We start from the raw sequence: 50,463 nt of genomic DNA, 5'->3' as shown, positions 1-50,463 counted from the left end.
AATCACAACTTACCTCTGGATCAACAGATGCTGGCCAAACCCATCTTTCATCACTGGGATGTTTCACTCTTAATTTCCATTTAAAATTAGAAGAAACTAATACAAAAAGATCATCATGATAACCAGTGATCAGCTTAAGGGTGACTTCCCTTGCCAACATTCCTCCCCAAATGTGACATTTCAAGTATCATTAAATGCCCACCAGAAGAGTTCAATTAAGTCACAACCATACTTTATAGAATCAATATATTGTAACAGATTTAATACAATTTACATTCTACAAAATGGTTTGAACTTCAAAATTATTCAAAGTTTTTCTGCCACTTCTAACTTCACAAGGCAGCTATTTTCCAAATTATTGCACTACAAATGTTCCATATGTGAAGCACTTAACTTAGACACACATCAGAGATGCTGGCAGCAGCACATGGCATCTCTATCATCTTTCTGAACAACTGCCAAGTTACATGTACATCCTTCATTACTTTCTTTAGGCTCCAATTTCTCTTTGTTCTCTTATATCTGCAACTTGTAAACACTGGTATATAGGACATCCCCACTAAGGTGCTCCACCATCATTATGAGCACATTTAGTTTTTTAAGATAGATAGAAATTTTCTCCACCTTAGATGCAATCTGATACTGATCAAAAACTTTTTCCTGTATGTACCAACACAACCCCAAATTGAAGGAATGAGGAATCTGTCAGCATGGAGAAGGTACAGATTGGCAGGCTGGCACATATGCTGTCCTTCAGAAAACAGCCTATAACTTCAAAGCAGGACCTATGACAAACTAGTCCCAGCAGCACGATCAACTTCATAAATTTCTAAAGAGAGCATTTTCACTGCAGGCATTTCAGACCTTGTATTTTATACTCTCCCTTATGCCTGCTGTATGATCTCAGAAGAACAAATATACCACAAAGAAGAGCTGACTGGGAACTTTGTCATGATGGTCTGTCTTAATTAGCTTCAAACAAACAAACTGCCTACCCAGAATACATTTCTTGCCGACTGAAGGAGAGTAACACCAATGCCAAGCTGCCCATCTGAGCAGGTTTCTTCAGAAGAAAGAAAAAAACCCAAACAACCAAAGCAAACCTACCAACAAAAAACACATGAAGTTCTTTAAAAAAGAGTTACAAAAAGCAAATCCCAAGTCCCAACCTTCTGGCTCATGGTATCTCTTCCCAAACAAAATTACTCTTCTAGCAAGATCTCTTCCTATGTTGTATCACTAACAAATCACTAGTAGTCTATAAATCCACTCCATGTTGTCCGGGGCTAAGACAATTTGCTGTTATCAGCTCCTGCAGTGATCAATCAAACACAAAGAACATAAAAGCATTAGCCAGTGCCTCATTTGCTCCAGCAACTATTTTGCTTAGAGGGCCTCTGGACAGTTTACTTAGCTGACTTCAGGTATTTCCTAGATTATTGTATTTTACTACCCTCTTCTTAGGTGTCTGAAAAATATAATTAAAAGCCCAATAATGTTGGATCTGGAGTTACTGATGCTCTGACATGTTGGCAGTGAATTCAGAAGCCGCTGCACCTTCTTCCAGTTCCAGTGCATATGGGTTATACTCTTCTTCAAGTTTTCTCCTCCAGATTTTAACTAGGGAATATTAGAATAAGCAAACAGGTTACTGTATTATATTTGAGGAAATACTTAAAATGAAAAGTCACATTAATTCTCTACTTCCTTCTCAGCATAAGTGCTGAGATACATTGGCACTCTGGCGTGATGCACCACATGACATCAGATGACGCACGAAAGAGTAATTTAGGAGTGATGGGATCCATTGAAGTCTTTATGTCCAGCCCCCTGCTCAAGCAAGGCTAATTCTGAAGGTGGATACAACTTTAAAAAAAACCTCAGAAGTTTTCAACACTTTGAAAGAAGTTTTAAGTTGCCCATTATCAGTGTTAACTGTTGTTGCCTGGTGACTGAGCAGAGCTGCAGGAATGTGCTTCTGGAAGCAGAAGGCCTTTACAACACATGAACACTTTTAGACAGGAAGATGCATTTCAAACATGCTTCAACACAAACTTAAGTCCACCATAGTTACAGAGTGTGCATTTCTAGAAAAAAGCTGATAGGATTTTTTTAGAAATAGAAATAATAAGGAGCTCTGTTAAATAACTTTGGATAAAGCAACGAGGACCACCTGCCATCAGTGGATTTCAGAGAGGAATTTTCTGCAAGTCTTTTATAAAATGAGGGGTAGCAGGCAGAAATCACAAAGAATAATTATTCCCCACCCCTACTATCTGCTAAAGTGACAGTTATCATTTGTTTCAGTTAAAATGGTAAGATTGAAGAGCACTTTGAATGAAAATTTAATCAAACCCAAGTCAGTAAATACTCACTATAATTTGGTACATCCTCATCAGAATCCTTGGAAGAAGTTTTCCCAGTTTCTAATAAGCCATTTTTTTTATATTCAGTGGTTACAATGCTGGGTTGGGTTTCTCTTGGTCCTCCTTCAGCTTCTTCCTCTAAAGCTGCTATCATATCCTTGTAGGCCTTCCTGGCCTCTGTTGTCAGTTGTACCATTCTATGAAAATGGTCCTATGTAAACACAAAACATTAGTAGAGCTTAAATCATATAGTGAATTTATCATCTCCATGAAAATCTATAATGAATACTCCTTATAGAACATATATACATTTGTACGTAAAAGTAAAGCAGACAAGTACATATAAAGATATGAAAAAGGACTTATAAATATTTATAAAAACACCCATTCTCTTGAAAATAAAACCAAAAAACCCACAAACATGTAGATGGAGGAGTGGACATCAGGAAGAGGTATCCACACTACTTGTCTGAACTGTGCTGAATGGCTGTACTTCTAAAAGCAATTTTTCAGATGAGCCACCAGCTTCTACCCCAACCAGGAGAGAGCGTGCAATATCAAAACAATCAAACAAAGCCTTAAAAGTCACAATATTTCCCACCCTTTACAGGTCAAAAATAAAGCTAAACAAAACTATGAACCTATGTATTTCAGCTTACCTGAGCCCCATCATAGCTAAAAATTCCCACTACACTCACAGGCACTGCTTTGTTCAGACATCGGCCCAGAGCCTTGCGATTAAGGGCAAAAACAAATGGGATATTTTGTTCACAGGCACAGTCAATAATATTGTGTAGAGTCTCATCCAACCCACCTGGAGCAGACAACAAAATCAGCAAAGAATGACAATATTCAAGCTAATTATAAATAAAGGACAGTACTGTTAGAAGTACAAAAGCAAAAAAAAAACCCAAACCCCTAAGATAATGAGGCATTTTGAAATTAAGAGTTTACAGGAAAAATACAAGGATAACAGCATGATATATGAATTTTAAAGGAGAATTTGCCTTTTTTTTTAATTCTTAATTAGAAGTATCTTTAGACTACCTGTGTTCTGTACCTTGTTCTATGCGTAGTTTAATCTAATTCAGTATTCTTCTAAAAGACAAAACCTGGTTGCTACAAAATTGTTTTAAGAGTTAACAACAAAAAGTAATGACAATAATTACCACAGATTTTACACAAACTATTACTGACAACTTATTGTCAATCTGAAAGAGACTGCTACAGGAGGAATTCTTGTGGCAGCACAGCTGGCATCAGTAATCTTTGTCCCTTCTCAGCTGTACAAGTGCAATCTTTTGTGTGGCTAAACTGCAATAACTAGAACCTCGTTTCAGGCAACTTTCACAACCTCAGATAGTCTTGATTTAGCTCATTCTTCAGCTGCACAGCAGTAAACAATCTGAGTAAGAAAGGCGTTTTTATATGACTGATTTCAAAGGCTACCCAAATAAGTTCCTCCAAAAATAATACTGCCAGTATACAGAGTCTGCTTTTTTTGCATTTCTTTTATTAAACAACCATATTTACCCTTTGACTGAATCTTTTCACAGTTAGGAGAGATGATGACACACTTCAGTTTTTTCAGCTTCAGGTGTTTCAAAACTTCTCTGAGACCCATAACAAGCCTGCGTTTTATCTTGGCCTTTACTGGATCTTTCTGATACAAGCGATCTTGGAAACGAACCAGTTCTTTTAAAAGATCTGTCACACAATTGTCGACTTCTTTACTAAGTACCTGGCTGCAATAACTGGAAGAAAGCATCAATTCAATGTTAAACCCCCTAAAATTACAAATACGTAACACAAATATGTAACAAGTATGCAAAATTTAAACCATTTACCTTCTATTTCTACTCCAAACATACTTGCCATATACATGAAAACAAAAACTTATATACAACTTTTTTCAGTGGCTAAGAACTTCCAGTAAGTTTTGTTACTTGCAGTATCTGGCTCCCCTATCAAACTATACTGAAAAATACATGCACCCATGTACAGTAAATATATTTATATATGATATATATAAATATGAATAAGTGCATACATACATACGTTTTTCTATTGGAGCATTTTTCTGAGGACATTTACTTTGACCTGTATCAATCAAAGTACAGCAACCAAAGTAAAGAATTTTAATTTATTTATATAAATACAAGACTTTATAGCAAAGATGGAAATCTGGATCAAATTCCTTCTCCTCAGAGCCATTTTTATTTTGCCTGTCATCCTATTTTACTTATCAGACTATAGCCTTGTGGTGCTCTTGGGAAAGGATAAAAATGGATGTACTTAATCCTTCCAGTATCCCTTGGGAAATCTTTTACACAAAGAATCATTCAGTAAAGAAGTATCTCAAAGAGAAAACCTGAAGATATCTCAACTGCAGAATCAACAGAAAGGTGCCAAGTTGCAAGTTCACACGAGATTATGAGACATGAGATCATAAAATCTGTCCCCGATCTTAAAGAGATGCAATGGTCTCAAAACTTCAAGATTTTATTTACTATTTCCAGACTTACTTCACTAAGTCTCAAAGACAAATCTATTAAATCACTGAAATCTAACCCAAAGACAAAAAAATTATAAGCTTTGCTCAATGCTCTACATCCTGTAATTGGCAGAACAGTTACACTGTACATATTCAAGTCAAACTGTACTTTTAGTTAAACAGTGTTGCATGGACACAGATTAAGTAATTTTAAATGCAGTTAGAAGTTAAATTAGAGCTAACATATGACATCAAGAAGATAGAGAATGGGTGCATCAATATTAACTGTTACTGTAACACCAGCTGCAAAAAGCCCAGTGGTGCATTTATGGGAGGAAAATGAAAAGTTAGAACACTGGTTAACCTAGAGTAACTATTCTAAATTGTCATGACTGGATCTCCTACATCATCACATATAGTAATGATTATTTCTTCTTCTATAAGGGAACATGGATACAGATCTGTTTAAACTAAACTGAAAGTGTTTGTGGATAAAATCCCATAAATCTTCCCTTCACTTCTCTGCCTAGCCACAGCATGCAAATGTCTGGCTGATTACATTCCTTATGTTTTTGTCATTTGGTCAAGTAGCAGAAAATCAAAGTACACACTAAAAATGAGTGTACTACTCATTTTCTGAAATCTTAAGCTGGTACTCCATTTATTTAAAATAAGGTACTTTAACAGCACCTCCTTTTCCTTCCTTAGCCTCTAATGAATTTCTCATCTCTTTTTTTAATTCAAGGAACACGAATTCTGAAGTGAGAATTACAGAAACGCACAGACTATTTCTGTGCATAACACTTCTCTGTTTGTGTGTCAGCATACAGAAAAACTGTGAGAAAAAAAAAGGAAAACCAAAAGAAAAATTAGAACGTTCAGTTTAAACTCCAATTGGTGTTACACAGAATATTATCTTGTTTCAAAAATGCTGTATCAGTGATACTATGGAAATACATCAGTACAATCAATACTTACTCTCTGAAATTCCTGCTGTGGATTTTTGGAAGATTGGAGGTTGGCTGCTTTGAGGTCATAGAAGCTTTTGTTGATTCCTTTACCCCTGTGCTCTCAAGAAATCCTTCGGTTTCTTTAATTTGTGTTACAGGAACAGCTATCATGTAAATAAAGATGTCTCAATGAAAAAATGTAAAAAACATTGCGAAAAGACAAACTTGTCAACTATACCTTGGAGTGTCATTACTTCAGTATTACAGCACCCTGTCAGTATTACAGCACCCTGTGGTAGCAGGGAAACAGGTCATACATTTCTTTTTTTTTTTATCACAGAAGGGTTTGGCTTGGAAGGGACCTTAAGATCATCCAGTTCCAAACCCCTGCCACAGGCAGGGATACCTTCCACTAGAGCAGGTTGCTCCAAGCCCCGTCCAACGTGACCTTGAACACTGCCAGGGATGGGGCAGCCACAGCTTTTCTGGGAACCTGTTCCAGTATCTTACCACTCTCACAGTGAGAAATTTTTACCTAATATCTAATCTAAGTTTACCCTCTTTCAGCTTAAACACATTCCCTCTTGCCCTGTCACTACATGCCCTTGTAAAAAAGCCCTCTCCAGGTTTCTTGCAGGCCCCCTTCAGGTATTGAAAGACTGTTATGAAGTCTCCCAGAGCCTCTTCTTCTCCCAGCTGAACAAGCCCAGCTCTCTCAGCCTTTCTTCACAGGAAAGGTCCTCCACCTGTCTGATCATCTCTGTTGCCTCCTCCAGACTTGCTCCAACAGGGCTATGTCCCTCTTTTGTTTGGGGCCAAGAGCTGAATGCAGAACTGCAGGTGGGGTCTCACTGGAGCAGATCAGAGAGGGAGAATCACGACCCTTCACCTGCTCCTCTTGATGTAACATTCACCTGCTCCTCTTGATGTAACATATGGTTGGCTTTATGGGCAGCAAGTTCATGCTGTTAGGTCATGTGGAGCTTATCGCCAATTGACACCCCTAAGTCCTTCTCCTCAGGGCTGCTCTCAATCCAGTTTCCACTCAGATAACCCCAGCCCAGGTGCAGGACCTTGAATATGGCGTTCTGAACTTCATGAACCTTGTTGAACTTCACTTTATTATTGTACCTCTTTTTAGACAGATTTGGAACACATTTGTCAAAGTACTAAGTGTGCTGACTACCAAATCTCCATCTACATACTGTATTATGGCTTTCTTTTGAAAGATACCTGCTTGACCATCTGGTGGAAGCGTTTCGTCTTCAGTAACATTTTCTGCAGACTTACAAATATCTTCATCTTTTGGTACTGCTCTCTGTACTAACAGGTGTTGCTGTTTTCGCTGTTCTCTTTCTTTCAGAATAATCTAAAAAAAATAAATATATGTATGTAAAACCCAAATCAATGTCACACAGATAACACAGCAGTTTCTCTCACCAAGTGTTATACACAAATCATTCATAAAGAGGTTTGGCACTATCAGTCAAAGTTTACAACATCTGGGGTTTAATCTGCACACAGAAAGAGGGAAATATATTCACTAGATGTACATAGAAAAGTACTTTATCCTTGATTATTAGTGTCTGGATGGAGAAAATCATTACTAGGGATGAAAGGCAAAACTAAAAGGTAGAGGAACAAATTGCCTCAATGCAGAGAAGCATGGGAAAGTCTTCCTCTTTATCATTCTTCTTCAAACTGTCAATTTGTGGCAATTCAGCCAAACACTCAGGTACACACATACATGTATATATGCACAACTCCTCTTCCCCTTTATTTCCTTGTCATTTATTTTCCCTTGAGTCAGACTAATAGATTGCTGCATTTGCTGGTTAAGGAAAAAGAGAAGAAATTACAATGGATAGCTAAGCTGTATGGTACACAAAAGGAAGGAAACTACAACCTGTGCTGCACCCAGACACATTACTGTAGGTGAAAGCAATAATCAGTTTCCTGCAACTCATCTTCCTTCTCTGTTTTTATATCTGCTAAGAAGCAGTTACAGTATGTATGACCACTAGCTTAGCCAGTCTAACCAAAATTTGTAATTACATTCCAGAACCTAATTGCAAAAGTAAATTCCTCCATTTGCATTTGTCAAAGATGAACAAAGAACAAAAATAAGTGTTCTTCCATAGTCAGAACACAGATATTACACAGAAAAAGTAAGCCCTGTCTTCTCAAATCTACTTTGAAAAACAGATTACATGAAGATAGAACAGCCAGAAGACACAGTAATTAGTATCACCCCCTACAGTTTTGGTACACGTTACATGTTGTTTATATTGTGCAGTTCTCAAATTCCATTAAGCAGCACAGACTGACTACTTACTTTCACTAGCTGTGTAAGAATTGTTCTAGATCGAAAAGTAACCCTGCAACAGAGTGTTATCTCAAAATCCTCTGTATAGAAGACATGACAGGAAGCAATGTGAATGGGCAAAGAGAGGAGATACAAAAGAAATCTCCAGGTGGATTTAATACTAGCTGCTACAGAATCAGCTGAAGTTCTGGCTTGGAAGAGAATATTAAATTATATCTATCTATCTATCTATATATATATATGTATCTATTATATCTATAACAGAAATATTAAATTATATCTTTGATCCTTTCTCCCTAGTCCCACGAATCAGCATAGCTCTTCCAAACCAAATAAGGCTTCTCTGGATGGCCCCCAGTACCAACAATGTGTTCACACTTCCGTAGTGGCACTTTTTCAGCTATCAAGTGATTTAAGTGAGAAATTATATTCTGGGAGAATTTGTACGTGCTACTTAGCAAGACACTGTTCTTCTTCCCTCCCTTTCCTCCCCTTTCTTAAATCAAGGAAAGGATTTAGACAAGCAGAGGCTGAGATGCAATCTCCACTCCAGAAGGTTTCATAGACTCACAGACTAATACTGAATTTACATTAGCCTATGTTGTACTATTTCAGGTAAAAATATGAGCACCTTTTTAAGAGGTGTTGGTCTCTTTGCTTTAGGGACTTCTCTCTGTTTCCCTTTCTTTACCAAGGGAGCACTGGAATCCAAAGGGTTATGAGGCATCTTTCCTTGGTTTGACCGGTGACTTTTTGTGGCTGTAGTAGGTTCTTTAGAAAGCAATGGTATGGCACCACCAACTGAAATACAAAAACCAAAAGTCTGAATCAGACAACAACAAATACCTCAACCAGTATCCAATGCAAGCTTAATGACAGGATTAGGACTAGTATATACATATTAAGTTTTTGTTGTGTTGTTATTAATAATACTTACAGGCAATTCTCTGTCATTACCTCTCCAAAGCAGAATTTGGCAAAACACTGCACTCCAAGCTACTTTCAACACCATGACAAAGTGGCTTGGTAAACCTTCAGAAATCTCCATGTTTTGTGAAAATGGCATCCTCCAGAGATTCTGCCTTGCATTAAAATAAATACTGAGCTGCAGTATTGCAGATTTAAATAAATATGTAAATAATCATAATGCTCCTACCATTTGTTACACCTTAATGAAGTTGGATGTTCATTTGCAGATGGGTAATGAGTAACTCAAAAGCTACAGCTATGTCTCTTTTGCTTAACCAGCACAGGTCTCAGGAGATGTCTACTTTACATGCATTTTTCAGAGGATTTAGAGAACAGAAGCATTAAATGACTGGCAAAGTCGCTGAACCTGAACCTTCCACACCATGACCTAACACCCTAAAGACTATTCTCCCTTATCAGCTGCTATCAGTAGAAATTGCTGTATCCTGTGAGAGCACTTTGTCAAACTTCAGTTACCTGCAATATAAACCAGGTTACATTAGAAAGTCAAAGAAGAGGATGAGGTAAGTATCAGTGGAATGAGCCTTTGTGCCTCGGGCAACCTCTCTCCCCCAAAAAACACTCCAAGCTTCTGGCAGCTTGTCTTGAGCCCTCTTCATTTGCGGCTTTCAAAGTATTTATATGCTGACCCTCCAACATCACATACAGTACTATTAGCATGAACAGTTTACTTCATAAAACTGCCACACTGCAGCTTTTCTTTTGTGGCTCTGTAACAAAGGCAAATTGAGAACACTGCCAAGAATGTTGAGCAGTATGTTAGCATAGGTGGCTACAAGAATTGAAGCTGGATTTAAAGCAGTACATAAGTATACGTCTTGCAGATACATTATATTTCCTTCATTGTGTACATCACCTAATTCATTTGAAATTCAGAGTTTCTCATGTTCCTGAACTTGATGGCTTCAACAGTTTGTGTCAGTTTGCACTACTGATGCATTTCCAAAACATAACTTAAATCAGTGTAATTACTACATTACTATGTTGTTTCATCCATACATTATTTCCCAGATTAAGTAAATCTGGTAAGCGGAATAAAATAGTTTTGTCTGCATACTCCTCGCCCACTATACTGCTTTTCTGGTTACAGAGGTCAGCACAATACCACTTCTCAAACTAAAGCTAAATTTTGCGTAGACATCAATTTTATGGGTGCACTGATTGTTCAAGTAAGTGCAAAGCTGAGGAAATATTTACTTTATACTTCCAGGATATGAATATGACACACATCAATTTCTCTCTTGTACCAGATTAAGACACAGGCTTAAGACACAAAGCCAACATTAAATTCTGACCTGCAGTACGGTCACTGAGCTATTTGTTTCTGCTTCCTGGCTTTGCATCTGCATGGTCTGAGAGTCTATCCATCACCAAAACCTAGCACTTTGTTGACAGCAATTATTCCATAATTATCAGGCATGGCACACCTTATCCTCTGGCTGGGGCTGACTCATATAACCCCTCTGTTTGCAAAGCATCTTCTTCACATAAGTTAGAGCTCTAGGATTTTAGAGGAGCATAAGAAAGCCTTTGTTACTGCTTAGTCCCTTCCTGCAGGTTCAGATCACAAATCTGTTTTTAAGAAAAAGGCAAAATCTTCTACAAACATAAGTATTTTTGTCAAAGCCAAATTTCAATCATCTTTCACATTTATGTAAGGTGTTCTTTTTTACAGGTAATTCTCCTAAGGATTTTCTTTCCCCAGGTCTTTCTCCAAACAACTCAAATCACCATGCTTTAAAAATATTTTTTAAAGACCCTTCATTTTCTTTTGTCTCTTGTGAATTTGCTCCTGCCTGCATATTCAGATATCATTATAGATCAGAAATACAAATACATTTAACTTTTGAATACTTAAACGCAAATGAAAGAAATTTCACTGTAACCAATACCTGAAAACACCACAGGTTTAGAAGACTGTTTTGACTTCTCTGTTTGCTGCTTCTGCTCCAAGACTGCCAGCATGCCACCCAAATCCAACTGCACAGGAATTTGACTCTTCTTTCCACTGCTCCTGGATGTTTCCTGAACAAGTTCAGAGCCAACTAGTAATGCTCTCCATTCCAGAATGTTATTTTGCAAAGTGTGTAATACACTCCTAACATTTTTATCCATGATACTTTTGATTTTTAATTTAATACAATGAAAGTACTGTGATATTTAGATACACATAAACGTTAATGTGAAAAATAAAAAAAATCAGAAACAGCTCAAATAACTTGAATACCTACTTGAATAAAACATAAAAGCATAAAATAATAAAGGAGTTGCTTTATGTTGGGCTCTCACTTTGGTCAGACTGCCACCTATCTTTGAAAAAGAAAAGGCTTACCAGAATTGAAAAATAAAAGTACAGAAAAATTACTCTGTGAATCTTCCATGGTATGTCACTATAGTTCACATATATCATTACCTTCAATGCCTTATTATGAAGAGTTGTCATCATCTTTATGCACACATCCTTACAAGCAGTAATGTTTCTGTCTGCTTTGAAGAGAAGGCAAAAGTGGTGTTCCACACTTGGCACCACATTCAATGATTCAGAATATAAAAAGATTACAAATGAATAGACTACAAAAAGGCAAACTATGAAGGCAGAACATACTAAGCAAATGACTCTCAGATTCTGTAGTTCTAGAAGTCTTATTCTGGAGATCAACTCATTATAGCTTCTGTTACAACACGGTTAAGGAATGTGACCTCATTCTGAGCCTAGGACCTCATCTTGCATCAGAGTTACAGCAGAACCTACTCACCACCATGGAACTACTTACTGACCTCACTGATGCTCTGTATGTCTCCTCCTTGCCCAAAACTAAGTGGATCTCCTTGCCTCCTTGTCTTAATCTACCAGAAACACTTTTAAGAGGTTTTCGACTCCTTAAGACAATCATTTAGGAGTGGATTTATACCATCAAATAAGACAGGTGAAAGAAAAATTCCTGATGTCTGGAACTACATTAGTAGTAGACATTAATGAAAATGTAGTATTTTTCCCTAACCACTCTAACACAAACTGAAAGCTAGCAATTACTGAATGCTTCTAATAAAGAGGATCTTGTCACATCTCAAAGTATGAACGACAATGTATGAATACAATCGCAGATAAGCTTGGACTTAGTCTTATGTTTAAATATGCTAATTTCCTTTGTCATTTTGAAATTTGTTTTTAAACATGAATTCAATTACCTGCATTTTCTTTCTTTCTAATATAGAAGACGAACCTTGCTTCCCTGACAGCCCATCCACTTTGGGAATTCCATCTACTGTGGGAGACCAACTACTCCAAGACTCTTCTGTTAGATGAATCTTTGAAATTCAGAGACAAAAGGTGACAAGGAAGAGAAACTATTTAGACACATGGAAAAAGGCAAAATGAGGTGATACTAAATTCAAATGGAACACATACAGTTGCATTGATTGTACTCTCAGCAAGTTTGTGAATGACACCAAGCTTAGTAGCACAGCTGATACGCCTGAGGAAAGGGATGTCATCCAGAGTGACCCTGGCAAGCTTGAGCACTGGGCCTGTGCAAAGCTCATGAAGTTCAGCAGGGCCAAGTACAAGGTTCCAGACCTGGGTTCCAGACCTGGACTGGGGCAATTTTCAGCATCAGTACAGAGGTTGAAGGGCTGAGAGCAGCCCTGCAGAGGACTCAGAAGTACCGGTAGATTAAAAACTGAACGTGAGCCAGCAATGTACGCTCACAGCCCAGAAAGCCAACCATATCCTGGACTGCATTAAGAGAAATGCAGCCAGCAGATGCAGGGAAGTGATCCAAACTCTCTGCTCTTACGTCCCCCCAGGACTGTGTGAAGTTCTGAGGTCCCCAGCACAACAAAGACATGGACATCCTAGAGCAGGTCCAGAGGAGGGGCACAAAAAATGGTTAGAGACAGAAAAGCTGTATGGAACAGCTCTCCAATCATAAAAGGCCTTGAAGGTTCGGGTTCTTCAACTTGAAGAGGGGAAGACTTTGGGAACATCTTACTATGACCTTCTAAAAGTGTGAATCATTCATTGGCTACCATGCTACAGACTCGTGATCTCCCTCTTCTTTTTCAGATTTGGAAGAAAAAAAACCCAGTAAGGCAGTTTCATCTTCAAATACCTGTTACAGAAGAGTATGAGTGGCTTACTGAACATGTCTTTACAACTTTATAAAAGCCTATATCCTACATATATATTTACAAAGCTAAAAGGTTTCTATCATCTAAGGTGCAAGTCTGAATAGAATAGCATTTTATGAGAAAATTGGTTTGAACAGCAATCTGGTTTTTGCTGCTCGTTCCTCCCTGTCAGTGTAATTTACTGCCTCAAACAAAGAAAACAAAGCATTTCTTTCTTTGTGTTTTGTTTTTTGTTTCTATTTTTTTTAATCACTAATATTCATAATGAAACAAAACCAATGACAAACATTTCTAGCAGCAAAACTAGTTTCAAAGAAACAGAAACCTGGATTTTTACATTTATTATTTATGTGATTTACTTTGGAAGAACAATAATATTTCTAAATATTTCTAATCTTGTGATTTAAGCTTGGGGATTCATTGCTATACTGAATGAATTCCCAAATTAATATTTGGGATTTATTTCACTCATGGTAAAAAAAAAAAAAAAACAAAAAAAAACTTGGGTTTCTAATTTGTGTTAGACTCAAACTCTTACCCTTGCATAGCTTGAGAACAAAGTGTTAACACTATTCAGATGCCCCTGAAATTTGATTATATGAACCAACAGCAAACATAGAAATTAAAAGTGCTGTACTATTATTTTTATGACATGTAAAATTAAACTAGAACACTACCTACAGGAAGAAAACCTACATAAGCACAATTCATCTCAACTAACTTTGGGTGTTAGTTAGAAGTGTCTATACTGGAATTAGCACCAGTTTGGAGACCAAAAAGGTATCTCCTTTGGTATGATAAGAATCTACTGAATACAGTGATTATCTCTTCATTGTCCACAGGGTACCTAAAAGGACTGCAATGGGCAGAGTCCCACGTCATAAACACCAGGCAAAAGAATTCCACCTTTAGTCGCACTCAAAACTCATAGATTTTTACTGCTTATTTTCTTAACATTCACATGATGTCATAAGATAACTTACTTCAGACTGCTTCCTGACAGCAGGAGTAAATGATGATTTCTGAGATCCTAGCCTGTTTCTTCTATCAGAGGCAGCTGCCAGATCAGGAAACTCCTCAGCATCCTACACAAGTAAATCAGAAGATAACAGAATCAGAATCATAGAATAGTTAGGGTTGGACAGCGCAATAAGATCATCTACTTCCAATGCCCCTGCCATAGGTAGGGACACCTCACACTAAGCCATGTCTCCCAAGGCCCTGTCCAACTTGGCCTTGAACACACCAGGGATGGAGCATTCACAACTTTCTTGGGCAACCCATTCCAGTGCCTCACCACCCTTACATTAAAGAACTTCCTCCTTATATCCAATTTAAACTTCCTCTGTTTAAGTTTTAACCCATTACTCCTTGTCTTATCACTACAGTACCTAATGAAGAGTCCCTCCCCAGCATCCATACAGGTCCTGTGAATTATAATTCTAATAAGAACTATTAAGTCCATATTCTCAAACTTATTTTTCCTACATGAAAACTTGTTTTCTCTGTGCTTAACAAAACCACTTTTTTTTTAATAAACACTTGTTTATCAAAAACTCTGAAGGCAGATACAGTGTCAGAAATTATGATCAGCACTACAATGTTTAAGTCATCTATGCAGCGGCTATTCAGGGCTTTTAGAGCCTACAAGAGAAACTTCCAACAGCAAGCTATTATTGCTGTCAGCTGATACAAATAATTAGAGGTAAATGGCTCCTAAAGGAGTGTTCTTCAGATCATTTAACAGCCTTCCAAACAATTCCCCTGTTCTCCCCCCACCATTTCCAGCTGTGTAATTCTGCCTTAAACGTGTGAGTAGGGAAGAACAAAAAGGGCAAGCAAAAAGGTAGCAACTCTTGACTACAGTATGGAAATAAACAGCTCAAGTGATTATGTAGGCTTAGATACAGGAGTAATTTTATTAGCAGAGGAAACATTATCCAGACTGTATTAACTAAGTGCAGACAGACTAGAGCTTCCTCTACACTGGTCACCTGATATCCACTATCTCAATCATAATGAACCTGATCTACCAGCTTGGTTTTCATTCCATTGCTTTTCCTCCCACTTTCTGAAAGGCTTTTAGCTGTGATACAGGGCTTCTGAACACACCATTTATTTTGCAGCCTGAAAGACTTCATTTAAGCAGCCCAAGCTAGGAAGCTGTAGTGTAAGGACAGACATGCTTCATGCAGTGAACTATTTTTAAAGAAACCCGGGAGTATGCCAAAAGATGACTGCAAGAAAAGGCAAAGTTTTTCATTAATGCACTTTTTGCTTAGGGATATCTTGAAATAGAGCTAGTACCTTCACATTTATACAGACCTCACTAGAATTAAATTTTATTTCAGTCTGACCAAACACTTTTTGAATTCAAATAAAATTCTGGCATTTGCAATGTCCTGGAGCAGAATGAATAACTAAACTCTAGTGCTTAGCGTGATGTTACTCTTCCCTGTATTTGCTCTTAACTCATCACCTGTAAGAACCAGAGAACATCAAACAAAATGAGGACAAAGATTAAATAATTTCTTTTTTATTTCCTTATCACTTCTGGTTATCACTTGGTCATCTAATTTACAGACTGAGAAGTCCTAGTTTATTCAGTTTTGCCTCCCATAAAAATTGCTTCATATCTTTGATTATTTTGGAGCTTTTTATCTATCTGTTTTAGTTCAAGTATGTCTATCTTTTTAAGGAGCAAGGGAAACACAAGAAAACAAAATCCACACTATATTTAGATTTGACATATTCTGAATTTATGTATTACCATAATCCATTTTTCTTCTATTTTCCTAATAATTTCCAGGACTGATTGCATGTTTTAACAGTACTGCCAGCACCGACCTCAGTATCAATAGCAGCTTTAATTTTTTCAGGGGAAATACCTAGCTTAGGGTCTATCACTGTGTATAGAAAAACAGGATTACTTTTCAGCACATGTATCAATTTGTGCCCCTTAAGAGTGTCTATAAATGAGTGAGTTTTCTACAACTAAGAAGCAATCCAATATATTGCTACTGCACATAGCAGAGCTTTCTTAAACATCCTGGGTGGCTGTAAAGTTCTGTGTGTATGATCCTTTCTTGCTGTTCTATTTCAAGAACATTATACAAGTGTCTCACCCATTTTTTCACACTAATGAGCACAGGAGCATTCCAAGCAAACCAGGAGGGTCTGAAAGCTGTCCCCTGCTGTCACAACAGATGCTGCATCTACATCACACATTTCAGTGGAATGCGTACGTTCTGTTCCATGATTCTATGTCACTGTTTACCATTTTTGTCTTCAACAACCCCATTACTATTTTCTGTGAATACTGCTACTCTGTTTACGTTCAGATAGTAATTTACAGGTCAGACACTGTATGGCAGCATACAGCAAAACAGGGATGTTCTCATGAGGGAAAGAACCTGCAGATCTTTGATTCTACTTGTAAATGTCTAACAAAGACATCTGTACTAGTAATTCCTTGTGCTGTTCCAGGAGACAATGGAAGGCATCATGAAAAGAATATGTAGCCATAATTCTGCTCCATGCTCCGTGTACAGAGCTGAAGCCTAGGAAGGCTTCCTTATGCTTTTATTTCACAGACTGAACATTATGTAACACTAGATCAAACTTATAGATCAACAAATATTCACAGTGCTGTACAATACTGGGCTTTCAGTGAAGCACAGTTAAATCACAGACCATACAATTCTCTAATGTGGGAGAGTCTCAAGTCTTCAAACCACTTATACACAAAAGTATCAAAATACTAATATGCATATATTAATTTTGAAAAAAAAAAAAAAAAAAAAAAAAAAGGAATTAACAACCAGGAAGGGAAGCAATGTCAACTGTGTTACATAGAAATTGCTTCCAAACGTGATATGGGTAGAACTGTAATACCAGTACCACATTCTTTAAAACTGTGGCACACTATGGTACCCACTATATTCTTCATCCCTTGTGCACTTTGCTTTCTGCAACAGTCACTACAGAATGCTTTTAATTTAGGAAACTGGACTTTTACTGTAACTTGTCAACATGTAGACTCTCAGATGCATCTCTCCAAACTTAATTGTAAGACTTTTGTACTCTGTACTTGCTGAACATGTTACAAGTCAAAAGGCATAAATATTCCTTATCAGTAACTTCTGACAATCATCTCAACTGAAATGACTTGAACCAATATCCTCTACAAATGGGATCTGAACTTAAATTTGTACAGAGCTGTGTGAACACCTGGTCTTCTAATACATTTATGTAACTTAAAAAAAAAACAACAACAAAGATCTCTTCACTGTACCTCAATCCTTGGCGGTTCCTGTATTATAATAGATTCATTCTGAGGTTTCTCTACATCAGTGGGCGACTTCATTTTTTTCTTCTTTTTCTTCTTTTTTTTCTTCTTTTCCGACCCTTCTTCAGGCTCAGTTTCACTAGCATCATTTTTTGTTTCTGACTGCTGGGAAAAAAATTACAAGGTTTGATTGTTAGAAATTGATTTATTTCAGTACCACCTACCAAATGATCACACATACACAACTAAAGGGTATCTCAACCAGTCCAGGCTAGGACATTAAGCAAACAGGAAAATTAAAGATCTCTTAGAAATTTAGAGCTACTGGAAAAAAAATATCTTCATTTGAAGCACACTGCACAGTTATCAAACTATACTGGGTCTACTGCGATTCCACTAGGAAATATCCACCCAAATAATGCTAGAGTTTCACATTTCATGTCTCATTCTGAGGGAAAGGAATCTGAAAAAAGTCCAGCCGAAAAGCTAAAAGTTCATGTTGCTGGAGTAGCACTGTCTTTTTGACACCTTGTTATTCTTTTCCACTACAAGTGAAGAAAAATGCTAATAAGGACAAGGTAACTTTATGTTATTTCTTAAAAAGCTACATTAGAAGTAGACACTGTACAGAGCCTAGAAAAATGGCAATGTCTCACATCAAGAGACACAGTCACACAGTGACAGAAATTGGTTTAGAGCAGACAGTTCTCAAGTACCTTCACTTTACTATCCTGCTTGCCTTTGCCTCTGGAAAGACCTTCAGGTACTGGTGATGACACAGTTTTCTTCTGGGGCTGTGAAAGTACCATGGCCCAAGACACATGTGGCTGAGCAGAGCCATCTGCAGGTGTTTCAGGAAATGCTATTAGGAAAAATACAAAGATGTCTCAAAAATATTTCTCGAATATTCAAAAGGATCACATGTTAATCAAGAACTAGCAAGTACAGCAGAGCACCATATTCCTTCTGAGGAAGGACTGAAATAAGACACTCACACATTTCTTTTCTCCAGAAAGCCTTCTACAATTGTAACCACCCCATATATTGTCCAGCACTATATACATACATTTAGCCCAATCAAATTGTTGGAAATCACAGTGATTACATACAAATAACTCCATGTTCATTTTCTAAGTTATTTTTCTTTAAAATAATGAACTTCTGCTATTTTTATACACAAAATTCCTTTAATATTTATCTCATTCACGCAGCTTTCACATTTAAGGCCACATCAGTAATTTCTACTTTCTAAAAACTCCACAGTTTTACAGACATTTGTATTTGGTGAAAGACTTCCCAATGTGCCTCAGTGTACAAGAACATAACCCACCACCACTCAGAAGTATCAATGTTTTCAAAGAACTCACAATTAATTTTGTAATTATTCCTATCACACAGCAAATACAGAACAAAATCTGTTTTTTATTTAAGAATGAGAAAAACATTTCAGTGAAAAACTGAACTGTGTAATGGGTTTACATGGCAAGGTCCTGGTAGTAGGAGGATACTGCTGGGGTGGCCACTGTGAAACAACGGACTCTGCCAGCCCCAGCTCACTTTAAAACAGACCCAATACCAGAGACAGCTGAGCCAATCAGCAAAACTGGTGGCAGTTCTGTGATAACGTATTTACAAAAGGATTAAAATACTGTACAGGAATTGTGAGAGGAGGGATAAGAAGTGTGAGAAAAACAACCCTGCAGACAGCAAGGTTAGTGAAGGAAGAGGGGGAGGAGATGCTCCTGCAGCCCATGGAGAAGACCACGGTGAGACACGCTGTGCCCCTGCAAAGGAAGGAGCTGCTGCTCTCTCTGCTGAGAGAGCTGACTGCAACTCCCATCCCACTGTGCCACTTAGGGCAATGAAGAGGCAGAAGAGTCAGCAATGAAGGAGTGAAGATGAGTCTGGGAAGAAGACAGGGTGTGAATAAAGTGGTTTTAGTTTTGGGTTTGTTTTGTCACCATCTGACCCTGTTTTTAATTGGCAACAAATAAATCTGTCAAGTCATGTCTGCTTTGCCTGTGATGAGTGACTGGCGAGCAATCTCCCTGTCCTTATCTTGAACCACAAGCTTTTTTCTATCATTTTCTCCTCCTGTCCTGCTAAGGAAGAGAGCAGCTGGCTGAGTTTGGCTGCCAGCCAAGGTCAACCCATGACAAACTTCTACTTATGGGGGACAGGAACTGAGGATAGTGTTAGAAGAAAAACACTATCAGATGACTTTAATGTTTCTGGAATAAACTTTATCTTTAGAGGGCCCTTCAAAGCACTTTGGCAGATTAAGCTGTCCTTTCTGAATCCTTACTGAAGGTCAGTGGGGAGATAAGGACTGAACTGTCCAGACTGTGCATGTCTGTGTACACACAGAAATCTAGTGAAAGGCACTTAAGACAATTCAATGCATAATGCATCTGATATCTGCAAGACAGAGCCCTACTGAACAAAACCTATTACCACATAATTCTGGATTTAAGGATTTCAATTAAATTTAAATATTTGCTTGAAACAAGCCACTTGTTAATGCCTTTTAATTTATTAAAATAAACCCAAAAACAATAAACAAAACCAAGTTCTGCATCCCCATAGCCAGACAACAGGTAAATGAAAAGGGGGCATTTCAGCATATCTCTCCACAGCAATGCTTCTTAGTTTAAAAAACCTAACAAAAATAACATATGCCACAGAATAATTTTGGGGTACATACTAGACTCCAGACTGCCAGCTATTTAAAACAAATCTGCTTATCTAGACTAATCAACTATTTACCTCTCATTTATTCTAGGGAAAAAAAAATTTAATCTTGGCAGGTGTGTCAGACTAGATGATCTCCAGAGGTCCCTTTTAACCCTAATGATTCTGTGATTCAACAGACTTCCAGTAATCAATATGCATTACTTTATCTCCTCTTACACAACATGGGTGACAACTACAGCAACACTTGCCCTTGAGCAGCAATGACACAACAGAGTACTCAGTACTGGGGCCAGTCCTGTTTAATATCTTTACTGATGATGTGGACAAGATAATCGAGTGTACTCTCAGTAAGTTTGCAGATGGCAAAGTTAAACAGTAGTATTGATCTGCTTGAGGACAGGAAGATGCTACAGAAGGATCTGGACAGGCTGGATTGATGGGCAAAGGCTAGTGGCATGATAAAGTCCAACAAGGCTCAGCACTGGGTCCTGGACTTGGGTCACAACAACCCCATACAACACTACAGGCTTGGGGAAGAGTGGAAAGTTGCTTGGTGGAAAAGGATGTGGGAGTGTTGGTCGACAGTGCCTGAACAAGAGCCAGCTTGTGTTCAGGTAGTCAAAAAGAAACAGTGTAGCCAGCAGGACCAGGGAAATGATAATTCCTCTGTATTCGGCTGCACCTTGAATACTGTATTCAGTTCAGGGCCCTTCACTATAAGAAAGACATTGAGGTGCTGGAGCACATCCAGAGAATGGCAACAAAGCTGGAGATGGATCCTATAAGGAGCAGCTGAGGGAACTGGGGTTGTTTAATCTGGAGAAAAGGAGGCTGAAAGGGGAGCTTATCACTCTCTACGACTACATGAAAGGAGGTTGTACCACTGCGGGTGTTAAGTCTCTTTTCCCAAGTAAGAAGCAATAGGACAAGAGGAAATGGCCTCAAGCCACTCCAGGCAAGGTTTAGATGGGGTATTAGGAAAAAATTCTTCACCAAAAGGACTGTGAAGCACTGGGACACGCTGCCAAGGGAAGTGGCTGAGTTCCTGTCCCTGGCCCTATTTGAACGATGCACAGAAGTGGCTCTTAGGGACACAGTTTTGGTGGACTTGGCAGTGACAGATTAAGAGTTGGACTCAATGATCTTAAATGCCTTTTCCAACCTCAATGATTCTATGATTCTGTAATCCATTTTAATCTGCTTATGAAATCTGTGAGCAGGAATGAGCAATAAGCACTTGCCACATTTAAAAGAAACTTCATTAATTCAGGTTTTTTTTCTTCTGTAATGAGTTTGCTGTTTAACTCATTTTTTACGTTACATACCAACAGCTCTTCAGAACACTTTAGCTTTTCAAACTGATGAAATGCAAGCAGTTAAAATCCAGGCAAATAATCTGTGTTTGGAGTGCTTACCTCTACCATCAAATGAAGAGGGAATTAAGCTGGCTACCGTTTCATCTGAAGTTTTTGTTGAAGCTTTGTTTTCTGCAGAGGAATCACTCTGTAAAACAGTCAGCCAGCTATCATAAAAGTAGTATTAACATTACTGACCTAAACAGAGCTAAACACCCCCACCCCCCCAAATTAAAAAATCCTCAACCCGTTTAGACAAAGGTGTAGGGGATTCTGTAGCCTGGCTTCTTTTGTTGCTTTTCTCAGTGAACCGATCATTTCAACCCTATAGCACTACAAATAATCAAATGCCTCTCCAATACTGTAAAAGCAGGATGATGACTTCTTATATTTTACAAAAGCACCCAAACAATTATTCTAAGAACTAAAAGAATGAAGTTTTAATGTTCCAAATACCTTAAAACCAAAGTCCATCATCATACTCAAAAGTAGCAATGCAAAAGGAAACACAACTGACAGCAGCAAGATCTTTTTTCCATCATAGGCAGTTTTCACTCAAGGCACTAGAAATAATATGCTGTTTGGATCTTTCAAGATTGTTAATTTTTAATCACTGTTGAAAACTCTGATTCAGCGTATATGACATGCTGCTGAATGTGTCAGTATTGTATTTTTGAACAAATAGAGAATCAAGAGAAATCAAAAAGAATAACATTAAATGCTTACTTTTTTTTCTCCTTCTGGAGTTTTGTTTCTTATTTTTATCTTTTAGCACAAAGCAATTACATTATTTTTATCTGTTAAAACTATTGGATAAATGACTCCTTACCTACTTTTTTCCAGGTGAGAGAAAAAACAAGAAGCTGTTAAGAAACCTCAGGAACATGTATGCTCCATACAGGCAAGCTAGAAGTCTAGACCACAGCAGTACCAAGCTAAATTTTAACAGTACTTGGCTTTCCCCTATCTACTGGCAGTACAGATAACAGAAGAACACTGAGAAAGAGAAAAAAGAGACAGCAAGCACTAATAGCACCCACAAAAAGAACTGTAAAATCTCTAACTCTGAACTTCCTTGCTTGCAAGGTGCTTAAACTACCACACTGAATGCAAAGGACTTGCATTCAAAAATGCTTGAACTTTAGGCAAGTTATTTTTATGAGTTTTACAACATGAAAGTATCAGCTAACCTGTGTGTTCAACCAAAAAGACATCTGTGGTTGACTAAGGCACATAATATTGCTTCCCGCTGAACACACACGTCCACTCCTTTGCTGTGCATTCTCATTGCTTCCCAAACTCTGAGACTTGTGGAAATCCACAACGGCAGTTTCAAATGCAGGTACAGGAAGAGACTCTGTTTTTGGAGTCTGAGTTGACTTCTTGTTTGTAGTTTTACTGAACCTGTCTGAAAAAAGCATGTAAAGTCTCGATAATTAAACCTGCTTGTGATCATTTCCAGGTATGTTGTATAGCACACTAGTTGACATAACTATAGTAACCATCACAAGAACTATTGCTACACACACCTCATACTAAAAAACAGACAACCTAACAATTATAACCAACGGGTGTAAACATCACCTACTCAACAAGCAACTGTAAATTCAGATGCCCGCTTAGGAAAATTTTTGTATCAGTTTACATGAATTTGTTCAATAAGCAAAAAGATGTAAGTCACCATCCCTTGTCAAGAAGTCACACAGGAAAGAAATCCTACTTCTTAATTATTCTAGATTTAGAAACATGGTCACAATCTGGAGGCTACATCACAGTCCACAATTTCATGTCCATCTGATATATTTCCAACCAAACAATACATTCGTACCTGGCTTCACGGAATCCCTGCTGCATGCAGAGGTCTGATATGAAGTCTTGCTCACAATTCTGACAGAAGAGTCATCTCCATCAAGCCTTTTCTTGTCTAATTTTTTCTCACTCTCTTTTGGTCTCCTCTGCTGCAAGTATTTGTGACATATTTAGTTGATTTTATTTGAACTTTGTAAAGTCATCAAGTTTGCCTTGGGTTAGAGTTAACTGCCTCTACATGTGGAGCTTGACCACCAAGTTAATACAACATAGTTAGTATACCATAACCACAAATAACCAGTAAAACCAGGAACAGCCAGTTAGAGATTTGTTATTTATTTCTATCTTGTTAACTGTGCCATTTTTAGCACATATTATAGCCCAAACAAGAGGGATTGATTACTCCTTATGTAACTAGACAACTGTATTTTTAAGATCTCAGCATTTCCACTAGTTTACAATTGTTTGGTCTTAAATCACCCAGACTGATGTTCTAAAACAGCTTCTTTGGGAACAGGGCAAAAATCTCAAAAGCATTCAAATCTTTCGACTAAACTACACATTAAAGGCAAAACTAGGCAAGACTGTTGTCACAATATCCAAAACAATCAGCGTAGATGAAGTAATTGGAAAAGATACAACTATTTAATCCCAGTAAAGGAAATACATTCACCTACACTGTGAAGTCCTGAAAGCCTTGTGATTCTCACAAGAAAGTCTGGCAGAGGTGGCTCAGGAACCAGTACCTCAGGCAAGGAACAATCACTTGGCCTGCATCTCTGCAAAGTATACTGTATCAGCCTTGATGAGTGGCTTAACTCTTTTTGATCACAGGATGCTGGACTAAATTCAAAGTACATCTGGCAGCAACATTTTCTTGGGTGGTAGTACAAGGCACTTCCTGGCCTCCAAATCTAAACTGTTGAAGCTTTAGGAGATGTGATTGAACTAATGCTAAGCTGCAAAGACCAAACATTTCTCTTCAAGCTCACAAAAAATGCAAACCCAAAACCACACAAAAACCAAAAAAACTCAAACCAAAACAGGGAACAATGGCAAAAAGACTGTCAAACTGTACATAGCACACCCCAAGCTCCTACAGAGACTACAGAACTCCTAGTAGCTCAACTAAGTTTCTTCATATTATATCACCTGTGCTAATGCTGAGCTAGCTATCTCTACAGACAGCTTCAGTGTTTAAGTTTTCTCTCAGCAAGAAAACTACTGATTTTAGGTCTCTAGTCTTTGTATGTTATCTCTAGTAACACATGCTTACAACCTAATCTTGCAACTTCCCTTACACATGCTTGATCACAGTGAAGTTACCAGGTCTCTGACTAGAGAGTAAAGTCCACCAGAGGGATGTGACTGAAGAACAGATTACTTGAACCTGTTGGAAACAACAACAGCTTTTCAAATCCAAGAGACACAATGTTTAACCACAGAGGAAGATGGGTTAATAATACATTTGGGTTTTTTCCTTTATTTTTGTATTTCAAGGAGTTTGTCTATATTTTTGTTTGAAAATATTATACAAGTTTCATGAAATTTATCCCCAAACAGGCACACACAAAAAAGACATTTTTACTGAGCACCTGTTTTACTTTTGATTGAAAGAGAGTATTTTAAACATGAACCTTTATTCCTTCACCATACCAACACAAGTTCATACTTTCTTATGGACTGCTTTCTACCTGTAGCAGCTCTTGGAAATTCTTCAGTGACGGATGTGATCTCATCACTAATCAGCCACATAGCTGATTACAGCCACTAGGTCTCTCTTAACTCAGGTTCATAGGCGCTGCGACAGGGCTTAAAAAAAAGCCCTTCCACTCGCACTTTTAGGCCCAAATAGTTAAAAAAAAAGAAAAAAAAAAGAGTCAGAAAATTAAAGTAGTGAATGGTTTGGTTTTTGTGGGTTTTTTTGGGTTCCCACCTTGAAGCTGCTCTCTGAGGAAAGAGGACTGAATTCCCCTCATGTTCCAAAAATAATGCTTGAAAAAGCTGTGGCATTCCATGGGCTTTTTTTTGAAATGTGACTAGGCACATTACTACCACCCTCTTGAAATGACATACATTATCACAAGAACAGAGTGATTGTTCGCTTTAAAAAACACCAAACATTTAGAAAGACTGACTTAAAATAAGAATTTAGTTTTAATAAAAAAAAGTGTTTGCTCACCTTTGAAAGACTCTTACTCTCTTGTCTGATTAGATATGTTTGCTCAGCTGATTCACTGACTATTCCTAAATCATTAGAGTGTGTTGAGTTGTTACAGTGATACTGTGAGCCAGCTACTGGATATGCATTTGCAACAACATCAGGTGAGTAAGAGCAGCTGGAGTATTCACTGAAGGCAGGATCTCCCAGAATACTATGTGACAGACATTGAGAAAGAGATCAGAAGTCATTCCAGAGCACAACTTCAGCATATACTTGTTGCCTAAATAAACATATCATTCCATGGCTGAAGAATTTGTTTAACAAGAAAGCTGAATTTCAGAAGAAAACTGTTCCATGTTACTTCAATTAAGCATTCAGTCAATACTGTGAACTGCTTTAAAAATAATTAATTTTTGTTTGGGCAAACAGGCAGTTTAGCAAATAATTTAAAACATAGATGTTTTATCTGTTTCCAAGTTTCAAAGCTAGACTGCTTTGCAGTTACAGTCATCATTTCTGTTTAAGGTTATCAAGATTATTTGTACCTTCTTTCAGCAGGTTTTTTCTTGTGGAACAAACCAAAACCACAGTCAAACTACACCACATGCATTACATACTTGACCACAACAGTACAAGCATTAAAACCTGTCTTATAATGCTGTAATAACAAAGTGGGAGTATAGCATCTTATAGGGTATAAGACATGAGCTCAAGATCAAGAATTAATACATGAACTACAATACAGAATTACAAGATAATCATTAACTGACCTTCATTTAACCATCACAGTTTACGAAAACATATGCCTTGGGCATGCCTTTTTCCTTCAAATGTATACTCAACATTCCCTTCCAATTTCATCCTACAGTTTGGACAGAAACTATATACTGAGATCTAAGTTTGGTTAGTGAAAAAGGAAATTTCTCAGCTTAAGAAAGCTGAATTTAGTTTTACACCTGTTCACCACAAATAGCGCCAACCTCTGAATCTTTGATAAATAATGAAAAACAGAAAACAAGAGGCTTCAGGTAACACATTTCTTACTGCTTGCTGCAATTCTTACAATCATAGTTCACACACAGAAGAAAAATAACAAATTAAGAATCAAAAAAACAACTATGGCTTAGTCCCAACAAGGGAAAACATCCATCAGAACATCGCTGCTGCCTGCTGGTGTTTTTTTAATGCTAACTAATTTAATGCTAAAGCTGTGGGGTTTGTAATGTACAGGTCAGGCCTTAATTCAGTGTTAAATTTCTATTACAAATCAAAATGGATTGAAAATACTTAGATTTCATGTAGGATAAAAAAAAAGGCTTACAAAGAATGAAGGTGTTCACTAAGGCTCTAACCTAACTTCTTACAATGCACCAATAACTTTGCAGAAACTGCAACATTAATTCAGTGCTTAAATGTTCTGAGAAGCACACAGAGAACTGTGTAACATCAAAAGATTCTTACAGGACTTGATTATTTCCTATCCTGCTGTATGAGCTATCATCTATCTTGCTCTGTGGTTAACAAAACTTTTTTAAGTCTACCACAAATGCCTCCTTTTTCTAGGCATTATTAGAAAAAAAAGCCTTTGAGAAACCTGCAGCATTTTTACTAAAACTGCCTTTCTGAGGATGCATGGGCTGTGGAGCAGAGATCCAGGAGGAGTCCCTTGCATCATTAAAATGTTTTACAGCATGAGAAACTTTCTTAGAGGATCTTTCTCTTCCTTTTATGTGATTATATTTACCCCAGCCTTGTCATAACACAATCATCCAAGGACTGGATTCAGCTCTTTCTAAAGTACGAACAAACCAGATCATTACAGACCAACAAATCCTCCTTAATGCTTTGTAACAACATGGGTCCCTTGAAAACAACAATGAGGTACCAGATACACATCAGAACACAACTGCAAAAACCTAATGCATTAAGACAACACACAAGTGTTTCTACAGTTAGAATATTAAGGAATATTATTACAATATTCAATATCCAAACCAAGAAGATTAAAATCCCCCAAGAAATAAGGATCAGAAAATATACATACTTATCCAAAGATGGTTCCCGAACAAGTGGGTAGCATGTAGTTAAGTACCTAGGAAAGGCACATGCTTCTGAAGGTTCTGACCATACCACAGTTGCCCCTGTGTGTTTTGGAACAACTTGATGCCCTGCTGACAACTTGATGCCCTGAGAAACAAAACATTTTTTTGCTACATGCATCTGAAGATTTTAAGTGAAAAATACTCAACCTTGTGAGCTTAACTGTCATGTTAGTTTGCTTGCATCTAACAAAACACACAAAACAATAAAGTTCACCAAAAGAAATGGAAAGAGAAACAAAACTAATGAATTCTAGGACAACCATGACTGCTCTGGAAAGTTATTTTAATACTTTTAACATGAAATATTCACTAAGGTCAGTTATGGAAAGAACAGATGTTTATTTAATAAGAGATGCAGTAAATGCTAATAAAAGAATTCTTACTTTAGATTTGAACAAGACAAGCTACAATTCATAAATACAGTAGCTCTACTATAAAATCAATCTCTGGAAGCAGGTAACAATGCCTTTGAGTACATATGTACTTTAAGGTAGCCTGTCCAAAATGAATACTTCATTACATAGCCTTAAGATGTATTTTCCATCTGTTATGAATTACCATTGGCTAAAACTGGATATGTATATGTGAAAGGCAGACACTGAAATGAGACTCAGTATTATTGCCATTACATTACACAGCTTTAATCGCCCTAATACATGACACAAGTAATTTCCCAAGGTAATTGTGTATTTTGGGGTAACTGCCATGCTACATGAAACCTGGGATTCTTTTCACTTTTGCAAGCAAGTTTCAGTAACTGAACAATGCACAAGGCTTTTGAAACCATTTGGAAGGTAAATTCAGTGCTTGAGCATATGAACTGCATTCCCTGCATCCCCTGGCGGTTCAGCAGTCACTTGTATCATAAACGATTAAAGATATCTGACAGCCTAACATAAATTACAACTAACTACAAACTTTTCTGATTTTGAATTTACCAGGCATATCGAAATATACAACGAACATCCATTGTAACGGTGGCAAATAAAACGTGAAGTCTGCACAGCTGAGAACTCGGATAAGCTCGGGAAGCAGTTAAAGCATTAGTGAGCAACTGCTGAGAGTTCTTTATTCTCTAAACACACACCGTATCATGGGAATCAACTGTGACTGCAGGCTAACCACTTAAGACTCCCAATCCTCTCCAGACCATGTGTTGCAACGCGCCTGTTACTGGGTAGAATTTGTACACCCATCTTTAGTGACTGGGGTGTGTCTGAGTGTCCTTCCAGCTGGCTCCCCCCTCCCCGAGCAAGAAGCGGGTTTCACACTCACGCTCACTGGAAGCGGTGCCTGGCGTTCACACACAGACACTCAGCTCGGGCTTCCTCCCCCGTTCTACCCTGCCCGAATGCTGCTTCTCCCCCGCCCGGAACTAGACATTGACTGGAAGCGCGGTGCAAGTCACCCGCCCCCCTCCTCCTGCCCTGCAGCCAGCGACAGCGGTGCAGCTCGCCGCAGAACGCGGGCCCACTACGGGCCGAGGCAGGCCGCCTCCCGATCCCATGCTGGGAGGAGGCTCCCTACCTCCGTTTCGCAAAGGCACAGGAGTTGCTGGGGCGTGCGAGGAGCCGCCGCCGCCACCCTTACCTCGCCACTCGGGCCGGGCCGCGGCCGCGGCCGCCTCTCCGCCGACATTGCGCGGAGGCGGCCCCGCCCCCAGCGCGGAAGGCTCCCCCTTCCCGGACCGGCCCGCGCTCTGTGCAGTGGAGCGCCGCGATGACGTCGCCACTGAGAGGGGCGGGGGGACGAGGGCGAGCAGGGCTTGCGGAGGAAAGAGGCGGGGCCTGCAGCCCGACAAAGCCCGCGGATGTGACACGAGGAGCCTGGCCCTGGCCCAGCTGCAGTGGAGGAAGCACACAGGGCTCCAATAAGCTTGGTGGTGTCCGAGCCGCCCTGCCGCAACGTGCAGCCGAGCTCTGCCCCCAGGAGGGCATAAAGAAGGCACTTAACCAGTAACAGATCAGGTTCAAGGGAAAACCAGTAGTAGAGGGAGATGAAGAGACAATACCCAGGACTCTGGTGCCAAAGCCTCGGGGAAGAGTGGCAAAACACAGCTGAGCACGGTTCTTACTGATGGTTTCTCCAATTAGGTGCCTGCTCAGTCCTTGGAAAGCTCTACTCCATGGGGGAAGACTGTGAAGTCCTACAGTTCAGCACCAAGGGGCTATTACAGACCATTTAACCACCACCAAGCTAACAAGACAGCTTTAGTAACTTTAGAGGAAAGACCACAAAGGTTATTTCCTTCACCAAATTTGGCAGGTTACTTACCTCTGTCTATCACTTTAACATTAATTGCAAGCACACATTACACAGATAGAGCATATACTTCATCAGTTAAGCTAGAAGCAGATGTTTCTGGTTTTCTTGGCCTTACAGATCCTATGGAGTGATGGTACTAGCTTGCATTTGAAACAAAGCAGAAACAGCCACTGGTACTCAGTTATTCTACCACCAAATATACCAGAACACCTTTTTTGAAAATCTGGTTGTACAGCTGCTAAGGTCCAAGGATGCCATAGTGACTGTTTTGAAGCGATTTATTCCACATCAGATGGAGTCCCTCCAGCAGCTCAACTTTGCTGGCATGTAGTTCCTAGAACAAAATTGATCAGACTCTTGCTAGCACTGAGCTCATACTATCCTATAATCAGCAGCTACTTTTCTGAAAAGCATTCAGTTCACTTTGACACTAAGCCACTACTGCCCAAGGACTCAAAACAGGAAGTGCAGGCTAAAAGCCCAGACTAAAAAGTTTGCAGCTGAAAGATAAATCAATAATACCAAAGTAAATCAAACCAGCACATTAAGAATATCTCTACGAAATATTAAGCACTATTTAACACCTTAAGACAAGTATATACCAACTCATCCCTGAACATTCTGCATTGGAAGGGACATACAAGGATCAAGGCCAGTTCCTGACTCCATACAGCATAATCCCAAAGTTAAAACTATCTTTGAGGGAGTTGTCCAGGCATAGCTCAAACACTAACAGGCTCAGTCTGCAAGCATTTCTCTGGGGCCTTATTCCAATGCTTGACCACCCTTTTTGTAAATAACTTCTGAACTTCTACAGATGCATTATTAAGCCATTCCCTTTTGTCATATCACTAAATGCCTCCAGAGAAGCAGGATAAGTAGTCATTGCAGAATAATACCACTATTACATATATCAACTACAGCATCCCATAACTTCAGCACATTGTAAGTCACTCTGAGCATTACCTGGTTCTGCCAACCTTCTTTCCAGACTGCTGCCAGTTCCCAATTCAAATCAGGTTTAGGAACTTTGTCCTGTTGGACAAAATAATTCTTGCAGAGAAACAAAACAAGTTAACTGGGTTATTTTTTTTTCTGAAGTAAATGGTAATAAGTTCATGTCTTAACATGTTAGACAATAAGTATTTGTTTTGCCTGATGAATTAAAACTCTAGGCACTTAGGGTTTAGAGCATCAAAAATACTTTATTTCTAAATTTAGAGCAGTAAAAATAGTTTATTTCTAAATTAATCAGATTTTAACATGGTATGCTTCAGCATAAAAGCTGAGTGCAAACACTGAACACAGGACAAGTGACAATTTAGTCAGAAAACATATTGAAAGGTCAGACAGGCACTTAGATTTAGTAGTTGAATACTTCACCCTTTGAACACCATAGCAGCCTACTTGGAATTTCATTCAACTGAGCTTTTGTTGCTTTAATTAATACAGTTCATCCACAGGTAAGTTTTGTACATTTTAAATTATTCACCAAATACTACAAACGTATGTACACTCATATACATAATTCCAGGAGATGATTTATAGATAGTGGTTCATTTCTGCTTATTTTTTGCAAGAGGTCTTCTGAAGAGGAGAATATGCGGTTCTGCAGAAACAAAATTGAACAGTGTCAGTCTGTCCCCTAAGACTTGATTACAGGAATTTCTTCCATTTAGTAAGTCTTGAACAATAGTTGAAGTTCACTGTCAGTAATAAACAGATCAAGAAGCCCACAAACATGGCCCCATGTGTAGTATTAAGAGAACAACTTTTCAGTAACCTTGCAACAGTCAAACCAGTGCTTTTGAAAGTTTTATACCAGATGTTGTTACCATCGTAAACTGAAGATACATGCAGGAAGCAAGTACTGAAAAAATACAGAAACCCCCATTTTTTAGTTAGTATTGTTACTAACCGTTTCTCCACAGTAGTCTACTTGCCAAACTCTGTTACTTTAACTTATACTAGGAAACTGTAGTGTCAAGCATCAACAAAAGCCACTCCAGTTAATACAGCCATTTTACATTATTAACCCGACTTAATTGTAAACTCTTCCAAAAAAGCCTAACATGTCAAATGTGCTCAGGTAAGGGAAACACTGGAAGATTACACTAATTTCTTCTTGGAACTTCACATTGCTGGAATTCACCAGTCACCAGTTACTTTTTAGTCAGGCTTGCCAAGGGTAAGTTACCTTGAATGGCTGTTTTCACCCTACCTGGTAAAGTTTTAGGGCTTCACACTCCAATAATTGAGAAACTGCTTTTAAGTGCTGCCTTTAGTAGGCTCTAAGAGTCTACAAATTACTGCTACTTTAGTAGTAACTAGAATTCAAACTGTACCGCAGACATTTCAGGACATTGTCTACCTGAGCATCTGTCCTGGGTTCAGCAGTAGCAGTCATTTTTTCTCCTTCTTGGTAGCTGGTGCAGCACTGTGTTTTGACTTTCAGTCTGGGAACAGTGTTGCTAGCACTTAGGTTTGTAGTTACTGCTCACGTATTTACTCTGATCAAGGACTTTGTGAGTCTCATGCTCTGCCCGGGAAGGAGGGGAGGACAGGAGGAACCAGAGACAGGACACCCGATACAAACTAGCCAAAGAGGTATTCCATACCACAGCATGTCATGCCCAGGGAGGTAACTGGGAGTTGGCCAGAAGGGCTTGTTTCAGCGGGTGGTATGGTATTCTCTCTCCTTATTTCCTCTATCATTGTTTTCATTGGTGGTAGAAGTAGTGATTTGTTATACCTTAGTTACTGGACTGCTCTTGTTGCAACCCGTGGGAGTTGCACTTCTTCGGTTCTCCTCCCCATCCCTCTGGGAGTGGGGGGGGGGGGGGGTGTGTGTGTGTTGAGAGGGAGACTATGGTTGGGTTTTAAACCACGACAGCACTTATTAAGTTTTTGCATAAAAAGTAGGTATACCGGATTTTTGCATTAAAGATATGCTGCTGTATAAAATTTGTTTCAGTCACCAAGCTACTGGTATGATTCAGGAGCTCACAAGAAACTTGCTTCTATAGGCAGAGGTAAGAACAGTTTCCAGTCTGGCATGTTTTGTCTACATGTATGTCCTCATAGCCAGGACAAGGTTGGCATTTTACAGTTCTGGGAGCGAGATATGAAGGTTTAAAATAAAAACTGTTATGTTGCTTTTGTAGACAAAAGGCTAAAATAGCAAGGAGGTAAGGAGTGAATTCCAGCTGGTTTCCACAGCAGGAAAAATTATGCACTATACACTTCAGCTGAGCACCAGGCAGGTGACATTTTACAATTTTTTGCTCATGTAGTTCTGCTTAGATGTGCTTACCTGGCTCATGGATCATATAGTGAACCCAGCCAAGACTCTGCTGAACACCAAGTCGTCTCCACTCCTCTTCAGACATAAGATGGGATTTTGGCACTTGTTTTGAAAGTTCTCTGGGCAGCACTACATGTCTGTAAAGATGTAATTATTAAACACACACAATATACAGTAATGCCTGCATACGCTAGAAAATTTGCAGAGATCTACATTGTAAGACAGTAAGCAAGTTCAGTTACGAATACCCATGTATAGCCTTAGGTGCTAACTGATACTACTAATTTGATCATGAAGCACCTGCCCGAAAACCCACTTTTAAAACCACTTTGTCTTCTAAACATTACATCCATAATGCAGTTATGTATTGAAATAGCCTAGTTCCTAAATCATGCTACATATACAAGTATGTATTCCTGGTAACTAGCTGTATCTATTTCAAAAATAAGGCCTTTGAACTTGGAGAATGATTGATAAAGTAATTCTTGCTTGTATTTTGCATTTTGTAACCAACAGTGTATTTTCCAGAGATTACAATGCTGGTTTGGAAAGAATATGAACACCACTTAATCATCTCATCTCTCAGCTGAGGAATAACTTACAAATCCTTTCCACGTTTGCAGTTTATTTTTCATTTAACAGAAAGCAAAGCCTTCAATCTCTTTCTTGATATCGTATGAGACAGCTTATATCCACAGAGGGGAAAAGAAAACTTGATTTGTAGTAGCACCTTCAAGCGTGCCTAGAGGACTGAACTATACTGTTGTTACCAGTTATAATCCAGGAGCGGTGCTGTAACACAGCTTTGAAAACTAGCAGTTAACAACGCTGACTGGAAGGCTTTATGATCTACGCTTATTAAGGCTGTGTTTTGACGTCGCCTTACGAACTGCCTTCGAACCTGGCTCTTTGATCAACACGCGTGCTTTACCTGCATTCAGGGCGCGAACTGGGACAGCGCAAAGCGGTCCTCTTAACTGCGAGGTGCGTTCTCCCCGTTTCAGTTCCCTATGGCACCGAACGCGGCGCTGGGCGGGCCACGTCCACCGCGGTTACTGCGAAAGCCACCAGCGGAGAGAATACCTGTAGCCACCCCAAGCGCTCTGCGGGGATCGCTGCCCAGCTCTCGGAGGCAGGAGCCGAGAGCTCACCGCCGGCCGGAGCCGAGAGCTCACCGCCGGCCGGAGCCGAGAGCTCACCGCCGGCCGGAGCCGAGAGCTCACCGCCGGCCGGAGCCGAGAGCTCACCGCCGGCCGGAGCCGAGAGCTCACCGCCGGCCGGAGCCGAGAGCTCACCGCCGGCCGGAGCCGAGAGCTCACCGCCGGCCGGAGCCGAGAGCTCACCGCCGGCCGTCACCATCCCCTCCCACAGCTGGTAAAAAGCTGCACAAAACTCCACCACGAAGAGGCGAGGCGCGGTCGCTCCCCGTAGCCCCTCCGGCCCCACAGCAGCCAAAGCCATGTTCGCTGCCGCGCTTGCCCAAGCTCCCTCCTCCCCAGAAGGCCCAGCAGGAACCCGTTGCTGATTCCCCCAGCGGCCTCGTACCGGTACTCGTACTGCTCATCAGAGTACTTGTCAGAATAGTAGATTTGACTGGGGTCCATAGCGGGCTGCGGCAAGAACAGTGTACCGGACGAACCTTCTCCACAAACACCACCAGAGCTGGCCTCCCACTTCCCCACCCCGCTACCGTTTGAATCCCACTGCTCAACTCCTATTGGCGAGGCAGGAAGAGCCAATAGCGTGTCACGCCGCTACGCCCATCGAACTGCCGCGTGACTCGAACCCCCGCCCACCAATGGCCAGAAGCTGAAGGGGAGCGTTACGTCAGACGTGACGATTGGCCGAGGGTCGGGGCGCAGGGTCGCGGTGATTGGCCTGCCGCGGCAGGGCGGTTCCAGCAGTTTCTAGAGTGTACGGGGAGGGGAGCAACGGGGAGGGAGGGGCTAAGGGAAGGCGGGGGAAGGTTAGGGGGTCGGTGAGCGGTAGGTGTCGGGGGCTGCTTGGGGCTGGCGGTCCTGATACGGGCCGTGGGAGAGAGGCGTGTCTTCCCGCATTTTTAGTAAGGCGTTATGTGCTGTACGTATGTGCTGTGCCGTGGTGGCACCTCTATTGCGTGCCCTGGGGCCGGGGAGATTCTGTGAGTTCGTCAGGGTACGGGGCTGCGGCTGTTTGACAAACACGCCCGCCCTCCTGGCTTGAAAGGCCATAGCGTCTGCGCTGCTTAAGCTGGTACTTGCTCAGAGTGCAAACACAAACATGGTGTGCAGGTGTGCTGAGAGCTGCATGGTGCTTGTGGACACTTCACACGTTACAAAAACTCTTAACCCGGCAAAATTAAATAGTAACCGTGGTAGTAAGCAAGATTTAGTAAAAGGCACTCCAGTTCCTAGAATATGAACTTTATTTTTGGCACCAGGCTTTTTCTGTAGATAAATGCTGAGTTCTGCACTTTTTCTGAACTCCAGTAATGCTTTATGCACATAACGCTCTGAGATGAAACAAGCGTGATAGGAACGTTGCTGCGAAGTGTTACACCCGCTTTGCCTTCTGTGCCCCCTGCCTGTGATGTGCTGCCACCTCTTCTTGCTTGGCCTCTAGAAAAAGACTTAGTTTTCTCCTACCAGGAACACAGGTATTGTGTGTGATCATGTAATGCATCTGCCTGAAAACTGTTCTGATGGGGAAGAAAGGAGTAATTGAAGTCATGTGAGGCACAAGCACCAGCATGTATCGGCAGGGATCATTGTTTTGTGGTGGTGTTTTACTGGTGCTGCGGCTTCATGTCTTAAATGCTGAAGTTTAGACCAGCCTTACGCCTTGTAGCTGTTAAAAAGAGTGGTTGTAATAATCCGGCAATAGTATTTTTCTCTTAACTAGACTGCATGTTGAGATGGGATATTTATAGGCAAAGCAAATTCAGTATTTTTGTACTGGTGTAATTAAATGGATGAAATTCTTCTCATTATCAGAGATCCTAAGCAGGAATTAATTCCAGCATAATCATATATGTACAAACCACCTTCAAGTTTTCTAAGATACGGGTTGGATTATTCAAAACAGAGTATATTTGTGTGTTGGTTTATAATTTGCCTCAGGGCACGCAGCTTACTTTTGAACACTTAAGGAAAAAAGTGCAGAACAAGTTCTGTTACAAATGGTGTGTAATAGTGGAAAAAAAGATCACCATGACAAAAGGGTTCTGCTGGATGGAGACTGTTCATCTCTGTGCTTTGTTTATAACCTTTTAGTGTATCTCATGCATATTGAATTGATCTTAATGGAAACCCATGTATAAGCCTCTTTTGAGTTCACTAAGAAAGTGAAAGCCTGGAGTCTCTTTAAAGCAACTTTTCCTTCTATTGCAAATACTTGCATTTATCAAATAATAATTTTGAAGATTATTAGAAGGTGTTTTAAACAGATACTTATCCAATTTACCATGTGATCCATCAAATTGTTTTGAAAATCCTTGATCCTCAGGATTGAATAGCTGTATTTGTCAGGCAATTTGCAAGACTCCAAAACCCAGGCATAAAACTAACAAAACTAGCATACTAGCTTTAGTAAGTCAGCGTTGTGGGATCTTATTTAGTATTGGAGTGCCATTTCAGCTTCTTTTTTTATGAATTTTTTTCCCTGGCAAGACTTAAAAGCACTGGTTAATTATAAATAATGCAACAGGACCAGGAATCTGTGAATATCTAGTATTAATTTGGTATCTTTTTCCTAAAATGAAAACTGTGATGTTAGGGACATCATTTCTAAAATTACTAAAATAAAGTAATAATCTTGCTGAGTGATAAGCTTGTTAAATAGAGATAACAAGGACACTCAGGGGGGACCTTATCAACATATGTAAAAACTTATTTTGAAGGGAGGGCATAAAGAAGAGCCAGGTTCTTTCCAGTGGTTCTCAGTGACAGGACCAGACACAGTGAGCCCTAACTGAAACATGAGATGTCCCCCTTGAATATCAGGAAAAACTTTTTTACTGTGAGGTGGTGGGGCACTGGCACAGGTTACCCAGAGCTGCTGGACTCTCCATCCTTGGAGATAGGCTAAAGCCTTCTAGACGTGCTCCTAGGCAGTGGGCCCTAGGTGGCCCTGCCTCAGCAGGGATGTCAGACCAAATGACCTGCAGAGGTCTCTTCTGCCCTTAGCCACACTGCGATACACTGTGGAACAGGGTTCTTCAGCGTTTCCTTTGGCATATTGTTACACACAAAGGCTATGACAGTCACACTGCAAAGAAGGGAATAAAACTGTTTTGTATCCATTGTGGAGAGAACAAAAACACATGTTGTCAAGGAAGTTTTGGGCTAGAAATGTTCTGGTTTTGGCTGGTGTAGGGTTAGTTTTCTTTCTAGTAGATGGTGCACTGAAGTGCCTTAGTCTTAAGACAACACTGATAACACACCGATGTTTCAGTTGTTGCTAAGTAATGCTTACCCCATCAAGGACTTTTCAGTCTCATGCTTTGCCAGGGGCAAAGGGAAGGAGGGGCATGGGAAGGCGGGAGGAAGTAGAGACACCTGACCCAAACTAGCCAAAGGGGTATTCCATACCACAGCACGTCATGCCTCGCACATAAACTGGGGGGGAGTTACCCAGAGGGGGAGATCGCTGCTTGGATCAGGCTGGGTATGGGTCAGAAGGTGGTGGTGAGCAATTGTGTTGAGCATCACTGGTGTTTATTGTCTGTTTTTTTGTTTTGTTGTTTTTTTTTTTTAACTTTATTTTCCTTTTTATATTCTCTTGTTATTTCCCTTCTTATTATTAGTTGTAGCAGTAGTTGCAGTAGTTTTATATTGTACTTCACTTATTAAACTGTTCTTATCTCAACCTGTGGGGTTTGCATTCTTTTGATTATCCTTCCCATTCCACCTGGGGGAGGAAAGTTGGGGTGAGTGAGTGGCTGCGTGGTTCTGAGTTACCGCCTGGGTTTAAACCGCGACAAGACCTTAGGAAACATTTCCTATCAGTTCCCAGTTTAATTATCTAAAACATTTAAAAAAAAAGAGAATGCTGCAGGAATATTTTAGATTCAACTTACTCTGTCTCTAAGCAGTGATTTCTTTGAGGCCTGTTCTCTGTGGTTGAGTCATTTATGTCTTTGCACTGGAACTTTTGCCAGCACTAAACTGTAGAACAATTTTTTCTTTTTTTTTTTTTCCAGTGCTCAAGAATGACCTTTTAATTTGACTTGTGATCTTCATATTCAAAGAAGTTAGTTTCTGGAATTAGGTTTGTTAGGTGGTGGATCCAGATCCTGACTCTGAAGCGTCTGAACCAGGTCAGAGGTGAATCAAACCACAAATGCATTCATTTAAGAGAAGAGCTGCTTATTAGTTCTTACCATATACTTATACTTGTATGTTGAAGGCATGGGTTCCGTGTTCATTGCAAGGGGGTTGGACTAGGTGACCTTTGAAGGTCCCTTCCAACCATTTGGGTTGGATTTCCATGGTTCTATGATTCTACTAAAGTATGTATCAAAGAAATATGCTATGTCACAGATTGATGAGGGCCTGCATGGCTTATCTGCATGGCCTCAGGGGCATAGGTCTGTTAGGAGAAACACGAGCTATTTGACTGGAAAGAATGCTCCTGCTCAAAGCCCCATCCAGTTAGTTCTTGCTGCTAAACACAACATAAAAATGGCAAAAACATGAAGAGAATATTCTTGAGCTTCTCTGTCTTCTGTAAGTGTTAACGCAGACATATATAGTTTTGAGCAGCAGTAATCTCAGTCAGCATAGAGCCTCTTCAGGCCTAAAAATGGCCAGCATGATTTTTAACATGGGGTTTTTGAATGATTTTGTGTATCTATAGAGAGGAACAGATTTAAATTCATTATATAACCTGTTGCTTGTAACCAAGGCCATCTGCAGAGTTATGTGGGCTATGATAAATAAAAATGTTGTAATGAAAGGCCTGTATACACCTTACTATTGCACTGGCAGAATTCAGGACGTAAGTTATTGTAGATAAAATATTTTCTGTGCTTTTTGTCAGAAGGGGAAGATAAGTTTCCCATCTGTGGTGTGCATAGCAGTTCCTCATCATAACTGTCTGCTGCTTTTTCTATTAAATTTTGTGAGATATTTGGAAAAAATAGATTAAGTGTACTTATGCAGTAGTTCTGTTTTCAGTGTGAATCACGTTCATAAAATATATTGATGAACTGATACCTGTGCTTTTATGTTTTTAATGTTCCCTATGGAAGGAAGGCTCAAACAATTGTACTGTCTGTCAGGTTTTGATCTTCCATTAGCTTTTGAACCTGTTGGCAGGTTTGGTCAGACTTAACAGAAATGTTGGTAAATATTACTCTTGCAAGTTTCATGACAACAGGTGGCCGGATAAAGCAGAAGCATTCTGATGGGGGACAACGTAACAGGTAAAGTCACACTTTACTAGACACCAAAGAATCTGGATCGGAAAGGAGACTTAATATAAATGCCTCAGTGGTAAATAGACTTCAGCCTTTGGTGCACATGCCTTCTGAGACAGTAAAAACAATAATTCACAATCTGTGAGTCAGCAGAAAATCTGTCTCATTTAGTTCGGATACTGAGTAAACTTTATTTGACTGTGATTTTATTTCCAGCTTTGCGTGGTATTTGCCTAGCATTTCACAACACAAATAATTGTCAAAGCACTGATCCTACAGGCTTAGGCTACTCATATGCATAATATTTGTCTTTGCAGGCTTTATCTTCAGAATCAGTTTACCTCCGTTTAGATACTTAAATTTGTATTTATTACCTTACTCAATTTGAAAAATATTTCCATAAGCATGGAGTTGTTTGTGCTAACTAACCTCCCCCATGTTAATGAAAACAGTAGGTTATTTCAGGTTTATTTTTCGGTTCACACAAAAATGTGAACTAGGTCATGGAGAAACTAAAAAATGATGCAATGTATACATGGTTTAACTCTCTGTAAATAAGCTGCTGTGTTGAAAATGCTCCATATAAATTACTGAGGATTTCCATCTGAGAGAGGATAAACTGACTTAAGAAATAAAGCCAGTTATGATGTATGCTTCTTCTAATACCTGTGTTGGTTTAAGAGCTGCATTTTGAAGGTGTTCTTGAATAAATTACTCCCAAGTCTAATAAAGCCCAGCTTGCAAGGTGGGTGTAGAGATATGGAGTATTCGCAATCCATTCAGATCCTTGCAGATCTCGGAGTGTTGATCTGTGTTGTTTCGTTGAGGTTTTGTTTTCTCTAGCTCTTTCTGTGGATTTTCCTGTGGAGTGATCAGAACCTTCTCCAAAGATTACAGCTCAGATCTGAAAAGGAGCCATACTGAAGTATTCGCATGTTGAACAGAGTCAATAATGCTAATTTAGCAGACAATGATTTCCATAGCAACTGATGCTCATATAACAAATTCAGGGTGATACTGTTTAGTGACTGGAGAATCAAGCTCGAGAAGACGCTGTCAAACGAGGCACAATCCTGCTCAGATTTTTCCTGTAGGCTATGCAACATGTCATATTCAAAGGGGACCAGTGGCCAGCTATCTGTAGTGGAATCTTCGATTACTGGAATTCTTTTGACACCGTGGTTAAATAGTTTTGAGTAAAGGTTTTATTTAAACTTAAAAATGTAAGTTTAGACCTGACAAAAGGTTCTTTTAGGCTAACATCCCTCTGCAGGTTTCTATAATGGATGCCTTTTGTAGTCTAAGAGTGTAAAGAGTCAAAGAAGTATGTGATGATACCTTCCCAGATTACTCTAGACTCTAGGAATGAACAATGAGGAATTTCTTTGCAAATAACAGGCCCAGGTGGATTTTTGTTTCATAAATTTTCCAGTTATCTTTGAACCAAACATCCTGTCTCCACAGTATCTTCTTGGAAGGAGTTCCATGGCTGAAGTTCTTTCATGAGAACTGTTATGTGAAACAAACATATTTGGTTTACGTTAAATCTGCTGCATGCTGTGTTTTGTATTGTAAGAGCATGTGAATGATTTATTAATTGTCCCAAATGGTTGTAGTTTCCAGAGGTAGGATTTCTATACTACAGGATTATAGGCTAGGATATTGAATTTGAGCTGAATGCATAGGCTCTTTTTCCTTCTCCTTCCCATCCTTTATATAAATATTCTTCACTGATTTTTGTGATATTATTCAAATGTTTAAAATGAGTCACTTGTAAATTGTGTACATACATAGCAGGGAAAACAAATGTATGTAAACTGAAAACACATCTATTTGCATGTATTATAAAGTCTTTAAATAGTTTGCTACAAAATGATGTTTAACATGGTAGATGACTGAATTTAAATTGAATGGAACCTGTGCAAACCACGCATATACAAATAGTTTTTCTTACCGTATTGTAACAATGTAAGGTTTAAAATAGCCACTGGAGGGCTCGCTGATTTCATGTTAAATGACAAACTGGTCTTCCAAAGCCAGTAGCTGGCGATTATTGGCTAAGATTGTATTAACTGGTGTGCTAATCATTTGAAAAAGACTGGATGTTAGCAGAATGTTTGCAGATAATGGGAAGAGAGCACATATATTTCTTCTCAAAGACTAACACTTCTCATTAATACTTGTGTCATGGTGTGGGAAAATTTACAAAGGTTTGAAAGATAGGAGGATCTAAATGTCATGGAATAAACATAAAATACCAGAGTTCTCACCCCCTTACCATAAAAATCTAAAACCCATCCTGCCAGGCAGCAGTGTTACCCCATTTTGAGGAGCCACCCGCACATCTGACAGATTTTTCCCTCCCTCCTCTTTTCTGCAGGTGACAGCAAAGCCTCAGCAATGAATTGGGCCCAGGACTGTAGCCTTTTTGGAGAGCTTTGTAGAGCTGGGATCAAGTGCCACACATTTAATTGGTGTCAGTTTCTTCTAGTATTCTGAATCAAAATCTCTTTCACTGCAGTTAAACAAAACTTAGTTTTCAGAAACTTTGACAACAATGATTTCTGCTAAAATGTTCTAATAGTTTTGTATTTTCCTCATTTTTTTTCTCCATATATATAAAGTCTCTCTTGGCTATGTAGTTTATCATCCTATTCCTGATAAATACAGCTAGATGGTTTATACCCAATATTGCCATTTTGCTTGAGTTTACAGCACTATTTACCACTGTTTAGTGGGATAAACATGTGCTGAACAAAAGACACTGTTCCTGGAGTGATTTCACTGGTCATTCTTTCTGTTCCTGTGAGTATGAATTGTCCCAGAACTTCACTAAGTCTGTTGCTATACTTCATGGAAATAATTTGTTGTCATACAGTGGTCATTTTCAGTTCTGCTTATTTCCAAATATTTCCCTTACACTGAATAGCCATTTGAGTTATTTTCCATGATTTTGAATTTTGCATGCTAATTCTTTTTTTATCCCTCCTTATATGTCTCAACTTTCAGTTTTCCAGGTGACTCTCTTCTCTCTTTATTTTAGATACTGAAACAGTCATCCCCTATTGCAAGGGATACACATAACTTTGAATTGTCTTGGCAGGTAAACTTCTTTTATAGTTCAGAATTAAATATACATATTTTTATTTTCTTAGTGTTTTAACCCACATCATCCTGACAATTTGTTTTCTAATCATTCATCTAAAGAAAAATATCCATCAGATAAGTTCTCCATTATACATTACCATGCAGTATCCATACACAAAAAAATTCACAATTACATGTAGATGGAAAAAAGACTCTACATGAAAATAAATTTTGTCAGAGTCCATTCTTCCTACCACCCAAAGTAAAAACATCTATCAGACACACCTCTGCATTGCATTTGCCCCCCGTCTTGCTGTTCATGGGCCATGTTGCAAATCTGATTCAAAAAATGAACTTCTTCAGATGAAACTTCTTTTTTCTAAAACTAGTGTATGTTGTAAATATGCTTTGTTTCAAACCTTGTCTCTCCAGTTGTATCCTGTTACCTAATGAGAGGGATTTCCTCTATCCTATACAATTCCAGTTAGAAGAACATAGGAGAACTTGACTTTTTTCAGTTGTCTTAAAGATGTCCTTGACCGAAGTTGCTTGGCCATACTTGAATCTTGCATCATTACAAATGTGTGTATACAGACTTACCTTTAAAAACAATTAAAAGTTCAGCAAATAGAGAAAAGCATAGGCAAGCTGATTCAGTTGTTTTTACAGGTATTAAAACTTAATGCCTCTCCTTGTTTTTAGCAGCACATCAGCAGTGTTGTCATGGATACTGAGCCAGGTCCTGTTTTGTCACCTTGCAGATGTGCTAAAAATGGGATTTTCCCTTCCTACCTGTTAACCATTCTTACAGACTTGTTTGAGGGTCCACTAAAAACAGTGAAAAGTCTTTAGTTATCTAAACAGATTTTGGACGAGGGAGTAAGTGAATAGTAAAATATTAGCAAATGTTCTGTTTCATAATGATTACCAGATACTTTTTATTCCACTGTTGAAGATTACATAAATATTATGAGCTTTTTCTTATGCTGGAACCCACAGAACTTCAAGCTTCTGATGGCTTGCATCTTGCTGTTCCTCCCATGGTAACGTCATCACTGCAAGAGAGGCACGAAGGGTCAGTATTAGGTCTTGGGGCTACCTTTTTGGAAATGTAGGGTTTTTTTTTTAACTTTTATTTTGGGGCATAATCTTTGCATCAGAAGTTTGAAATGTGGACTGATGGCAGACACTGTTACATTCCCTTACTGTTGTATCTTCTGATAAATTCAGCTCAGGATAAGTGCTCTGGGAGCATGCTCCCTCGCTGGGTGGAGCTCGCTACAGGGATCAGGGCCAGCACTGAGTCAGTGCAGCTGAAGGTGGTCCCTTCCCACATAGCTCCCAGGCTATGGGAAGGCCATGCCAGGGCTGAGCTCTGCATGCAGAAACTGCTTTCAGCCGGGTCTGGACCAGGCTACAGTCCCTGCTGTGTCACAGGTATGTCTGTGCCCAGTCAGGGACTCTTGAGCTGCTACCTATATTGTCACACTGGGCTCCCAGTGGCTTTTTCCTTTAGGGAGCTGGTTGTCCTTGCTTTTCCTGGCACTAAACTTTTTCAGCTGTATCGTAAAAACTTTCTTGCCTGTAATACCTGCTTTTTTGACTTTTACTGTAAATTCAAACCCCATCGATACTGTGTGCCATCTTACAGAGAGCTAGCAGGATTTCAGTTTCTCCTGTACAGCAAACCCTTTTTTCAACTCACCCTCCCCTCTGTGATTCTGGAATCGCCTGCATCTGCAGTGTGGCACTGCCACTCCTGATTCACTGGACTCCACATCCCATCTGATGTACAAGGCAGAGCTGGTGTCAGTGTGTCTTTCCCTGTCCTCAGCTTTAGGCCAGATGTTAGACGATGCACTGTATCTGAAACTACTGATTGTAGCTGAGTCTTTATGAATTGTCTCTTAATTTTTTTTTATGGTGAAGTTCCCTAACTTACTGCTGGCCATGCTGATTTTAATCTTAGGTGAAACAGTAAAAGGTATGAAAAACAGTAGCTTAATTCTTTGCAGTGTGAGAATACTGTTAATTCATTTCTTCACATATAGGGTATTTTGATAATGTAACCACTGCAGTACAGTAGGCAGAGGAGAGAGGATGTGTAAGCTTAATTTATATTTTTAACCGAATCTGCTCTGAGGCACTGTACATACATATATGCCTGTGGGAGGTGCCTGCCAGAATGTATCCTGAGCTCTCCATCCCTGTACTGCACAGACCAAGCACTGGCCAATGTGTGGTACAACTTTTATTTTCTGGGAGACAGCATTGGCTGGTGGAAAAGGCTTGCAGCCATGTCTTTACTGAACTGTAACCTGTGAGACAAAGTTGTAGTGCTCATCCAAACTAGGTTAGAAATTAATCTTTCAACCTCCTCCTTAGATAGCTTGCATGTCACAGTGTTCTGTGTTAAGACCATAGCTAGTTTCCTCCAATAAAGCTTTCCAATAGAGTATAACTTCAGTATCAAATCATACAGCTGTCTTTATAAAGAACTGGGATAAATATACTGCTCTTGGTTTGCAACTACCGTATGATAAAGATATAAATTTAGAATAGTAATGTTTAAAAAAGCCATAAAATGCATTAAACTTTGAGAATGTACTTGGATTTTTGACTTAAAAATCTGTTTTGAAAATGTACAAGGAATAAAACTCTGAGTAAGGAGGGTGTATTTCCAGGTACCAGGTAAACTAATTGTTGCCTGACATTAAGTCACAGTATTTTTGGTTCAGCATTACAAAACTGCTTACAAAAACCACATGCTCTGGATAGACTCTATTCTACTTAGAGTATGGGCCTTGGCAGATAGAAAACATTTAATTTCATGTCAGAAAAAATGAATTTCAAAGACCTTGCTATTTTTTGTATGCATGCATAATGGAAAACATATCTGAGTCCCCATCCTTTGGAAAAATTCAGATGACACTGAACTGTTATTGCTATCTTATGAGGGGTGGGTTTGCAAAGGAAAAAAAAAAGATTAAATAGTAAAAGGTAACGTCTGACTTGTTATCCAGCCTGAAAGCAGGAAATGGAGTTCTTTCTCCACAGGTTCCAGTTGGCAGAACTGCTCAAGTGCAGTATGGACCTAGATGTGTGTTTTTTTTCTTGTGAGATAGAAGGTTGCACGTGGGATGAATGCTTTGGCTTGATCATGCTCTCTTTTCTTCTGCTTTCTATCAGCTAATCTCTGTGCTGATGTAAGGGAGCACCTAGTGAAACTAGGCATAGTTTGATTTTACAAAAGCAGTTTAAGCTTAGAATAACTTTATAGGTAGTATATCTATGTTTGGTGACTGATACGGACTTTCATAAAGATAAAATTAGTATATGCTCTGAATTTTCTTGTAAAAGGATCTTTTAGTGGCTGGAGAAGAGATTAACCTGTTGTCCCTCAAAGCTAATCCTTATGCATATTACTTGGCTTTTAAAGGCATTCATCATTCATGTCAGCAGTTGCATGCTGAGCAGTGGAGTTTAGGCTTCAAAATTGCCAGGTCACACTTTGAGAGTACCTAAGTGTATTTTAAACAACAAAATGTTTTGCATCTGTAAAATACCAAATTGCTTTTCATTATGGACAGGCACTTTTCCCACAACCTGTGGATTATTTTTTTTAAAATGTAAAATATATATAAATAGTAAATCTATGAAATCTCCTAAAATAGTATCTCTGGAGTCTTACTCTGACATTATTGTGCATTTTTGTGTGGCTTAGTGGTGCCTGAGGAGTCTGAAAACTTTCTTCAGTACGTCTTGTAGCATAGCAAGCGTTACCATGGTACCTTGCAACAATTTTCCAATCAGCAGATGGAGCCACAAGGGGAAAAAAAGATTTGAGTGAAGAATTTTGGAATGGAATAATACTAAAATAAACTTGCTATAAAAAATGCTCCATATGATTGTTGAAAATTAAAGCAAACAGTCCTGTAATGTATCATCTGTTAGTTGAACGTGTGCTCTCATTTATATGATCTATACATAACCAAAGTAAATGACAATAAATTAGTAACAGCTAATGACAGCCTTTACTTAGTTTGGTGCTATATCCCCTTATTTAAGCCTTCACCCTAATATTTGAAAGAGTGAAAAAAATCAACTTTCACGATGTTTAATATTGCACTTACAAAAAGTAAAATTAGAATAGACCTATTGGACTGGATGTGGGAATCAGGAATCTGGTGATTTAAGATCTTCGTAGAGTTAGTTTGTTAATGCAGTCAGCTCCTTTCTGGAGATCAGGTGAAGTGTGAAAGGGAAAAGATCTTCCGTAGCAACAGTCCTCACTAGTCCATTGAAGACTGATAGAGATGCTTAAGCAAATCCACAGTTTACCCAAATTTTCCAAGCATATATTTCTCATTATTACCAAAAACAATTACTTTTGCCCTGTTTCAGAGTGCCTTATCACTTGTGGGGTTTGTGGTGTTTCCAGGAGATGAGCTAGATAGTGAGGCTTTAAATATGTTTAAATAGGTTGCTTTTTTTAATATAGTCATATGATTGAGCTTTTATAACTACAACTGTGCTTGTTGAAGGCATACTGTTTTAACAGTATGGAATACTTTGTGTGCTCCAGTTTCAACTTGTCATAGGATAAGGATGTTCTTGTTGAAGATTATTTTTTTTCCTTAGATTACAGTATATATATATATATTCCAGTATGGATTGTACAGTCCAGTAACCTAGTGCTGAAGGTACTCTACTCTGGCACTTTAAAGAACAACAGGAGAAGTGATACAGTAAGACGATAAAATTATTTTTATCCTTTTGTTTGCTTCACTTTTATGCTGACAAAAATACAACATCAGGAAAGAGTCTGAAGCTCAGTCTAAAATCAGCAGTTCTTCAACAAGTATTTTGGCTCCATCAAAATTCTTTCTGCTGCATGAAGCAGATTAAAAGAAGGAAACAGAGTATTTTGCAACACTACAAATGTAACTATGTAAGCATGCCACAGATTTTAACTTAGAAAACCTATAGCTTGAACCTTGCTTTCCATGGTGATTTGTCTTTACATTATGGTGCTGCTGCATTGGCTGTTAATACTGTGTCTCTTCTGTGAATGAGCAGAGAATTTCAGTATTCACTGTGACATCTTTGGAAGCATTAAATGCATATACAAGTACTTTAAAATGGCAGAATGTAATTAGAGCTGTGAGTTTGACAGTAATTCATACAAAATTGCAATATTTTCACTGTGCAGAAGGCAAAACTAAATGAAATCGATGTTGTTAGCATCTGCTAAGCATGATCACAGTTTTTTGAGATGGTTGGCTGTCATATTTATGACGCTCTGAGTGAGATCTATAGCTGTGACTGATTGTGCCCTACCATTCAATTGCTGGATCTCAATCTGCCATATTTATAATTTAGCATTATGGAGGATGCCTTTTCCTGCAACTCAAAAATCAGGCGGGAGAAGAGTGCAAATTCACTTTAGTCATTCAAACAGGACTGCTCTAGAGCAATCAGGCATACAACCACATGCTTAAGTCCTATTATTTGGAAAGCAACTGTGAAGTGTTTTCCCAGTGCAAATAATTGCCAGGGACAGAATAGGTTCCTTGAATTCAATTCTCCTTCTCCATTTAGGATCAGGAAAAGTGCCGCTTTAGTTCTGTTCCTGCAGATACTCTCTGGTCACCTCCTTGCTTCTGTTGTACCCTGTTCTGAGTATTAACTGCAGGCTTTGCTCATGCATGAGATACTAGCACATGTGCCCTAGAGTTGAAAGAAGATTCATGATTTGAGGTGGCATAGGTAATTTGAATAAATTCTTGCATTCTTCTAGTTCTCCATGCATTTCTGCTGGTGCACTAAAGAAAATGTACACATGATAAGGGTGAATAAGAATATGTTTATTTCTTAGTCAATAGAATCATGGACTGGTTTGGGTTGGAAGGGACCTGAAAGCTCATCTTAGTTCCAACTCCCCTGCCATGGTCATGATCACCTTCCACTGGAAAAGGTTGCTCAAAGCTCCGTCTGACCTGTCCTTGAAACCTGCCAGGGATGGGGCAGCCACAGCTTCTTGGGCAACCTGTGCCAATGCCTCAGCACCCTCACAATGAAGAACTTCTTCCTAGCATCTAATCTATAGGTCAGAATGTTTATTTACTCACTTACTACTTTCCAGTCATCACAGGTATCCTTCCAGAATGGTTTAGCTCTGTCTGAAGCTCCCCACTCTATGGGACTTTCTTGGACTGTAAGATTTCAATTCTTATTATTTCTTATGGTCCATAAGATACATCACAGAAATATTAATAGCGAAGATGATGATAATAGAAAATAGAAATATTAATAGATGAAGATAATGGTAACACGGTCCCAGTTTGGTTTTAAATTAATCTAGGTGCTCTGATTTGCTAGGTTAAAACAAGTGTTCTGAAGCACACAAAGATTCCTGTAATCTACTATTCATGCATCACTGTTAATTAAGGGGCTTCATTAGACTTACCTGGCTCCTCAGAAATACTGTAATTAACTGAGAGAACTGTATCTGCTTGCTTCTGATCTTTTATCTTAGATATGCTACAAAGAAAATCCTATCCTAGTGATTAGTGAGCAGCAAAAGATTTAATGGGAGAACTGAAATACCATTCCATTATATACTTGCACAAAATGTAGTTTTATTCATTAATTTATTCATTTATACATTACTTCACCTCCAAAAGATTTGTTACCCTTTCACAATGCAAGTAAGAAAGTATAAGTACCTCTTCTGAAATGTTTATAATGTAGGATCCATCTGCAATAAATTCCAATTTCTGGAATTTATATATATATATATGTTTTTTATATATATACATGTAGACCTGCAGCTTCAGGAATATGTTTTTTGGCCTAGGAGATAGGGTGTTTTTTTTTGGTGGGGTTTTGGGTTTGGTTGTGGAGGTTTTTTATTTGTTTTGTTTTGGTTTTGATTGTTTGGTTTTGAGATTTTTTTTCACGTTTTCTTGGTTCTTTTTTTGCATTTGCACTCCATGTATTTGCATTTATTTAGTTAATTATATTTGGCTCAGGAAATGTATTGTTACATTATATACACTGACTAGACAGCTTCCTGTATTCATATTTTCAAACTGTAGATGATTTACAAGGAAAAGGCAATTAAGTGCCTTTATTTTTCCTATCACCATTTTCCAAGACTTGCTGTAACATCCTCTAAATTGTTTAACTGTAGCTGCCAACCAGTTCTTTGTCAGAGATTTTGCTCTTTGGAGTAAAATAGATAAATGATGATACCTTCCCAGGCTTCCTCTTACTAAATAGCATGTGGGACAGAGCAGAGGTTTCAGCTGTGAGAATACAAAAACCTTAAACACCATTCAAAGTATTTGGACGTTCCAGGTATTTTCAAAGTTTTCTAAGCTGTTAGGTGGACAAGCTGCTCACCTACCTGTAATTATATATATATATATATATAAAACCCAACTCTGCTGTGCTAGTCTCCTAGAGAATACTTTAACAGCTTTTTGCCACCTGGGGAAATAGGAGGAGGGAGGAGGAAAAATTATCTCTTTAAAAGGATTCTAACTACAGAAGGAATGATGATTAAAAGTCCACCAAGTTGCTTTTCACAGAACAGCTAATGAGAAGATCTGAATTAGGGCAGAGACGTATACAGCTGGTTTAATGATTAGATGGAATTTGTTTGTTCCAAATGTTATTCAAACATTTGAACTGCTAATATGCAGATAGCTTTAGTCTGAATTACTCGAGCAGGCAT

General features: G+C 39.0%; 2 protein-coding genes across 4 annotated transcripts; both read right to left on the bottom strand.

The window, feature by feature from the left end:
* Positions 1 to 237: 237 nt before the first annotated feature.
* On the bottom strand, positions 238 to 29,371 carry SECISBP2 (SECIS binding protein 2). Of its 3 annotated transcripts, none has more exons than XM_031054390.2 (18): positions 29,260 to 29,371; positions 27,612 to 27,754; positions 25,586 to 25,778; positions 23,423 to 23,552; positions 22,785 to 23,002; positions 21,655 to 21,742; positions 18,262 to 18,407; positions 17,552 to 17,710; positions 14,241 to 14,342; positions 12,316 to 12,435; positions 11,019 to 11,151; positions 8,768 to 8,937; positions 7,044 to 7,179; positions 5,839 to 5,974; positions 3,900 to 4,120; positions 3,026 to 3,180; positions 2,376 to 2,577; positions 238 to 1,620 (listed from the first exon to the last, which is right to left on the bottom strand). In XM_031054390.2, the coding sequence occupies exons 1-18, from the start codon at positions 29,305 to 29,307 to the stop codon at positions 1,511 to 1,513; spliced, it is 2,610 nt and encodes an 869-aa protein (XP_030910250.2). In that variant the 5' UTR covers positions 29,308 to 29,371; the 3' UTR covers positions 238 to 1,510. The 3 variants fall into 3 exon arrangements, with proteins under 3 accessions (XP_030910250.2, XP_030910251.2, XP_030910252.2); XM_031054391.2 differs by having other exon boundaries at positions 17,552 to 17,707; XM_031054392.2 differs by having other exon boundaries at positions 23,423 to 23,549.
* Positions 29,372 to 31,144: 1,773 nt separating this feature from the next.
* On the bottom strand, positions 31,145 to 34,928 carry CKS2 (CDC28 protein kinase regulatory subunit 2). The gene is made up of 3 exons (XM_005154913.3): positions 34,784 to 34,928; positions 33,248 to 33,375; positions 31,145 to 31,543 (listed from the first exon to the last, which is right to left on the bottom strand). The coding sequence occupies exons 1-3, from the start codon at positions 34,840 to 34,842 to the stop codon at positions 31,491 to 31,493; spliced, it is 240 nt and encodes a 79-aa protein (XP_005154970.1). The 5' UTR covers positions 34,843 to 34,928; the 3' UTR covers positions 31,145 to 31,490.
* Between the last annotated feature and the right edge of the window lie 15,535 nt (positions 34,929 to 50,463).

This window comes from Melopsittacus undulatus, chromosome Z, assembly GCF_012275295.1.
Source record: "Melopsittacus undulatus isolate bMelUnd1 chromosome Z, bMelUnd1.mat.Z, whole genome shotgun sequence".
Classification (NCBI taxonomy): domain Eukaryota; kingdom Metazoa; phylum Chordata; class Aves; order Psittaciformes; family Psittaculidae; genus Melopsittacus; species Melopsittacus undulatus.
Note: the sequence above shows the minus strand (reverse complement) of the source record. Positions and strands in the feature narration are given on the sequence as shown.

What these genes read in the sequence shown, in the direction of transcription:
- SECISBP2 (XM_031054390.2), bottom strand. Translation starts at nt 29,307, where the DNA reads ATGTCGGCGGAGAGGCGGCCGCGGCCGCGGCCCGGCCCGAGTGGCGAG. An exon ending in CTCTTCATTTGATGGTAGAG is followed by an intron (nt 18,408 to 21,654) that starts GTAAGCACTCCA and finishes TTTTCCTAATAG; the next exon opens with CATTTCCTGAAACACCTGCA. An exon ending in TGAGGATGTACCAAATTATA is followed by an intron (nt 1,621 to 2,375) that starts GTGAGTATTTAC and finishes AATATTCCCTAG; the next exon opens with TTAAAATCTGGAGGAGAAAA.
- CKS2 (XM_005154913.3), bottom strand. Translation starts at nt 34,842, where the DNA reads ATGGACCCCAGTCAAATCTACTATTCTGACAAGTACTCTGATGAGCAG. An exon ending in GATGAGCAGTACGAGTACCG is followed by an intron (nt 33,376 to 34,783) that starts GTACGAGGCCGC and finishes ACATCTTTACAG; the next exon opens with ACATGTAGTGCTGCCCAGAG. An exon ending in CTATATGATCCATGAGCCAG is followed by an intron (nt 31,544 to 33,247) that starts GTAAGCACATCT and finishes TTGTTTCTGCAG; the next exon opens with AACCGCATATTCTCCTCTTC.